The 72,089-nt window shown below is 31.2% G+C and overlaps 5 protein-coding genes and 1 non-coding gene across 7 annotated transcripts; 3 read left to right on the top strand and 3 right to left on the bottom strand.

Moving 5' to 3' along the window:
• Positions 1-13,462: 13,462 nt before the first annotated feature.
• LOC137826741 (cuscuta receptor 1) lies at positions 13,463-17,995 on the top strand. The gene is made up of 10 exons (XM_068632875.2): positions 13,463-13,598; positions 13,694-13,831; positions 13,947-14,105; positions 14,204-14,353; positions 14,439-14,516; positions 14,625-14,780; positions 14,981-15,055; positions 15,199-15,354; positions 15,439-15,588; positions 15,709-17,995. Exons 2-10 carry the CDS (start codon positions 13,735-13,737, stop codon positions 17,877-17,879), a joined length of 3,192 nt encoding a protein of 1,063 aa, XP_068488976.1. The 5' UTR covers positions 13,463-13,598; positions 13,694-13,734; the 3' UTR covers positions 17,880-17,995.
• An 8,122-nt stretch (positions 17,996-26,117) lies between these two features.
• Positions 26,118-26,190, bottom strand: TRNAK-UUU (transfer RNA lysine (anticodon UUU)). The gene has a single exon. It is a non-coding gene; the product is annotated as a tRNA-Lys (tRNA).
• Positions 26,191-26,232: 42 nt separating this feature from the next.
• Positions 26,233-32,105, top strand: LOC137825964 (protein PEP-RELATED DEVELOPMENT ARRESTED 1, chloroplastic). Its single transcript, XM_068631785.2, has 9 exons — positions 26,233-26,634; positions 27,423-27,578; positions 28,315-28,383; positions 28,490-28,660; positions 29,211-29,354; positions 29,552-29,701; positions 29,818-29,883; positions 30,106-30,165; positions 31,709-32,105. Exons 1-9 carry the CDS (start codon positions 26,344-26,346, stop codon positions 31,754-31,756), a joined length of 1,155 nt encoding a protein of 384 aa, XP_068487886.1. The 5' UTR covers positions 26,233-26,343; the 3' UTR covers positions 31,757-32,105.
• A 2,130-nt stretch (positions 32,106-34,235) lies between these two features.
• On the top strand, positions 34,236-38,439 carry LOC137826306 (uncharacterized). 2 transcript variants are annotated; one of them, XM_068632232.2, is made up of 6 exons: positions 34,266-34,461; positions 35,737-35,791; positions 36,196-36,342; positions 36,887-36,989; positions 37,627-37,807; positions 38,056-38,439. In XM_068632232.2, exons 3-6 carry the CDS (start codon positions 36,229-36,231, stop codon positions 38,102-38,104), a joined length of 447 nt encoding a protein of 148 aa, XP_068488333.1. In that variant the 5' UTR covers positions 34,266-34,461; positions 35,737-35,791; positions 36,196-36,228; the 3' UTR covers positions 38,105-38,439. The 2 variants fall into 2 exon arrangements, with proteins under 2 accessions (XP_068488334.1, XP_068488333.1); XM_068632233.2 differs by lacking the exon at positions 35,737-35,791 and having other exon boundaries at positions 34,236-34,461.
• A 3,755-nt stretch (positions 38,440-42,194) lies between these two features.
• LOC137826088 (transmembrane protein (DUF962)) lies at positions 42,195-44,107 on the bottom strand. Its single transcript, XM_068631937.1, has 2 exons — positions 43,424-44,107; positions 42,195-42,408 (listed from the first exon to the last, which is right to left on the bottom strand). Exon 1 carries the CDS (start codon positions 43,794-43,796, stop codon positions 43,458-43,460), a length of 339 nt encoding a protein of 112 aa, XP_068488038.1. The 5' UTR covers positions 43,797-44,107; the 3' UTR covers positions 42,195-42,408; positions 43,424-43,457.
• Positions 44,108-51,589: 7,482 nt separating this feature from the next.
• PHT4;2 (phosphate transporter 4;2) lies at positions 51,590-56,129 on the bottom strand. Its single transcript, XM_068632946.1, has 8 exons — positions 55,515-56,129; positions 54,522-54,748; positions 53,996-54,344; positions 53,862-53,906; positions 52,942-53,088; positions 52,505-52,642; positions 52,205-52,238; positions 51,590-52,094 (listed from the first exon to the last, which is right to left on the bottom strand). Exons 1-8 carry the CDS (start codon positions 55,917-55,919, stop codon positions 51,925-51,927), a joined length of 1,515 nt encoding a protein of 504 aa, XP_068489047.1. The 5' UTR covers positions 55,920-56,129; the 3' UTR covers positions 51,590-51,924.
• Between the last annotated feature and the right edge of the window lie 15,960 nt (positions 56,130-72,089).

Below are 72,089 nucleotides of genomic sequence, written 5' to 3'. Positions count from 1 at the left end.
TGATAACTCCAATTTTTTATATAACCACATTACAATATTCAATACTATTAATTTAATATTTTTTATATAATTTAATTACAAATTCACCCTTTATTATATATATTTATTTCTAAATCCATCACATCAAGAGTTGTATACAATTCTATGAATTGTCAAACTATCATTTTTCATATATATTATACATGGTAAATTTAATATTTTTTTAAAATATATAAAATTTAAATTGTTACTAATATATTTGAATACTTATATTTTAGATTTGTAAGGAATAATTTAAATTATGGTATAAATAAATTTTGACTATTGATAATTTATTTTAAAATTATTGAAATTGAATTTAGAAATTAATATAAAATATGAAAGATTAAATACGTAAATAAGAAAGTAGACAATATTTCAAAATAAATTATCATTATTTTTTAATCAATATATTTGGTCTTTATATATCTAAATTGATTTCTGAATACTATGGTTATTGAATGAGTTTTATATAATATGTTCACTGAATTAATTTCGATATAACATGATGATTAAATTAATTTCTATATAATATGATCACTAAATTGATCTTATATAATATGGTCACTAAAACTTTATATGTAACTTGTTCAGCAAAGTAATTTTTATATATCTAAGTGAAATTACTTTTATATTAATCACTATAAATTAGTTTCTATATAGTAATAACTAAATTAGTTTCTTTAAAATTTAAATTGTTATATAACATTACTTAACTACTTATTACTATTAGATTTTAAATTAATTTTTAATTAAACTAGTAACTAATTTTATCATTTTAAAGATTAATAAATTAGTTTTTATAAACAAATTTTCTTGTATTGCTTATTCAAATTATATACTTTTGAGTACTAATTTTTAAATAAATCATTAACAAAAAATTACTAGGATAAATGGCCATTTCGTCTTTAAGATTTTTGTAAAGGTTGTAACTTTATATTTAGGAAATAGCATAATTATTGAATAATATTTGAATATGAAAAAAAGATAAATAATTTGGTTTTACCACTATATGAGTTTCATCAAAGTTAAGGCTTTTGCACACGAAACGCTGTTAAAATTACACGGTGTGTTATTTGTACACATGGACCATCATATTTAGGGATGACAATGTGGGACGGACAATGCGGATCAGCCTCTGACCCGCTAGTAAAATATGCGGGGCGAGCTCAGTTTTTCAACCCGCTAACCCGCCCTGCATAAATCCCAGTCTGCGTGAGCTGGCTTTGTGACCCAAAAAAAAAGTTTGTGTATTGGCTTGACATTGACAACTTGGATTGCATCCAATGTTATTGAAATGGAAGAATATTAATGTTTTTGAATTAACTATGTTTATTGTAGTGGTGTTTATGTTTAATGTTTTTGAATTAGTTATTTTTAATGTTTTTGAAATGGAAGAATATTAATATTTGATTTTTATCTTAATTGAATTATTGATGTTTGATTATGTTTGAAATGGAAGAAAAAAAATATTGATGTTTGATAGTAGCAAATATAGGTTCAATTTGACAATTTTTTAGCAGCAAAAAATAAAAAACATTTTCATTAAATTTCTAAAAAAACGAATGCGGACTGGTTCGCAAATTTGCGGGCTGACCCTTATGCGGGGCGAGACAGAGAATCCAGCCCGCATTTATTATGTGGGGTGGGTCGACCCATTTTACCATCCCTAATCATTTTGTTGATGAGTCCAATGGACTAAATTGATGACAAAGTTAATATCTATTTTATTTTTTTTACTTTGTGAGATGAATTTAACCTCATGCATTTCTACTCACTAAAGTGATTATGTCACACACTTTAACAGAAGAATTTGATCATTTTCTATTTTAAGAGACAAAGTTTAATGAATACTCATTGAAAGAAGACACATGAAAACTCATTGAAGGAAAATTCAAAACACAATTATTTGTCTACTTCCATCATTGTCTATACATACAAAAACCCTGATAATTTAATTGTTTATGAGTAATTGGAGGAAGACTCAAAGTTTGACAAAGAGGTTAGTGGGAAATGGGTTTTTTACGCTAATTGGAAGCCTCTAAGACTATCGATGAGCATATTGGGGTTGCAGGTTTGACTTTGCAATGTGCAAATTTGATCTTGTTGAAGATGGATGATGCCCCTTCAAGACCAAGTGTTTGATGAAGCCAAATGTGTATTTTTCCTTGGTGTTTGTATTTGCTTTAAGGATGTCTTAGGTGTAGATTAGAAGTTGTTTAAAGTGGGCTTTTTGCTGGGTAACCCACCTCTTAACCCCTGACCATGTGATAAGAGCAAACACAAGTCTTATGAAAATGGTTTTTCACATGTTTTGCAAAAATATCCTTTACTGCATAGAAAATAAATTTGTTATTTTCTAAATGAATAGATTCTTTTCTTAAATTGATGCCTTGATTAAGTGTTTTTTGAAAATCAAGTTTTATGCATCAAGTATCTTGACTAAGTCTTCATTCCTTCAAAACGACTGTGTTTCACTTGTCAAAAAGTTCTTGTTATCGTTTTGAAAATAAATTTATTCTTCTGTAAATGAATAGATTCTTTTTAGTCTGGTGCCATGTTTTTTTAAAAGGTTTCTCACAGCTTTATCCTTGCACCAGGGTGTTTGACTAAGTCTCCTACATCTAACAAAATCTCTCACTGCCTTTGAAAATAAATTTGTTCATTTTATTTTCAATCTGTTCTTTTTGTAACAGCTTTAACTGTTTTTTGAAAGTTTGTTATAAAATGTTTCCTATAAAAAGAGAGTTTGTTCTGGCTTTAAAATGTTGTTGATATAGTTGAGAAAACTGGTTTTTACAATTGAGACAAAAGAGATTTCAGAGGATTGGCACGGGTTCTTGAAAGATTTTTCAAATTACAAAGTGTGCTTGTTCTTGGTTGGTTCTAAGGCTCGGCTAGAGGTGCTATCACTGTGTGAGCAATCTATTCTACTGGTCTAAGGCAGATTTCTGCATTCTCTATCAGGTGTATTCGTTTCATATCTCAATTACTTGTAAAGTGTGTTTGTAAAACTCTTCTTGATAGGGTTTCTTGAAGAGTTGTGTGTGTTGGAATAGTGTTTTTCAGCAAAGTGTGCCAAGTTTCTTGTAGGGTTCAAGAAAAGTGGTTGTGTAAGTATTTTGATTCGTTTGTTCAGTGGATTTCACCTTGAATTAGGTGAGACTGGATGTAGCTCATTTGAGTGAACCAGTATAATCGCTGTGTGTTCAATTTCTTTTCATCCCTGCACTCTTTTACTACTTTATTTGTTAATCTGTCAGAAATTGAATTTGTTCAATTAAAAATAAATCTGTTCTTTCTGGGCTTGTTCGTTCTGTTCTTGATTTCTGGAAAATCTGTTTTGGTTCTTTTAAAAAGTGTATGAACTGTTGAATACAACTGGAACCGTTTGATTGTGGAAGTTTACCCAATTAATTGTCAAGCTTGTAATTGAACGTTTATCACTTGCTTTAAAAGTTGAAGTTCACTGATTTTGTTTTTCATTGTTCCTCTCTAAAAATCAATGTGAATGTAGCTTGCGAATCAATCTGCTTAAAATCAAAAATCACTTAACTATTATAAACGTCTGAATACATAAGCAGTATAAAAATAAATATGTACATTGTTAAATAAATCGATTTATTTTCTTTGTACTGTGCTAAAAACTGAATCTATGAGAAAGTTTTAAAAGCTCAATTCCCCCCCCCCCCCTCCCCCTCTTGAACTTTGACACTATTGAACCCAATAGATCTTAGTGATGAAAATAATAAAGTCACCACACTTTTTTTTTAGTCACACAACACAATATTATGAAAGAGTGAGAAAAGTTTTGAGCTAACACAATTTGGGTTCAAGACTAATATATGACTATTGCATACTTTGTTCTTTGTAAACAAGGATAAGTTTGAAACCCTTATCATGAGGTTGAAATTTAATTTTGAGTAAGTGAATTATAGTTCAAAGAAAGATAAAGAATCAAGCCAATAGAGTAACAAAATGCGAGAGGTAGAGAGAATGAAGAACCCTAATCGGAATGAGAGAGAAAAGAGAGAATAAGAAGAACGAAAAATAAAATGAATTGTATTATGTAAAACGTGCAAATGATTCAGCGTGTCAAAGAGAAAATATAAGAGTGTATATATAGAAAACAGTTCCTAACCGTTAGCAAAGAAATAAAAAATAATATGGGCCCAATGGAGGCCCAAAATCTTAAGAACTAGCTTTAACACCCCCTCAAATTGGGAGTATATGTTGCACATTCCCAGCTTAGATTTAAGAGTGCTGAAAGGTGTAGGAGCAAGTGACTTTGTCAATATGTCTGCAATTTGCATGGCATAAGTGATTGGTAGGAGTTTGAGGAGATAATTTGGTGGAGGTTATTGACTATAAAGGCAATATCTGGGCAAATGTTGGTTAAATAGATAAGTCTTCAAATTAGTCTTCTGTGTGTAAAGTTTTCTTCAGGGTTGAGTTTTGTGCCTTCAGAAGATGAGAGTCTAGAGGAATGTGCCATAGGTGTGGGCATTGGTGTTGAGTCTAGCATTCTAGTCTCTTGTAGGAGATCAAAAGTATATTTGCGTTGACTTAGGTACAGGCTAGTGTTGTTGCAGGCCACTTCAAGGCCCAAGAAATAAGTAAGGTTGCCCAGGTTTATGATTTTGAAGTGATGATCTAGAGAAGCAGTCATGGCAGTGATTTCCTCATTGTCATCACTTGTGAGTACCAAGTCATCAACATAAACAAGGATTGCAGTTAGTTTGGTGCCATTGTATTTAAGGAATAAAGAATGATCAATGAGAAACAAGATGTATTTGTTAGACAAAAGAAAGTATGAGAGTTTGGCATACCATTGTCGACCGGCTTGACAAAAGCCATAAAGAGAACATTGAAGTTTACAGACATGGTGTGGAAAGGGTAGAGAAAGGCCAAGAGGAGGATTCATATAGACTTCCTCATGAAGATCACCATGAAGGAATGCATTGTTTGCATCAAGTTGTTTCAAGGTCCAATTTTGTGATGTTGCAATAGCAAGTAAGAGTCGCAAGGTGGTAAGTTTAGCTGCTAGAGCGAAAGTATCAAGAAAATCTAGACCTTCAGGTTGAGTGAAACCTTTGGCAACTAATTGTTCCTTATAATGATCAATGGTTCTATCAAAATTGTGTTTGACCTTGTAAACCCATTTGCAAGCAATAGTCTTCTTCCCTGAAGGAAGAAGAGTGATCTGCCAAGTTTTGTTAGAGGCAAAAGCAGTAAGCTCAACTTGCATTACCTTTTGTCCGTAAGAATGTTTGGAAGCCTTATTGTAAGAATGAGGTTCAATGCTAGAATTAATAGATAAGACAACATGTTTGAAAGAAAAAGATAAAGCATTATAAGATATGTATTTGTGTACGGGGTACCTTGTACTTACAGTGTTGGATGTTGTATGAAAGTCAGCAAGATAGGATGGTGGTTTTCGAGATCAAGTGGACTGTCTAGGTGGAGCAGAGGGGGTGTTCTCAATGGTGGCAGGTTCCTCGGGCTCATGGTGAGGTGCAAAGTCAAAAGAAATATCATAATTTGAATTATAGTCAGTAGGAACAGGTAGAGATAATGTGTTGGGGCTCCTATCAAGACCATGATCCAACTTATATGGAAAATGGAATTCATAAAAGATAAAATGTCTTGAGATTTCAATGTGCTGATATTCCAAATTTAAAATAATATAACCCTTTGTATTATGGGGAAAGCTAAGAAAAACACCTTTTACAGATCTATCATCCAATTTTTTTATATTTGTAGTAATAATACTAGAATAACAGAAACAACCAAAAAAATTTAGGAAAGAGAGATCATAAGGTTTTCCAAAAAGCTTTTCATAAGGTGTAACATTATCAAGTAGGGGGAGTGGGTGTAGAATTAATTAAAAAAATGGCATGATGAACAACAAATTCCCAAAGTAAAAGAAGAAAATTAGCTTGGAAAAGTAAAGCACAAGTGACATTTAATATGTAATGTTTGCGTTCAACAATACCATTTTATTGCAGTGTTTCTATACAAGAAGTTTGGTGTGTGATGCCTTTGGAAGCAAAGAAATCATGCATATTAAAAATTCATCTCCATTATCAGTGCGAATTATTTTGACTTTAGTATTAAATTGAGTTTCAAAAAATGCTAGAAAATTAATTATGTGATTGCGAACCAAAGATTTATTATGAAACATAATTGTCCATGTATAGCGAGAGTCATCATTCACAATAGTAAAAAATTATTTAAAGTCTTGCATAGAAGTAATTGAACAAGGTCCCCCATATATTAAAATGTAGAATATCAAAGGTAGTAGTAGTAGAGGTACTTAAAGTGAACGGTGATTTTTTTTGTTTAGCACGATTACAAGTATCACATGTGTGTAGTTTGTCAACAGTAATAAACGGATATTGAGTACTCAAGATAGTTAATCTTTCATGGGAAGGATGCCCCATCCAATAGTTCCATAGGTGATCGTCCTTAATATTACAGTTAACAAAAGGATCAAAAGTTTGTGGTAAAGTGTGTGAAAAAAAAAAGAATAGAAGAGATACAAGCCAACAGTGGCTTTAACCATACCAATCTTCTCTCGGGATAGATTGTCATGTATGATACATTGAGTGGAGGTTAAGTTAAAGTGCATCTAAGTTGTAGATACAATTTGGAAGTGGAAATTAGATTTAATTGGAATTGGGGCACATATAACACATCAAAAAGATAAAATTTGTCAGAAAATTTTACTAAACCAAAATAATTAGCAAAAACAGATTGACCAGTTGGCAGATTAATTAAAACAGGTTTAATTTTGGTGAAATGTGTGAAAGCAGAAAGATCAGTGCATACGTGATCAGTGGCACCAAAATCAAGTATCCAAGAATTTTTAGTATTAGGTATGAAAGAAAAGGACTTACCTGTTCGAAATTGTTCATTTGGTTTGATGGCGTCAACAAAGAAGGTGCCAACTTGATTTATCTGAGCTTGAGAAGGAGGGGCACCAGGATTGTTTTGTCACAGTATATCAGTCAAAAACTGACATTGTTGAGATGTGAAGTGGATATTTGTGGTGTCCTGCTCTTTTGAAAGGTGCTCAGTGGAAGCATTATCAGTAGTAACTAAATTGTGAACCCTGGGTGGTTGGGTTAGTATTTTGAAATTTGTACAACCATGTTTCTTGTAGCATGTGTCAATAGTGTGACCATTTGTATTACAATAGGTGCATAGTTTTCTAGCATAAGTGAATTTAGAATTTCTAGCATCAGTAGTAGGAAATCCAACTTTTCTAAAGCACATAGTTTCAGTATGGCCATATTTTCCACAAAAATTACAAAGTAAATTATTTGTAGCAGTAGTACGACTATAATTAATACTGTGGATATTGGTAACAGACACAACCGTAGACATTTGTTGTTCTTGTTGCATAACTAGGGAAAAAATTGGTATAGGTGGAATAGGTTCCATTAGTAAAACATGAGAGCGAATATTACTATACTGATTATTTAATCCCCTTCGAAAATGCATGGCACGGTCTTCACACTTTCTTTGATTTATAACAATTTCAACATAACAATAACATTTAACAAGGAAGTACATATAAGGTTAGGTCTAAAATTTTCCAATTCGTCCCAAATTATATGTAATTTAGTAAAATAATCAATCACAAAAAGATCTTTTTGGTTTAAAAAGGCAACCTTAAGTTGCAAATCAGAAATACGAGATAAATCACACTGAGAGTATCGGGTTTTCAAATCATTCCAGATATCAAGAGCAACATCCATCCAAATAGTACTTTACCTAATAGGGAGAGAGACAGAATGAACTAACTAGGAAGTGACCATGTTATTACAACGCGACCAAGCCAAAAAGGTAGGGTTATTCTTTGGTCGACAAGGATGAGTGCCTAATACAAATTTCCAATATGAATTGTACAAGCTAAGCACTTTTATTTATAGCCTAGAGGTGCTGAAATGCAAAGCTAATTAAATTCAAAATTCCCCCCAAATTACATGAAAGTGGCGCCAATCCTAGAGCATGAGGAAGGTGTGACTTCCTCTCTTAGTTTGGCACCTCCCTGTTACATCTACACCTCCCTACTAAACGCACACCCCCCTAAGTTTCCTAAACTAAAGACCTAAAGATGCTTTTACAAAAGAGGTTTCTTATGTTTCCCTCTAAGCACCTTCAAACAAAGAAATTACAGAAAGAGAAAACAAACGTCCATTAGCTCCTAAAGCCTTGAACATGCTCCTTGTAAGCCTTTGAGGTGGGCTATTAACTCCATGAGCGTCCTCCATATGAGCCTCAACCTCTTCTTGCTCTTGATGATTGGCCTCCATGTCCACTTGAGCTTGATCTCCATCAGAATATCTGCAATATGATCTTTTGATCTGCAGTATTCCAATTTGATCATGTTCTTCCCAACTTGGTCTCACTGGAAGTGATATCAAATATCAATGTGTTTACTTCTTTGATGAAAAACCGGATTCTTTGCAAGATTAATTGCAGAGACATTATCAACATAAATTTTGATTGGAACATCTAGATTAAAACCAATTTGAGTCATGATATTACTGAGCCAAATTGATTGACAAGAACTTGTTGTTGTTGCTACATACTCAGCTTCACATGTGGATAATGCAACAATTGACTGTTTCTTTTGTGACCACAAGCAAACAGTCAAGCAAACAGTCTTTCTGAGCATAAAACAATGACCACTTGTGCTCTTCCTCTCGTTTGAATCTCCACCTCAATCACTGTCTGAGTATCTGACAATCTCAATCTTCTTAGATGAAGAGTAAAATAGATCAAGAGTTGTATTACCTTTGATGTAGCGCATAATTCTCTTTACAACTTGTAAATGAACCTGTCGAGGTGACTCCATGTATCGATTGACCAATCCCACAGCATAACATATGTCGAGTCTAGTACAAGTGAGATATCTAAGGCTCCCAACAATCTGCTTAAAGTATGTTGCATTTACAGTTCGCCTATCACCTTCCTTCGTAAGCTTAATTCCAGTTTCAATTGGAGTCTTACTGGGTTTGAATCCTCCATCTTAAACTTCTTTAAAAACTCAGCAGCAAATTTCCTTTGTTGAATGAAGATTCCATCGTCTCCTTGGATGACTTCAATGCCCAAAAAGTAGGACATAAGACCGAGATCAGTCGTCTTAAATTCCTTCATCATGATAAGCTTGAAGGCACCAATCATCTTGAGATTACTTCTGTTAAAAATCACATCATCAACATAGAGACATAAAATTAGCAAATCTCCATAATCATTAGTCTTTACAAAAGACCATGATCGGATGCACATTTTTTGAATCTAATAGCACGAAGAAATGAATCAATCTTTTTGTCCCAAGCCCTTGGTACCTGTTTAAGACCATATAAAGCCTTAGTTAGTCTGTATACCTTCTCCTCTTTGCCAGATTGTATGAAACACGACGGCTGCTTTACATAAACCTCCTCATCAGTGAACTGTTTAGAAATGCATCCTTGACGTCCATTTGGTGAATTTTCCATTGCCTTTGTGCAGCCAAAGCAATGATTAATCTCACTATTTCCATTCGAGCTACAGGAGAAAATATTTCTTCGTAATCATAGCCTTCTCTTTGCTCGAATTCCTTTGCCACCAACCTTGCCTTATATTTGTCAATATCACCATTTGCTTTCACTTTAATCTTGTACACTCATTTCACATCAATTGTTTTGTGTTCTTTTGGAAGATCAGTGAGCTGCCATGTATTGTTTTTCTCAATCGCCATCAATTCTTCATTCATAGCCTTTTGCCATTTGGGGTGTTGAATGGCATCTACAAGTCTCACGGGTTCTAAATCTGCAAGAAAAGCAAAGTGAACAAATTATCCATTGTCATCAACTTCATCATCAAGATTTACTTCGTAATCTTGAAGGTGTACAGGTTGTCGTTGCTGCCTTCTTGGTCGCTCCATCGAAGTTGCAATTGGAGTTGCAACTTCAGGTTGAGTTACAACTTCAGGTTGAACTGCAGGTGCTTCAAGAGTGACTCCATCTTCTACATCATCGTTCAAAACGTAAATATATCATTTTTTCGAATCCATTTCAGCTATTGCATTCCATTGTCATTCCTCATCTTTGGCAAATGTAACATCACGACTGACACTCACCTTCTTTGTCATTGGATTGTACATTTTGTATCCCCCATCTTATATCCAATGAAAATGGTCTCCACTGCCTTATCATCCAACTTCAATCTTGTTGCCTTGGGGACATGAGAATAAGTAATTGACCCAAATACCTTCAAGTGTTGCACCTTGGGTTTGAATCTGCTCCATACCTCAATCAGAGTTATGTTAAGAACACTCCGAGTGGGTGATATGTTCATCAAATATACCGCACATGTTACAGCCTCAACCCAAAAATAATTTTGGCATAGCTTTCGCTTTAAGCATACTCCTCATCATGTCCTTGATTGTTCTATTCTTTCTCTCGACAACTCCGTTGTGTTGAGGAGTGTAGGGACATGTAATGTTATGATGCAACCCAATTTCTTCCTCTTGAACTCATTAGACTTGTACTCACCCCCTTCATCACTATGCACCATCTTAATTAGTCTACCACTCTCTCTTTCAACAAATGATTTAAATATTTTAAAGCAGTGGAATACCTCATCCCTGCTTTTCAATAGATAAATCTAGGTTTTTCTTGAAAAATCATCAATAAAGGTTAAAAAATACTTATTACCCCAATTGATGATATGTTCGTCGGGCCACAAACATCTGTATAAACAAGCTCCAAAGGAAATTTCGCACGCCAAGGCTCCTTAACAAATGGTATCATGTGATTCTTTCTAAAAATGCAAGTCTCACACAATTGATCAGGGTGGTGAATATGGGGTAAACCATTCACTAAATTTTGTTTGGAGAGATTTTCCAAACTCTGAAAATTTAAGTGCCCAAAATATAAATGTCATAACCACGATTCATTATTCACTATTGCATTCAAGCACTTGAAATGACTCATATTAAAATCTACAAGAAACATGTGATTTTTTTGATAAAAAGGTTTTAAGAATCAAACTACCTTCTTTAACAAAAATTGAGAATTGATTCTCAACTATGTGCATCACATAACCTTTTTTGGCCAACTGTCCCATACTCAACAAATTACTTTTTTTCATATAAGGTACATAGAAAACTTCATAGATATATTTGTGATCACCATTCTTCAATGTGATAAGAATTCGCTCTTTTCCAGTCACCGGAATGAACCTGCCATCACTGAATTTCACTTTTATGCGAAATGAGTCATCCAAATATGTAAACAACTCCTTCTGACCACACATATGATAAGTGCAACCTGTATCCAAATACCAAGTCTAATTGTTTGGAGTTTCATTTGATGTGGCTACCATTAGTACTGCATGATCCTCTTCATCTTGTTCGTGATTACAGTCTTCTTAAGCATAATTGGCAGCATGATTATCACTTTTTGATCTGCACTCATTTGCATAATGGTCGCGCTTATGGCAATTATAACATTCCACATTTGATTTATTATACATGCTTTTACGTCCTCTGCAACCACGTCCTCCGCGTCATGAGTTATTTGAACTCAAATTGTGATTGGAACCAGTATTGTTTTGCTCAGCACCTCTATGATTTTGGCCCGCACCTCCATGGTTCAGGCCACCACAACCTTTGTTGGAGTAGCTACCACCACGTCCCCGTCCTCTGCCTCGTGAACTACCGTGTTTATGATAGGAGCTACCAATTGAAGTTTGTGCTTGTAAAGCCTATTCAATTGGTTTTTCAATCTTATTGTCATTCATCCACTGCTCATGCGCTCGTAGGGAACCGGACAATAACCTTACTGTCATTGTTGAAAGGTCATTAGCCTCTTTAATTGTGGCTACAACATGTTCAAATCTGGGAGTTAAAGACCTCAAAATCTTCTCCACCTTTGTTTGCTCCGAATGTGTTTCACCATTGGTCTTCATCTGATTTGTCAAGGCAAGAATTATATTTATATAGACATAACAGTCTCTGTGGTTTCCATCTGCAACAGTTCATATTGGCGTCTTAAAGTTTGAAGACGCACTCTCTTAATCTTGTCATCGCCTTTATAATTGGTTGACAAAATGGTTCAAGCCTCACTTGCAGTTGTTACTCTTTCTATCTGCTCAAACGTCTTGTCATTCATCCTTGATGGATGAGATACAAAGCCTTTTTGTCCTTCTTCTTTTGGTCACAATGCTCTATTCATTGCGCCTCAGTTACATTAGCAGCTAATGTAGACACTCCACTCTTAACGACATCCCATAACTCATGATAATCAAACAAAACTCTGATCTACACACACCACCAATTGTAATTTTTTCCATCAAGGATAGAGACTGATAATTGGGTAGAGTTCATGATAACAAACTGACTCTGATACCAACTAGAGAAACTGATTGAAGGAATAATAGCTGTAGAAACTAATTGAACGAAATAATAGAACTAAAGCTATAGAAACTGATTGAAGGAAATAACTCGAATTGATGCTCTCATATGATTTACTTCCACAATATATATAAATAAATTTATAACTACCAAAAACTATAAAATAAGAGTAATAATTAACCACTGACACAATACTAACAGTAAACAATTCAACACTAATTCAAACTCTAATAAAATCTGAATTTACGACCAACAGTTTTAGCTTAATGAAGTTGTTTTTCTCTATTATTTTCCTTCATCAATTTCTTTTTTTTTCCCGTATTTTAGTTACCACTTACCATTTTGTTGCCCAACACATTGTTGGACTAATCCAAATGTTTGTCTTAAGAAATAGATTGGCAAATAAAAAGCTTCCAATTTTGGTACGATAGCAATCTCATACGTGTACATAAAATGCTCCCCAAAAGGTATTATTCCCACAATCATTCTTAGATCCAAAATGATCGAGGCCATTGTAATCATGGCCGAAGACAAGTTGTTCGAAGAAATTACGAGGAAAGTATTGCACTTGGTAGCAAATGCGGAAGTCGCGTTTTTGGGGTTGACCTCAAGTCATCCTTCACTATTACCTTTCATGGACTTTTTGCTGTTCATTTAGCTCTATGAAAATAAGCCTTTGCCAATAAAAAATCTGAATACTAGAATTTGTTTATGTACATTACAAAACCGTGGAAGTAAAACTTTGACTTAGCCATGAATTAGTTTACATTAATTGGTTCATTGTTATTTAAACGGCCAAATCCTTTGATACAGAATCTGAAGATGAAAATGAAGAACGTAAGTGTGACTTTATTTATTTTTGTTTTAATGGTAGTAATACGGTGTGAAGGGTGTTGGAAGGAAGAGAAAGAAGTTCTTCGGGGTCTAAATTGCCGTTTTGGCTTCCCTTTGTCTTGGCATTGGGAGGGCACAGATTGTTGTGAATGGGAAGGAGTGGAGTGCAACTCCTCCACAGGGAGAGTGGCCAAACTTGATCTTAATGGGCTGTGGAGTACAGGGTTGATTCCATCAGATTGGCACTTAAATTACGCTGATCTTGTTGTCTTCAAGGATTTGAAGAGTCTCAACTTGAGCCATAGTTCTGGGATATTTGATTGTGCAGGGAGTGAAGGTTATTCTCCTACCCATTCTATTTCTTCATCATTGTTTACTCCATAAAAAGTGAAGTATGAATGATTACTTCCATTTGACTTGAATACAATGCAGGGTAGGAAAATCTGGAAGTCCTTGACTTGAGTGACAGTGGTATGGATAAGGTAACCGACATTCTAGTTTGTTTGAATGGCCTTCCATCTCTCAAGTCACTATATTTATCATACAACCGGTTCCATGGAACATTCAACGGTGAGGATATATATTATGATGATGATGATGTTGTGATAAGCATCTTTTTAATTTTTACTTCAAAATTGGTTGGCTTCTTCTACAACCTTTGACTAACACATGTGTATACCTTTAGCTTTTGAAACTCTGTCATCGAAGTTGCTTAGATTAGAGGTCCTTGACATAAGTCTGAACTCTTTGACTAATGACATCTTGCCATCTCTCGGGGGACTCACATCTCTGAAGGAACTGTATTTGTCTGAAACTGGATTGGTCTCAGATAATCATATCCAAGGTGGAATAATTTTCCCATTTCATTTGGAAAGCTAATGATACTGATAATAGCTTCGGGATCAAATATACGTATGTAATGTAACACACTTTACCTTGCAGGTTTATGCTCTATGTTGAAGAATCTTGAGGTCTTTGACTTGTCTTACAACAACCTCAGTGACAGTGATATTGCATCTGCTCTTAGTGGACTTTCATCTCTCAAGTCTTTAAATTTAGGAAACAGTCAATTGACTCCAAGATCAATTCTTAGTATGTCACACTTCCTATATTTCAAATCTTCATCATTGCTTTTGGTTGAAAAATATGTGAGTGTGATCAGTATATATATTGCCAGATATATCAAAGATAAGGTCTCTGGAGATTCTTGACTTAGAGGGGAACGACTTGAATGAGAGTAACTTGTGGCGTTTAGGTTAGCTGTCCTTCTTCTTTACTTTATAAAAGTATATTTGACTCAGTGCAAATATGCATGCTCCTTATTTAGTGTATACACTCATAACAAAATGCTGTTAATTTTCAGGGAATGATGGATTTACATGGCCAACCAATTTACAAGTCCTAAAGCTGAGTTCAAACAGTTTCACCAATGAATTTCTCTCATATCTAAGTGGGCTTCAACGTCTCAAATCCCTTTATTTAAGAGACAATAAATTAAGTGGATCGCTCGATATAAGCGGTCAGTATAGTTAATTTGGTATATTCTATAGGTTGATCACATTGGCAGTGACTTCTCATAATTTTTCTATGGTGGTTGGACTTAGACTGTGAAACAGAGGATTTTTTTAATGTATTACTTCTATTGTATGAGGGAAGAAAGAGTATTACTATTATTCTATGAATGACTATTACAATCCATTCTCTATTTGTCTCTAGCAGGATTATTGGCTTTAACCAGTTTGGAGATTCTTGATCTAGGTTCAAACAGAATTAACAGTTTTGTTCTCCATCAAGGTATTTGAAGCAACTGATATAAAAATGTCTTCAGAATACAATTTTAATCCAATTGTAAAGCCTGATGTTTATTTCCTTACTGTGTATAGTTGTTGTATTTGCTTTGTCATGTTTGCTAATTAAATATCATTTCCATGTTTTAGTTTCAGGTTTAAAAAGTCTAAGCAAATTGGATCTCCTTACTTTAGATGACAATGAGATAAATGGAAGCAAACTGAGGGAATCACTACAAGCTTTCTCATCTATTAGGGTGCTTTTTATGGAAAATAATGACATTATAGGAACAATTACTGCAGGAGGTACAAATACTTTTTATTTTACTATAACTAAATTAGTTTTGTTGTTATATTAAGGTTCATATAACTTCATTTTCTGTTGTGCAGATTTTCGTGATTTAAGTAACCTTGAACACTTGGTACTGGACGATAATGATGACCTTGACATTGAGTTTTTCAGAAGTATTGGGGAATTGACTTCTTTGAAAGTCTTGTCTGCTTTTCGATGTTTCATAAATGGCACCCTTCCTTCTGCTGGTAATTCAATTTATCATTATAGTTTCTTGATTTCCTCTTATCGTTAAGCATCACAACATATTTATTCTACACCTTTTTTTATTTGAAAATTTATATCCTTTTCAAAATTTAATATTTCAGATTGGTTTAAGCTGAAGAATCTCGAAGAGTTAGATCTAGGCCAAAACCAATTTGTGGGATCGCTGCCCTCATCTTTCTTAAACATGACATCTCTTCGGAAGTTGGAACTTTCACGAAATCAATTCACTGGACAATTTGACTCTAACATTGCTAGCCTTACATCACTTGAACATTTTGGTTTTACAGAAAACCAATTTGAAGTTCCTATTTCTTTTACACCATTTGCCAATCATTCAAACCTTAAGTTCATATATGGTGGTGAAGGCAACAAAGTCATATTGGACTTACAGCCTAGTCTGCAAACTTGGATTCCTAAATTTCAATTACAAGTGCTTAGTTTGTCTTCAACGACTGAGACTGATTCTCTTCCGCTCCCCAGGTTTCTTCTACATCAAAACAATTTGACTAGCTTAGATTTCACTAGTTGTAGGTTGGAAGGAGAGTTTCCTAACTGGTTGTTTGAAAACAACACAAAATTGACTGAGCTTCTCGTCAGAAATTGCTCTTTCACAGGTGTTCTCCGGCTACCATTGCATCCCCTTACTAACATGAGGAGAATGGATGTGTCTGACAATAACATAACTGGCGAAATCCCCAGTAACAATATTAGTTCAATTTTACCAAATTTGCAATTTCTGAATTTGTCCACAAACCACATCCAAGGTTCAATTTCTCCTGATTTTGGGCAACTGATCTTATTGGATACATTGGATCTCTCAGATAATCGTTTATCAGGAGAGATTCCAAAGAACATATCCGGGGATGGGTCTCTACTCAAATGCTTGAAACTTTCACACAATGACCTAGATGGACCCATATTTCCAACTTTGAAATTCTTGGAGCAGCTGTTTTTAGATGACAATAGCTTTTATGGTAGCATACCAAGTAGCTTTTTTAACTCATCTCTCCAACACTTGGATCTAAGCCATAATAATTTAGTGGGGAAACTACCAAGTGTGGTAGGAAATTTGTCAAACTGGAAAACGCTTTCATTGTCCAGCAATCATCTTGAAGGGTCTATTCCGACAAGGCTAGTGGAACTTGAATATCTATCATATCTAGATATCTCAGACAACAATTTGACGGGTTCTGTGCCATCTTTTGTCAATTCTTCAGTGAATTACATCCATTTGAGCAACAACAGGTTAAGTGGTTTATCCAAAAGAATGTTCAGCAAAAGATCTTTCTTAATGATGCTAGAACTTAGCTACAATGAAATAACCAGTAGCATTCAAGATATGATGCAAGACCTAGCTGATACAAGGTTGAACATACTCATTTTGAAAGGTAACCGCTTTACAGGGCATTTACCAGAGCAGTTATGCCAATTGGTAGACTTAAGTATACTAGACCTTTCTTATAACAATTTTTTTGGTCCAATACCGAATTGCTTGGGTAAAATGCCTTTTGAGAATGAAGACCCTGACTTTTTAACGGATGTATTTATTGGCTTTCTTATTGGAAAAAATAGCAATGCAGGAGTTTTTATACCACATGTAAACGAGAAAGCAAACTTCACTACGAAGAAAACATCCTACACATATACAGGGAGCATCCTTGCTTATATGTCCGGAATCGATTTATCCAAAAATAAACTAAACGGAAGTATTCCATCTGAACTTGGAAACTTGACAAGAATTCGATCATTGAACTTGTCTCACAATGATTTGATTGGACAAATTCCAACTACATTCTCCAATTTAGTACAAACAGAGAGTTTAGATCTTTCTTTCAATATGTTGAGTGGTCAAATTCCTCATCAACTAAACCAGTTGAGCTTTCTTGCTGTATTTAGTGTTGCACATAACAACTTATCAGGTGATACACCCGAACGAAAAGGCCAATTTATTACCTTTGATGAGAGCAGCTACGAAGGAAATCCTCTTCTTTGTGGACCTCCATTGCTAAAAAGTTGTCATCCTTCTGCACAATCACCTACCATTTCTCCAAATGATGAAGAAGACAATGACAGTCCGGTTGACATGCATGCTTTTGGTGTAAGTTTTGCTGTGGCATACACAACGGTATTGCTGGTAATTGTTGCCACTCTCTACATTAATCCTTATTGGAGGCGAGCATGGTTTTCCTACATGGAATTTATCGTCTTAAGTAGTTATTACTTTATGCAAGATAGTTGGAGGAGGTTTTCAAATTCTAGAAATGTAATATAGTTTATCTTGTATGCCTTGGATTGTCTTGTTGTTTGCTAAGATTGATTCAACCATGAGTTTCTTATATATATGGAATCCAAGTTTCTTTATTCAGTAAATAATCATGTTGCTCTTCAAAGATTATTATTTTATTCTTGATTTTTTTATGTTGAAATTCCAGTTCTGACTCCATGTGGATTGATATAGTAAAAAAGAACCAATGCTGAGGTAGGTAAGGGCATAAGGGTTATTCCAAATGAAGATTATGCTCAGCTTTTTAAATCCTTGTCTGCATACCTCAATTTACTTTGTCCTTAGTTATATTTTCTTATCCACCAAACTGCAATGAGTTTTTAACTTATACTATCCTCGTTTTGCTTCTAAAGTCTGCTTTAGTTATTATTTTTTTAAGTTGCATACTGTTGAACATGAGTGCAGTAAACCATTGGGAATTGGAGAGAAGAAAAGTGGATCACATTTATACATTGACATCAAAATTTTATGAAAACAGTGTTGAACTAAGAAGAATTTTTTTGAATCAGAGGTAATAGAGTTAGTGAGTAAGAAGAAGCAAACTCTGAGCATTTCAAACAAAGGCAGGGTTTTGAAAGTATAGATGGTGATAGTTACTTGATTTATAATTTATTTGTTTATTTTCTTGAAAGAGTGTTTTCGGGAAAAAAAAATTTAAAGATCATCATTTAGATATTATTCATTCATATTCACATATACTTACAGAAATTATTGTAATTTTTTTTTTTATATAAAATACCCTACAGGGCTAGTCTATAGATAAACTAGCTAACAGTCACATGGGTTAACTGTAAATATAAATGACAATTTTAGAAGAGAAAAATAGATCTAAAATTGAAACAAAATTAAAAAAAATAAGATAACATCAAGTCAAAGATGTAATAGATTAAGTATGTCCTAATTATTTCAAATCCTGGAATATTTGAATATTTTCTTTTCCTTGTCTATTACTGTTAGTATCTTCAAACCAAGAGAGGAAGTGACATGTGAAACACCATGTAACTGTATATTTGAAAAAGGTAAAGAAAAATCAATTTCACATATTTACTTATTATCTAGATTGGAAAAATGAAATTTAAAAATAGAGAAAAAAATCATTATAATATAAAAAGAAAGAAAAACATGTAAAAGATTTATATTTATAAGAATGAGAAGAAAATTAAATGTCTATTTATATTTTCAATGTTCAGTTATTTGCTTTATTTATTCCCATGAAAATTATATTTCATCAAAAATAATTTTTTAAAAGGAAAGTTATTGAATTTGAAAAAGTAAGAAATGGTAAAAATCAAGACCTAAAACCAAATTAATACATATCTTAATTTAAAAACCAAAAAAAAAATAAAAAAAAGATTTAAAAAAATTATGTATATGAGGAAAAAGTATTTCCATTTTTAAATTGATGACTCAAATTAAATCAATTTGTTTTTTTAAATAATTTTTATATTATTTTTTTTTCATACTCAGTAATATTATTACATTTCGGATTATAAATGTTATAAGTAGCGACCACTTATACTAACTCTTTGTTTTCTTAATCTGGTATGCAATGCATAATCATATTTCGTTATGTAACTATATTTTATATCATTAATGGTAATGGAAAATTACAAAAATCAAATAAAAGAAATCAATGCACCGTTATTCCAAATTCTCTCCTGCAAAAAAAAATAATAATAATAAAAAATTAAAAAAAAAAATATATATATATATATATGCTCCGTAGAATAAAGTTCTAATATACAAAAAAAATACAAATAAAAGAATTAATTAAATTAATCGTTTATATATAATTTCATTTAATTTTTTCATCAATCATAATCATATCCAACTTCATTTCAATATCAATCACTACAATCCAACTTCATTTCAATACCATCATTCAACAATCATATGGACCACATATGTTTCATACACCAAAGATATCCAATCATTCCATAATATCTTGTATTAAGTAAGTGAGAGTTTCTTCCTGCACTTCCATAATTTTTAAATTTCAAAACTAGTCTTGACCTTTTATTTGAAAAAGGACACCATGGATAAGTTAGTTTGACACTGTTATTCTTCTTCATTCATCTAAGGCACTGGTGGAGTGCCATTTTAACTATGCGGAGCAAGGTGGAGGAGTAGGTTGTGGTGTCGAAGTATTGGTTGACTTTTAGAGGTAAGAATTAAGTTTTTTTAAAGAGCTTGGGTGGTTATGGAGTTTTTGTGGTTCCCATAAATCGGGATTTGGATTGTGTTACGAATTGATCAATCCGGAAGTGAAAATATGATTTATGGATTTGTCGATCCGTTAGTAAATCATTTTGTTTTTCAGATGAGGGGGTGTTCTAGAAACAAATTTTTAATAAATTGTTAACTTAAGGATTGCTAAATATGAAAATCTAATTTCTATTACGGATTTGTTGTTCCATAAGTTATTTTGACTTACAGATTTGTGAATTTGGAATGCATTTTTTGAATTACGAATTTGTGAATTTGGAATGCATTTTTTGCATTATGGATTCTGAAATCCAGAAACATACTACGGATTCTCAAATCCGAAATATTACCGGACTCACCAATCCAGAAGATTTACGAATGCACTAATTTGGGATTTTTGCAAATTTAATATTCCAGAAGACGAAAAACAAAGTGCAGATTCCCTATTCTGTAAACCTAGCGGACTGCACTATCTAGAATCACAACATATGTACTGTGGAAACAAAATCCGCAAAAAATGGAACTATAGATCTAAAAACCAAAATAAAATTACTTACCTTCTTCTCCGAACAGGGAACCACTAAAAGAAACCATTGAACCACAACCAAGTCACCGAAGACACCACCGACCACCACCAAGAGAAACGTCTTCCTGTGCCAAGAGATTGAGTAGTGTCGCCGTTGAGAGAGCAATACAGTATGCCTATGTGCAGTTTGTGTGCAAAGGAAGAAGGAAGAGTACAGTGTGAGTGTTGTGTGCATTTTAAGGGTTTTAGAAAATATTAAGGATAAGTTTGTCTTTGCATAACATTGTGGGGTGCATGAAGAAAAATGTAGGGTGCAAGAAGAAACTTCCTAAGTAAGTTCTACCAAAGACTAACATATAATCCAATCTAGTACTTAGATTTAAAAAAGAATCAAAAAAATCATGACATCATGGAAAGTTCAATACAAGAATAATCGCATAATGGTAATTAGTTACCAAGGTCTTAGCTACTAATTTTTGAATCTAAAGTAATTGGTGGCTAAAACCTTGATAACTAATTAGATATTAATTTAGAGACTAGTATATACATTTTCTTAATAATAGAAATTACTTTAAATACCAATAATTTTTTTTAGTCTCTTAAATATTATAATATAGTGACTAATTATTTTTTGTCTATAAAATTGATTTCTATTTAATTATTTTGCCAAAATACAATTCATGTTTTTGGCTACTTATATAAAACTGTGATCATCAAACTAAAAATATCACTACAACCTTCGGATAAATTCATCTTTTCCTCTTCAACTTCACATACAAACATCTACTCCTAAACATGCAAATAACCAATAAATAAATGATCTTGAAAAGGACAAATGAGTCCCTCAAACTTTAAAAGAAGGTAGAAAAAATATGGATTTAATGAAATGATAATTTTTATAAAATGTTTTAAATTAAAATTTTCTATTTATGAGTTTTTTAATTTAATTAATAAATATTAATACTCTATTTCATTTAAATCATGTATATACTCTTCCCAAAACCAAATTACTACTCCTTCGAAGTACTATTTATATTTAAAGGACAAAGTCATTGTTTATAATATATTCAAAATAAAATATTTATAAATAATCAAAATTAATAAATTGAAAATAAAGCAATATTTAAAATTAAATTGTAATGGTCTAAATAAATTATTTTCTAAAAAATAAAATATTAAAACAATTTAGGGAATTGAAAACTGATAATAATCTTGGAAGTAGTAAAAGCAACAGTTTATATGTTACCAAAATTCAACGTATTATTTATTGTAGTTATGGTTGTTTGCCTTTCAATTATTTAGGAGTGTCTATCTTTGTTGGTGCTCCAAAGTGTTGATTTCTTCTACCTTTGGCTGATAAAGTCAAATTGAAGCTAGCATCTTGGAAAGGTAAATCTCTTAGCATAATGAATCGGATTCAGTTGGTCAATACAGTGATTATTGTATTTCTAGCTTATAGCTTTAATATGTATAAATGACCTTTTTTACTTCTTAAGCAAGTTGAGTAGTGGTGTCGAAATTTAATTTGGACTGGTGATATTCTGAAAAAAAGAAAAAAGGTATAGTTATCGTGAATTGGGATACAATTTGTTCTGCTCTTAAGGATGGAGGTTTGAAGATTATTAATCTTCATCATGAAAATAATGCATATCTTCTTAAGCTTGCTTGGAACTTTGCTTATAGCAACAAACCTTGGTCTTTTCTCCTGAAAGCCAGGGTTCTTAATGTTGAACCAAGTGGTGTTCAATGTTTTGAAGAATCCAAAATCCTTTGAAGGATGTTGAAGCCTCTGCTTTGCTTGTTGTTGTTGTGCTGGTTTAAGCTTTGTTATGGGGTAGTTTAATGTTGTAATCCACCCTTAGATTAAATCTCAAGCAATTAGCATCTCAATCTTTATCAAAGTAAAATTTTTTTCAAACTAAGTTGAAACAACCGATTGTTTTGTCGAAACAACCGATTGTTTACACTTAGGTGTTTTGAGAAAGTTTGAAAACTGTTTTTGAATGGTTAAAACTGTTAAGTAACAAAACAACCGATTGATTCGAGGAAACAACCGATTGTTTGTTTTGTAACCATAACAGAAAAACTGTTTTCTTTGACTGAGCTTTAAATGCTTTAACAGAATACGCTCCAGTCATTAAATGCTTTGACCAATCTATTTTAAATGCAATTAAGAGTTTGTTAAGATTTGATAACAAACTATATCTTTGTATAATTTTAGAAAAACTGTTTTTAAGAAATAAGAATCTTGAGACAAAGTTTTTCACTAAGAGTTTTTCAAAGAGTTCTGAGATTGCTTAAGAGTTTAAGAGATTGATCAAGGTGCTGGAATAGGATTCTACTTATTGATTTCAGATATTCATCTGTAACAAGTGTAATCTTTGTAAACTGCTGAACAATTCGTTTGTGTACTTTGCTGAGATTGGTTGTGTGTTCTTGAGGTGTTCAAGATCAGCAATCTTAGTGTTGGCCAAGGAGAGTGTGTTTCTTGAGGTGTTCAAGGTCATTCTTTTGGTTGTGGTGTAAGTGATCAAGTGGTGATTGCTTAGTGGTTATCCTCAGGGTTTCTAAGAAGACTGGATGTAGCTCTTGTTTGGAGTGAACCAGTATAAACAACTCTGTACAATTTCTCTATCCCTATCTCTTTAATTCAGTTTTGATATTTTGAAACTGGTATAAACAACCGATTGTTTCGCTAAAACAACCGATTGTTTTTCCAGCTTTGTGCTTTTGCTATTTTGATTTGAAAAACTGAATCCTTAATCAAGGTTCTTTTGAAGAATTTTCATTCTAAGCTTAAAAGTTTACTAAAATCTTTCTTAAACAATTCACCCCCCCTCTCGTTTAAGGCCATATATTCTAACACTTAAATCAAAATACGAGTTTAGAATGATTTATGGATCTTCATCTCTTTGACCTGGAATTAAGCAATTTTATTCTACTATACTTGATTATACTTGTCGGTACAAGTATTTTTATTAATTTATGGAATGATAAATGGTGTTCTACTATTTCTTTAGCAAATATTTCAGGGTTATCTGATGGTGCTAGCATTCCGGATACAGTCTCTCGGTTTTGGACAGGTTGTGATTGGAATATTTCATTGTCTTTACAACATATGCCTCACTTTTTTAATCATATCATGGTTAGGGAGGAACAAGATATTCCTAATTGGATTCTAGATGAGTTTGGTTGTTTCACTCTTAAATCGGCTAGGACTTTTTTCTTGGAACTAGGAGTTCTTGTGGTTGGGGTAAATTCATTTGGTTTTCATCTATTTCGCCTTCCAAAACTCTAGTACTCAAGAAAGTTTTTCATGGACGGCTTCCTACATATCAACGTATTCAGAATAAAGGTTTGCATATATGTTCTATGTGTACGCTTTGTGAAAAGCATGAGTAATCTATTCAACATTTATTTTTTTTGAATGTTCTGATGCTTTGCATATTTGGAGTTGGGTTCGGTATATTTTTTTTACTTCTCATTTCTCTAATAAGAATGATATTCTTTCTTTTATTAAGAGTGATGGTAGTCCTTTGGTTAAATTGATTAAGCTTGATGTCACAACTTTTTCTATTTGAATGATATGGCGTAAATTTCAGGATAAGATTGATGTTTTTAGGGCTATTTCGGTAAATTTCAATGAAGAATGATATGTTGGATTTCAGCGTGATTAAGTTTTTTGGTATTAATACTCATACTAGTAAAGTTCTTCGTCATCTTCTTGTTAGATGGGAGTTTCCTTCATCAGGCTAGGTTAAAATTAACACTAATGGGACTGCTAGAGGATATCCTAGTATTGCTACTTGTTGAGATATTTTTCGTGGGAGTATGTGGGAGTTTATTGGTGTTTTCTCTGCGTTTCTTGAAGTTCAGACTATTATGGTTGCTGGGTTTTATGTATTGAACAAAGTGCTTTGATGTCTCCAAATCCAATTGGAATGCATGAAGATCATTGTTGTTAATTGTGTGTGTCTAGAATAGTTGAATTTGTTAATCCACTTTAATTGTTAATCCATTCTAATTAACTTGGTAAATATTAATTTAGTGTTATTTTGCATTTTTCCTTCTCAATCTAAAACAGTTTATTCTTCTCCAGTAGTCCTTTAAATCTATCAGATATTCTGGAAGGGTTAGAGAGAGGGGAGAGACACTTGTGGTTTAAAAAGTTCAACGGGAAAAGTGGAAAAGGAACAAATACTCAATTCAAATATTTTAATAATAATTATGACTACTGAAAATAATTTCAGATTATCCTTGGGTAACATTAGCCTAAAAAGTGGATCAAGAAATACCTTCCAATTGTGCATTATTTCTTTAAAATAAGTTGATTTAAACATGCACCAATTTTGTACTAAAACATGAAGGCCTTTTCTTCCTTCACCCCTACGTTTTTCTTCCTACACCCCCACAATATTATGTAAAGACAAAAATAACCCTATTATTTTTAAAAAATCCCAAAATGTACTTAAGAACCAACTATTCTTTCTCCTTCCTTTGCCCACACACTACACAGACGGATTCCATTTCTTCCTGAACAGCGGCGGCGTTGCTCCATCTCTTAGCACAAGAAGGTGTTTCTTTTGGTGGTGGTCGGTAGTGTCTCAGATGATCGTTTTCACAATTTATATCTAATATTGCAGACTGTAGTTCAAAATATAGTTCAATAATTTTGATCGTTTTGATCGTTTTCAAAATGTAGTTCAATAATTTTATAGAATCAAGAATCCGCATTTGTTTTTTCACATTCTGGATTTGGAAATCCATAAATCTTCCGAATTGGAGAATTTGTAAATCTTCTGCATTGGGGAATCTATAAATCTTCTGCATTGGGAAACTGTAAATCTTCTGGATTGGGGAATCTGTAAATCTTCTAGATCCATCAATCCGTAATAAAAATTAGGTTTTTAGATTCAAAAATCAACAATTTATTAACAATTTGCTTTCGAAACATCTCATCATCCAGAAAACAACATGATTCACTTCCGGATTGATGAATCCGTAGCACACACTCCACCACGGTGCCCTTTTTCCAAATAAAAGGTCAAGGCTAGTTTCAGAATTTTCAAAATTGTGGGGATGCAGAAAGAAAAACATAGGGGTGGAGGAAGAAGAAACCAAACATGAAATGGTATAATTTTCGTCTAAAATTGTGTTAAGTAGAGAGTCATCGATGGGCTTTGATAACTTATTCTTTACGTACCCAAAAAAAAAATCTGGCTTACATAGAACATACTTCACAGGTAATTTAGGATGGGAAATTTGCAGAGTTTAATTATCTATTAATTGAAAAACAAGTTTTCAAATCACTTTTAAAAGTGACAAGCTTTTATCACTTTATTTAGATTTTATAATTACTAAAATATTAATGTAAAGATAGCACACTAGTACAATAAACTTTATGGCTTCATCTTGTTAAGCCCATTTAAGAGATTAAACTAAAAAAAAAAATATTTAGTAGAAATGTTAAATCATAAAAATGTAAAAAATAACGTCGCCGTCTGTGGGAATCGAACCCACGACCACATGGTTAAAAGCCATGCGCTCTACCAGCTGAGCTAAGACGGCTTTGTTTAAAATCATTAGTTAGTAAGTTTTGTCCTTAATAGATAATTTTTGTGATCCTATCCGCATTCTACCATTCTCAGCTCTGTGCTAAAACCCTGAATGTGAAAAAACCCCGAGCTTTGAATAAGATAATTATGAAGTGAAATCCACGAAATGATTGTTGCTGCGCCCTCTCTTTCCTACACTTATCCTAATCTTTTCCAAGCTTTCTGTCCAAAATTCAGTTCCTTGCACCACCCGTGCAGGTTCAGGCTGAAAAAGCTCACCAGAAATAATCGCATTTGGGCATCCATCGGTAGTTACGAGGTGGGTGGAGGATATCCAGAACTGGAGAAGGATGAAAAGAGGACAAACAGAAAATCGCGTTCAGAACCTACTCACACAGAATCCTTCCTTAGAGGAGGGGACCAAGTTATATCTGTTTTGGAAGAAATGATTACTCTTGTGAGTTACTACTACTGTTACTCTTATTACTACGGAAAGATGTTGCATTTGTTTTCTTTAGAGTTAAACTTTGTTGCATATAAGGTTGGTGTTGTTGTTTTCTTTTCATGAAACCAGATATTGTAGCTTTCTTTGTAACAACTGTTAAAGAGCATACATAAAGACTGGAGAACAAGCGTATTTGGACAAACTTCTCCGGAAGTATTTTTAGGATAGAAAAATATGAAATGAACTTATCTATAAACTAAAATTAGTTTACATATAAGTTCAAAATAAGAATCTAGAGAAGTTATATATGACAACTTCCACAAATTAGCTTATACATGAACTAATTTTTATTATGGGCAAGTTTATTGCATTTTTTCTTTTTATTTTTCTCACACCTAGAAGTGTGCTTATGGAGAAGTTTGGCCACTCCCGCTCGAAACTGATATATTTATTGTTATTGTATAAATTGTTATTTAATTTGAAGTTTAATTGGTGTCTCCCAATAAAATTCAATGTTGTAAATGCTTCTATAGTTTGTTTCTGATTGACATGGTGTTGATATACTTTTTTAAGATACTCTTAAAAGATTTTATTTATTTTTTTTGCATATTTTTCTCTCCGTGTGGCTATTCATGCTTGTCACACACATTTTCTTGGTGAAGATAGTGCAATTATGAGCAGTGTTTAGTTTATCTTCCTTTTGCAAATATTTTTTGTTTGTGGTCCTTTGCTTGATACATAGTGAATCGTAATGTGTGATGATTCATGAGCTTGTATTATGTTTACAAATTTATGTTCAGTTGGATGACATGGATATGGATGAGGATTCTGAGAAAGTGGCAGTGGAGTTGGCTGCACAAGGAGTTATAGGAAAGAGAGTTGATGAGATGGAGTCTGATTTCATGACAGCCCTTGACTACATGATTCAACTTTCTGAGAAGGACCAGGATGATAAGGTATGTTTTTTTTTTTCATTTCAAGAGATTATAACTTGTCTAGATGAAGTTTGAAATCCATGTAAATAGAAACAGATTAATGTTTTTATTTTTTTAAGAAATTAATTTTGATACACTATTAGTATAAATATGTATACACTGTCAATCAATTAGATTTCACCTTAAGTATGACTACTAAAGTAATTGTCAGGATTGCTTAACATGTGTAAAAGAGTTAACTTGTTAGAATAGGTTAATTTGTTAGATTTGTTTAACTTTTTGTTTCACTACTGATGTAAGATACATATAAAATGAATGAATTAGCTAAGAGATCAATTGAACTCTCTTAAAGATTTTTCACATTTTCCAGTCTCAAGTGTAATTATTCAGAAATCATCAATCTTAAAATGCATGGTAATCATGATTGGATAATAGTGTAAAAGACCTTTACACTGAGAGTGCATTTTTAATTAAATTATTTTTTTTCATGAGTCTTATTGACTGCACTGCAGTTGCTTTGCTGCTGCATATTTGAACTCAAATAAGCAAACAGATATTCGTCCTTCCTATTAGAACATATAAACATGATATTTTGTCTCTTTCAACGACTCTGCCCTTAAAATTCACTTGATTGTTGTTAGTATCCTTTAATTGATGATTGTTATTGCATAGTTTTCTATGCTGGTGAGCAGTGAAACTTTGACGAAGTGGGGATTAGGAATAAAGTGCTTATGTATTTCATATTATTGCATTTTAGCGCAAGGAACTGCTGGAAGTGATCAAAGAGACAATATTATCACATCTAACAAAAAAATGTCCGCCCCATGTAAGGAACTTCTTTGAGCTACTTCTTGATAATTTTTCTAACCAAAGGGTGGCTCTTGATTACACATGTTTTAGATTAATGTGGAATTTTCCCCTTCATATTTTAGGTTCAAGTAGTTGGTCTTCTATGTAGAACTCCAAAAAAAGATAGCCGGCATGAATTGTTGCGCCGAGTTGCAGCTGGTGGTGGTGCATTTAAAGGCGAGAATGACTTGAAGATTCATATTCCAGGGGCAAATCTAAATGATATAGCTAATCAAGCTGATGATTTGTTGGAGGTATTTATAAAAGCTTCAATTATATAAATCCACTTAGATTGTCTGTTGAACTTAAAAATGTCTAGCACTCATACTTGGGTGACGATTTGATTGTCTTTATATTGGATGATGAGTGCAAAATGTACTTGAAGATCTTGAGATTGGTCTAAATTGCATTATCCTCTTTTACATGTCACGATTCACAAAATCCCCAATACCATCTTAGTATCGTGTATTTTCATTTTTGCATCTGCAAATCGTACTAATCAAATTACTGATACGTTTTTTTTTGTTTTTTATCTTTTTGTATCATATCATTGTGTCATGTGTTTTACAACTTGTTTTTTTTACTAAGTATGCATTATCAATTTAGGTGTAGTTGACTTTATATAATAGTTGACTTAGGAGATTCTAAATTTTGGGGGCCATAATGATATAAATTTTCTTGGTTGTTTTTGTTTTGCTATCAATTTCTGTTTATTAAATTATTTTCTTATCTCTCAGGAGCAGCTTCTTTAATTCTTATTGAAACTGTTTGGTTAATTTTTGGTGTTGTGTCATATTTTTTCAGGCCATGGAAAATCGTCGTGTTATCCCAGACCGAAAACTACTTGCAAGACTAGTTTTGATTAGAGAAGAAGCTCGCAATATGATGGGAGGGGGAATTATGGATGAAAGAAACCACCGTGGATTCTATACACTTCCTCAACCTGAGGTATTTGAAATATAGTTTTCATATTTTGGTCTTAGCATGTTTGTCACTTCTACTGAAATCTTACCTAGCACAACATTTCAGTTTCACAAGATATTATTGTTTGTTGCTAAAGGGGATGGAAAATCTAAACTACATAGATATGATCTTTCTGTGTCAGAAATACTATCTTGGCATCCTTAAAACTGTTGACAGTGCAGGTGGACTTCTTGACCAAATTGGTGGCTCTAAAACCAGGGAAAAAGGTGCTTGATATGATAAGAAATGTAATGCAAGGAAAAGATGAAGGTGCAGACAAGTATGACGAGGAGGACACTTTGGATTCCGAACCAATTGAATTTCTAGGAAAGGTGGGTTGAATTGCATCCTGCTCGTGAGTTATTTAAATAAGGGGTGTGTTTTGTTATGTGTGTAAGTTATAGGCACTTAAAAAAAGCATATTTAACTTGTCTGCGATGATATGCAGCCAGTTTTAGCAGGAGAGAAGACACTCCCAGTACGCCCTGGCATGTTTCTTGAGACTGTATCCAAGGTAATGCTACATCTTTTGTGTTGAATGTATTGTTTTGAAGCCAAGTGGACATAAAATATTTGGTCCAGTTGAAAATTTCACATGTTGGACACCTGTTCTTTTTCACCATCATACCGTCTCCCATAGTTCTTGATAAACACTCTGATTGTCACATTAGATTTGAATGATCTTCATTTGTGTAATTCATTTCAAACTAATGTTTCTTAATTCTTATTTTAACAGGTTTTGTCTGGTTTATATGCTGGAACTGATTCTGGCATCACTGCACAACATCTGGAATGGGTACATTCTGTTTCTCATGTTCATAAATATTCCTATTTTCAAGGTCAATGTCCCTGTAAAGTATGTACTAAAAAAAACTAGCGTATTCCTGTGCTAGAAGGCTCCTGCGAAGGTATGAGAGAGGTCATGGTACACAACCTTACGCTAACATATGCAAAGAGACTGTTTCCTTATTCAAACCCATGACTATAAGGAGAAATTATTGCAGGGTTTGAGACCACCATGTGTCCCTTGACCTATTTCCATGTGACATGTAGCTGAGTTTAGTTCTTTCTTGTAAATTGAAAAACTCTACTACGATGTCACATATATATTGGCTGCTGGGACCTTGGACATGTGGTGGTTCTGTACTATATAATAATTTCTTGTACTACCTCGGAGAGTGTCATCCCTTTTTCTTCAGAAATATCTATTTGTGAAATTATGCATGTGTTTCAGATTTTTGTTTTATCTGGGTCGTAATATTTTTTGGAATTTCATTAGCTGATATTTAGTTAAACTTGTTTAACCTGAGGAAGATAATTTGCTTCTGGATTGAGATCAGCTTCTTAGAGCTCATAGAGCTATTTTGTTTCTGTAAAATGTTCATTATTGACTTAAATATTTTAAAAGCAACTTGTTTTGAATATATCTGTTAGTTGGTACGACAGTTTCTGTTGTATGTTTAAACACCTTGTAGAAATGTTATTTATGAAGATGGGGGGCTATTTTTAACTACAGAATGCAGCATAATAACCCTATAATAGAAAGAAACTAATTAGGCACATCAGCCTCTTGTTTTCTGTTGGTTTTTCAAGTCATAGATAGTGGAGGGTATATTTGTTTCAATATTGTTTCTTTCTATTTTTAGAACTGTTGCATGATGCTGCATATAACCTAAATGAAACTGTAACTTTGACTACAACAATTGCAAACCTAAGCAGTCATCCAATTTGGGAAAATGTTTTCTGTTTTTATTTTTTATTCCCACTTTTAATTACAAAATTTCACTTTGTTTTTTTTTTTTTTAAATTTGTATTGGAAACATTGAAAACAAGCAGAAAATATTTTTCTCAAACCAAATATCCCTATAGACTTATTTAGTTCGTGTAAATGTTCTCTGTTTTCATATTATATTTTTAAACTAATTGCAATAAATGCTACCTTAATTTTGTTTTCAAAGATATGTATAGAAAATTATAAAAACAAAAAATAGTATTGTTCATCCTATCTTATAACAGTTAAACAAAATATACTTTTATCTTGTGAAAATAGGAAATGAAAAAAGAAAATATTTTTTCAAATCAAATAGATCCTAAGTTTGAGGTTTGACTGCAAACATGCTACACAAAAGTTTCCCCATCCCAGCTTTTAAAGCTGAATTGATTGTGCCTGAAGAACTGTTCAAGTCTTAAATACTCAATTATTACTAGAAGCAATGATGGTGGGTGGCATGATGCTAATGTATGTTGGGTTTTGCTGATTAAATTATCTTCTAAAGTGAACTGCGATGTATATGATCACCTTAATCACTGTTTCTCTTGTTCTTTACCTTGCTTTTCAGGTTCATAAGAAGACGCTTGAAGTTCTTCAGGAGATAGCATTTGGCTAATTCTCTCTCTGTCTCCTGATTTTTTTTATGGTGAGGTGAAGCATGATGGCCCATTTTTTATCCACTATTTTTGCCTTTTGTGCTGCCATGCCAAAAAGACTTGATAGGCTGTTCATAGGGACAACATAACTGATAATATAAAACTTTAGAACATTTGCAAAAAGTGACAATGTAAATTTATTATATGTAAGATCTAGAATGCCAGAAATCAAATGTCTGTGAACTTTAATTTGGACTCTTTGTGGTATAGGTTTATCACTGCATCCAAGAATCCAAGATATTATATGCTTTAAATATTAGTGATTTTGTTATAGTGTTGCTTATGAAAATTGATTCACGTTTACATTGATATCATGTGAGAAATTTTCAGTAGTTGGTACTTTGAACCCAGAATCAATTGTTATCGATGTTGTAGGAAGGAAAAATTGATTTTTTTCATTTGTTGGTTATAAGAATTGATTTTGAGTTCTTGAATATATGAGAGAATTGATTTTCATACTTTTGGTGTTGATAATCGATTTTGTGTGACGTGAAGACAATGGATAATCATTTCTCTTCTTCTCTTGTTTGTGTTTAAATGGAATATTATTTTTATTTTTTTATGAAATTTTTATAATTGATTTTGAATATTTTAGGAATTTTATATATTTTATATTTTTATTTAAATGGAACATTAAATATTTAGGATTTGTATTTACTTAAGATTTTAAATATTTTAGAAATTTTATATTTTTATTTAAATAGGACATTAGATATTTATAATTTGTATTTATTTAAGATTTTGAATTATTTTAATAATTTAATATATTTTAGAATTTTATTTAAGTAGGACTTTAAATATTTAAGATTCGTATTTGTTTAAGATTTTGAATATTTTAAGAATTTTATATATTTCATAATTTTATTTAAATAGGACATTAAATGTTTAGATTTTTATTTATTTAAAATTATAAATATTTAAGAAATTCTATATATTTTATATTTCATATTTTTATTTAAATAGGACATTAAATATTCAAGATTTGTATTTATTTAAGATTTTGAATATTTTAGGAATTTTATACATTTAAATTTTTTATTTAAATAGGATTTTAAATATTTAAAAATTTAATTTATTTAAAATTTTGAATATTGTAGGAATTATATATATTTCAATTTTTTACTTAAATAGGACATAAAATATTTAAGATTTATATTTATTTAGAATTTTGAATCTTTCAATTATTTATTTTTATATAATAATTTCGAATTTTTATATATATAACCCTAATTATGTTATGCATATTTTTTTAAAAATAATTATTCAACGAAAATAATTTACAACAATTTAATTAACTAAAATATAAAAAATATTATATTTTATTATTTAAATATTTTTTATAATAAAAATAAATTTGTAAACTTATACTTTATTTCTTTAAATGAATTTAAATTTACAAATTTTAATATCTTCACAAATTCACTCAAACATCCCTTAATCCAAACAACTTCATACATTCTTTCAAATTCTCACAAATTCACTTCCTCCCCTTCCCACAAATTCTTTCAGCAATCCAAACACAACTCATGCATCCTCTTAAATCTTCACAAATCCACTTCCTTCCTTTCCACAAATTCTCTCCCCATTCAAACACAACTTAAATGATAAAATATTTGAATGCAACTTAACAAACTCTAGTTCAAAGGTAGTAATGTTTTTTTTAGACTTTCCCTTTTCTTATTTTTTTTTTCTACAAACTTTATGGTTTAGAAACAAAACTACGATGAGCTTTTAAGTTTAGATGCCACAATTAATCCTAATGATGATATATTAGCATACTTTAAGTCTAAATCACATAAAATTATTCCTAATGATGATATTTTCGCATACCTAAAGTTAAAACAAATTTGAATCACATAACCTCGTTCAAGTCCCTTGTCATTGTTCTTATGATATATTCAAAATTATTTTTGCATAATTAGTTCAGGTGATCACTCTTGAAGGAATGAGTCTTAGTTATTGGCTAAAGAAAGAGTTTGGCTAGAGTGAAGTCCAAATAAAATGGTGCGCCTGTGGACAATTATTTATGACCTGTAATAGGAGGTAATTTTGTCAAATTCGTAACTCGGAGACAGATCGAAAAGGGTTTAAAAACTCATAACTCAAAGATCGTAACTTGAATTGAAAGAGTTACTATTCGAGTTATTACTATATATAAAATAATTAAAAATAGATTTATAATTTATGAAATAGTTATGATGAAAGGGATTGTGACAAAGATAAAAAAAATTTACTTTGAATTACAATAACTATAGCCAAAATAAGCCCAACAAAACCTAATTTTAAATAGGTTTTAAATTCTTAATTCTTAATTAGTTTTAACTGCTGAAGCAGCTACAGTATATTTAAATTTTATTTGAATAATTGGCGATTTAGGTTAGCAGTTACAGCATATTTAAATTTTATTTGAATAATTAGAGGTTTAATTTTTTTTTGAATAATTAGAGGTTTAGGGTTTTATTGGGCCAAAGCCCAAACTTAGGTTTAGGGTCTTCATCTCCTTCATGCGTCGTCCCTTCTTGTCGTGCGCAGTGGCAGAGGTAGCGCGAAGGCGGAGACAGCGAATTACGCAAGCGACGGCGGCGAAACGCAGCGCTAGCGGAGGCAATACGTAGCGCGGGCAGTGGCGGCAAAACGGCGAAAAAACGGCGCGACAGAGACACAGGTTAGGATTTCTGGGTTTCAAATTAGTGTTTTATTGGGTTTAGGGTTTTTTTTGTTTTTTGGCCGCGTCATGGATAACATTGATAGGAGGTAAGACCAGGATTTATGTGAAAATGGAATATGGTAGTGATACAAAGCTTGTTCTCCCAACAACACAAACACTGACAATTTGGTATTCTTCCTGCACCCAATCCGACATTTTTAACCAGCATCCTATACACTTTTATCGGAAAATAAAAATTCAAAATTAAAAAAAAATACATTCAAAAAAAGAAAGTCTAGAATAGATTATTGTATTTTGCAAATAAAATTTCAGAGTATAATTAAAAAAACAAAATTCTATTCTAGAAAAAAAAAACTATTACAGAATGCAGACAAAATAGATTTTGGAAATCTAGATCAAAACAAAATTCTGGAATGCATTTTTATTCACATCCCTTTTTATTTAAGGATATTTATTTTAATAATGATTGTACAGTAATATATATATATATATATATATAAATAACATATTATTAAGATATAAATATTTTTAATATTTCATAATGATTTAAAGAAAATATGTTTAAGGTTTTTTTACTCGTATTAACAATTTTTTATATTTTATTTAAATAATTTAATTATTACAAATAAAGGATTAGATTAAGATTATAATTGTTGATGTGATTATTATTGGTAAAAAAAAAATAGTTCAAGTTATATATACATGCAGGTCACGGTCAGATATTAATACTTAATAAATATTTATTTATTATTTGTTTTCAGTTATAATATAATTTATACGTTTAAAATATTTATTTATTTATTTTAAATTTTAATTATGTGCAAGTAATTGCTTATTTTGTACAATATACAACCTATAATATTCGTTTATGGTTTATATACGTAAAAAGATTGAGAAAAAAAAAAAAAGGCAAGTGTATACTAAAATAAAAGATAAAACATTTCTTTGGTTATTTTCAAAAAGTTCTAAAAATTGAATCTTTCTGTTGACATTTGATAGATAGAGAAAAGAAAAATACCCTATATATTTATTGAGAAATTAAAAAAAAAATGATCTTTACAAAATAGAAAAGTATATGAAAATACACCGTCACACTGACCTTTACCTTTGTTATTTATCTCTTCTGTTAAAAAAAATCAAACTTTAAAGAAAAGGACCAAAAGTTGTATTTTTTTCCGAAAGTAAATAAATAGAAGTTTATTGTTAATAACTAAATACTCGAACCCTTCTGAACTCTCAAACCTAAAAGCCCAGTTGTTCTGTTTAACTCAGCCGCAAAGGTGAACGACTCTCTCTCATCATTGTTCTTCGCTCGCACTAAGTGAAGGTATGATCTCCGAGTATTTCAAATAATCTTCTTTTCTGTTTTATCTGTGTCGAAAAGAAAGAGTGGAATCAATTTGTTTGAAACTTTAGTTGTAGCAGAATAAGGATTCAGTACAACATTTTTATTCAATGCATAAACTACTATAGTTGTTCAATTTAATTCAATTCTGGAGTCGGAATCAATTTTTCAATGCTAGACTAAAATTGCATTTGTGTCTATTGGTACTTTTATCTTTCAGTTGGGGTTTCATTAATTTTCCTTCCCTTGGTTGGTTTGTTTTGGGCATATGATAGATATATATTTTTTACTTGATAATATTCGTTTTTTGTTATTTGTGCAAAACAACACTGTTTTTTTTTATATATAGTTTTTTACTAACACTATTTTAATTAAAATTTTAATAGGAATTCAGATCTTATAGTCATCAGTTTGACCCTATGAAAGGCATACGCATGAAGAAAAGGTTGAAACACATTGTTGAGGCAGATAAAAATTGCGAGACTGGGATTGAAGATGTTGCTTGGCTTTGCTCCCTTTCAGAGTCTGAGATTGTAAATCTCTTTGCTTTTCATTCACTTGATCTATCACATTTCATGATCATTTTCTTTGTTTTAGATTATCTAGGTTGGTTGCATTAGATAATGTTAGTTTTGTGTTTTTAAGTGTTTTGGTCAAACTTTGATACCAGAAGTCGTGCTCAGAGATTTCAGAGGATGCAAGAATCACACTTTTAGAATTATAATATTATTAGGGAAAGTAATTGGGTGAATCTGTAAAGGGGTTGGAGACAAGATATCTTCACGTTAGTTTTTTGCATGTTTGATGTATATTGGGTGTGTCCTTTCATTTCACTTTGTTTATTAAAGAATGGCTGTGTGACAGAGTCTGTGTCTTAGACCTAGTTATGTGTGCAAATCTATTTAAGTAGACCAGGCTATATCTAGTTCATTAAAGAATGACTTGTTATATAGCCTTGCCTTAGATCAAGTTAAATCTAGTTCATTAATGCTTGTTTCTTGAATTTGGATGTCTTCATTCAATTTTGAGTGCTATTTCTCTTGCAAAAATTTATGGTCAAAATTTGAAAATTGTCAGGACATGCTGATTGGCTTGAAATTGTTGATCATTCAACGAGCAAAAATGATAGGTTGTAAGAAGATGGCTGATAAATTCAACCTCAAAATGATTCGAGCTATTGGTATGCTCTATAGCTCTTATTTTCCTTACTTGTATGCATTTCTTTTTAATTTTTCGCATGCATAATGTTCATTGATAGTGAATGCAATAAAAAGAAAATTCTATGGCTTTTTTCTGGTTGATTTATATCTCTTTTCTTTTTTGTTGTTTTGTTGCATAATGATAAGATTAATGGTGGGGCAATGTTCTGGAAGTTACTCTATTATATAAAAAGCATATATCCCTTATATCAGGAATTAGTAATAATCTTAACCTTTATAAAGTGACTAGATTGCACTGACGTTTCTGTTCATGTAACAAGAATTCAAGAATTAATTTAATCAAGATTTAGGATGTTCTTCGCTTGGTTTCATCCATTTAAATCATTGAAGGACACTGACCTGTCCTTGGCTGTTGTGTCTGTAATGTTGCATACATGCAATGAAATGCTACATAATTGCTGTCATACTTCATGATTTGTGCCATCAATTTGAATTTCTGTGATTTAGAACTGAATTTAATTTGATTTAACTGTACTCGTTGCAAATTAATTGAAATTTGTACTACCAGGTGCGTCAAAATCAATCCACATTGTGTCCTTTGTAAGACATGATTTCTAATTACCTACATTTTCTAACTCCCAATGAGCCTCTTTGCAGCACTTGTTTTGATGGAACATCTAAAGTCACAGATAAAGGAATCATCACTTATATCCAATACGGCAAGATCAGCTTCAAGTTTAGATGCTTGCAACCTATTGAAATGTAACAATGAGGTTGATGTAAATATTGATGAGCTAAATACAAGTCTTGGTGTTGATATACAAGCATTTCTTCTAAGGTATGTTTACCAAGCTTACTAGAACGAATTTATAACCACGGACAATGTGTCTTGTGGAAATCAGTTGATTTGAGACTATGCTAGTACTAAAACCATATAATAATTTCTTGTAAATAGACTGTATTTTCAATTGATTTTTGATGGAAAAAGATGTGGATTAAATTGAATGTTCTTCAGCCCTTATGACTGTTGTGTTTTTATGAAATTTTTATTTATATTAATGTTGATATATTATTTTTTCTGTGCAGTCCACCAACATCCAAACGAAAGAAACAAAAAGTTGGAAGTGCTGAATGAAAGATTTGCAGTTATTGGAGGGGCTAAAATTCTAGTTTATCTTGATCGCAACACCTATAGTTTTTGCTTTGGAAACTCTCATTTAGAGTTTCTCTCCAATTTCTTAATTTGCATACAAGAGTAATTATTAGGCTTAGTTTTTACTTTGGAAACTCTCATTTAGAGTTTCTCCCCAATTTTGCTTAATTTGCAAGATTAATTAATTAGGCTGCTCATAATGTTTGTTGGGCATTTTGTTTTTCATTTCTAAAATGTAATTTTAAATGCTCTTTCTTAAAAATTAACATTGCTTATGCATTATATATATTATATCAATTTACATATTATAAAACCAAGGATTAGATGTGTGTTTTGTAAATCCAATTGGCTCGAAAGATAGGTTGAATAGAGGTTTAGACTCTTTTTGCAATAGATAAAATAATTAGATGATCTAATTTGTTGTTTAATAGATCGTCTTTCAGAAAATATTTTGTAAAGTTTGGATACTAAAATATTCATATCTTTATCTTTTTGTTTAGACACTAAAAATAAAAAATTTGAATTTATATCTTTCAATTTGTTCTTATTTTCAAATATGTTTAAGAAAATAATTTAAAAGTATTTACAATACGAGTTAGTAAAAACGAATTCATGTTAAAAAAAATTGGAAAATACTTGCAATATATTAAAAAGATATTCGTAAGATTCAATTTGAACAAATCTATATTAAAAATAAAAAATTTAAAGATATACAAAAAGATTGGGAGATATCAACAATATATTAAATAGATTTTCGTAAGATTTAATTTCAACAAATCTATATTAAAAATGAGAAGAGATATACAAAAAAGATTGGGAGATATTTGTAATATACTAAAAAGATATTTATAAGATTTAATTTGAACAAGTCTATATTGGAAATGAAGAATTTAAAAATATAAAAAAAAACATGTTCAAATATAGTTATTACATATATTGGAATTTTTTATTTTTGGATATAATATATGCATTCAAAACATTTTGTTTGACTGTCCTAATTAAAACTTGTTACTTGTTCAACACATTTATCATGAACAATATTGTAGATGCTCGAAGGGTCTATTGTATACTATAACTTCACCAACTAAAGTTAATCATAGATACATCATATCATTTAAATCTCAACTAAAATATTCAGGCTAAATTATGTTATGCAATTAATAAGTCTTATAAAAGCATCTGTCATGAACAATTCTATTAGACTCTTTGTCATGAACAAAAGTTATAGATGCTTAAAGGATTTACTTCTTATTGCAATTGTAGAAAATGTTGTTATATTAGTCATCATACAAGTAAATCATCATATTAGTTTTTTGATATCATCAAAACATATGAACTTAAATTCCACATATGATATCTGACTATTAAACCGTCTAATTGTTTATCGTTCATATAAAAAATATATGTTTTTATTGATGATGAATTTTCTTTAAATTTTATATATATTCAATATGGGAATTCAAGTCAATCCCAACAAGTTTTAAGTCATCATTGAGATGAAGAATCCAAAAACTATCAAAGAAAAACAAAGAATTGATAGTAAGCTAATGACACTAGCATGATTCTTGACCAAGCTAACTTAAAATGCCTGACCTTTGATCAAATTCATACATCAAAGCAAGTCATTTACATGAGATAAGGAAAGTGAATTGTACAAATGAAATAATTTTTCTCTCCTAAATAAACTAAAATCACAATAAAACATCTTGTCGTATCTAGCAGTTTTCAGTGAAGTCACTAGTGTTACTATGGTTTAAGAATTACATAATGAACAAGTCTCAGTCTATTTGTCAGATAAATGTTTCATAATATTGAAAACTTTGGCTCTATTTCCAAAGTTATTCAATCATGTTAAAACAAATTTTCTAATAAAACCTAACTTGATCAATGAAAAATAAATAATATATTTTAATTCTATGTTACAATAATTATAAATATATATATATATATATAAAAGATTCTATGTTAAATAATTTATATATATATATATATATATAATTCTATGTTAAATAATTTATATATATATTATCATATAAATTGGTATGAACAAAGAGACAAAATTTTATTATATTTAGAGTTATTTTTTTTCAAAACTATAAATAAGTTATATAATTTAAAAAAAAAGTAGTATTAAGATAAAAAAATATTTTTCTTTAAAAGAGTATTTGAATAATAATTTTTATATTATAATTTATATATAAGTATTATATACATAAAAGGAAAAACAATGGAAAAAAAAACTAAGCGAATTGACTTAAATTTTAGATATTTCCCTTCAAACTATACAAAGGATATTACTCAAGTAACTTCTCCTTATTTAAGCGATGATATATGGACAGAAAAAATATTGAATTTTAAATTATGGATTGTTGCAGGGATCTCACTTAAAAGTATTTTATCTTTTTTTTTAAGTTAGTTCGAAAAGTTTTAAAAAGTGGTTTATGATAATTTTAATTACTTGTTTATCTTAACATGAGTATGGCTACAAGAATGTGTTTTCATAATGATGAATGATTGTTGTCATATTAATGAAATGAAATCTTTGAATGATTAGGAGAAATATGTTACTCAAGAGGTCATCTGATCTAATCTTGTATGAGTATGGTGTAATTATTGAGCTAAAAAATGTTCGTTGATAAAAAAATTAGTAACCAGTTAGACAAGTTAGCAAGCTTCTAGTGTTATTATTGCCCTTTTACTCATTCAGTTGATTATGGAACAAATAACAATTTCAGAATTCAATTTACTTTTCATATTTTCACGACACTCAAAACTTTAAACATGATACAAAGGCTTTAAGATCCTCAACAATGGCTTCTGATCCCACACCACAACCACCCAATTCACCCTCACTGCCACAATCAGCATCTACACCACCTTTGCAACCTGAGTCACTCATGGCACAAGAATTTTCTTGTATGATAGCAACAGGTTGAGCAGTTCTGCACAGTCATTATCTTCATAAAATTAGCTGAACCTGTAGATTCCTTTGCAGTATCTGACACAGGCAAACTGTGATGCAGGAATTGAAAATCCAGCATACTATGTACGTAAACAAGACAAAATGATGTTAACACGGATCCAATTGCTACTATCAGCGTCCATTTGCCCGTGGTCACTGGAAGCATGCACTCTTGGCAACTCTAGGAAAAGATTTACAACCATTTCCATGCTCATACCAAAGCTAGGGAGTTACGCATTGAACCAAGGAATCCATTACTGAATTTCTTCTGAGAATCCAAACTCTTGTTCTCTCACATCCGTGGTGAACACATCCCTATTCAAAAACACACTGATGTCATCTTGGATGGATTACCATTTGAGTACAAGTCTCTGGTTACTCTCATACATAGCAAATCCAAAACGTTTGACTCCAAAGAAATTAAAGCTCTTTTCTTCGCATATGAACATCAAATTGAGAAGCTCGGATCCGTAATTGAAACTGTCTCCCAAAATGTCACTCAAGCATGAAAAGTTTCAGGTTAACAAGTTATCTCAATACTCAAACATGGAACTGACTGTATGGAGGATCTAGCTCTCTGTCACAACAATGTAGGTGCACTGACGTATATCAGTGACCATACCTGAACTCAGCTTTAGTGTCATCTAACTGTGCTAATTTATGTACCAACCCTTAGCTGAACATTGGAAGGTCGTGAAACAAATTCTTCAATACTTAAAAGGCACTATGATTGTGGACTTTTTATGAGACCCGCTTCTTCTCAGTAACTCAGTTGCAGGCACAGAGTTTGAGGCGTTATAGTTGTAAATGTGTAACTGAAGTAGTTGCCTCTATAACATTCTAGAACTCTATATTCAGTTTTAAACAAGTTAGTAAGCTCCTTGTATGTTTTATATTTGCCATGCACTCATTCAGCTAATAATAAAACATATTACCATTTCACAACTTATTTTTTTTTTTTTTCAACTCTCTTGATGCTCAAACTCTAATACACGCAAATACATTAATAAACAAAAAGTCATCAGAGCAAAATATCTCTTCAATCTCTCTGGATGCTAGTAAGGGAAATTCAAAGAAAATAATGGGAAGAACACCAAAGAGAGGCCTTAATACAGTCCTAACCAAAAATCTATTTAAAGGCAAAAATTTATTTTACAGAAAATCAAATGGAAGTTCTCAATATGATAAAAATCTAAGGGTTGTTTTATTCAATTAGATACAGAAGTTCTCAATATGAAGTTTAATAAGACAAATTGTTGGTCTTCTCATCTTCTGTGACGCCATTCAAAAGGGTTCTTTCAAATCTTGCAAGGTCGTTGCGAACCTATACCAAAAAGAAAATAATTCGGGTTACTTTGCTAAAAGCATACTGACCAGAAGAAAATGGACCAAGGTACTTTCAGAATTATCCAAATCTTCCTAGAAAGAGATTTAAAGCTAAAAATGATACCCTTTCCGAACCCCTTGTACAAAGAAACTTCATTATATAATCTCATTTGTAAAGTAGAAGCTAAGCTTAGTAAAATCCTAGCACATCGTTCTAGTGCAATCTTTTCAATGGTATGATGGTCACCTGGAATTAGCTTCTAGTATCTTATGGAATTAGCTCAGAGTGAACTTTTCTATTAAATCACGTTAGATTGTTGGAATGCACTGCGTCTACCTAGAAAACGTTATTGCCTTTGATTTTCAGGAAATGCAGGCATTATCAAAACAATTTCAACATTCATGTATCTTCAATTTATATCTTTGCCCACCAACTATGACATTTCTGCAAAGTCATGCCGCCAACAAATTGCAGCAGCACACTCAGGCACAGCTTGTTCTCACCCAGTTAATGAAACCATCCATATATTTCAGCAAAGTCATCCATAGCCGATAAAGTTGATGAAAACAAAATCTACTCACCATATACACGCACACAAAAAAGAAAAAAAAAGATTAATATGTGACAGTCTTTCTGTAAGGGTAAATAATTTCAAGAAACCTAAAGAAAATCGTAATTTTATATTTTTAAAATTTTACATCATTATATTTCAAATAAATTTAGTTTAGGAATTTGTTTAACTCTTAGTTGAGAATTCGGGTTTTTAAGTTGAAGAAACTTGATCGGCTACTTAGAATCTCTCTAATATATTTCTTCAAGAAGCTCGTTGAGAACCAGAAGTGGAAATTCTCCTACTTCCAAGTCTTTCGAAAAATGGTTTCTGATCGATTTCTGAATTGTTGACCTTAAGAATTACTTTACACTGAAAGTTCATAGAAATTAAACTCAACAAATAAAAGATTGAAACACATAATTATTAAACACACACATAGAGGTTCACATGCAAACTCACCTCAAACAAAAGGGGCCAATCTGATCACTAGAAATCAGAACACTTGCAGCACAGGTCTTTTCCCAAGCCTCTTGATCTCTCTATCCATTTTCCCAGTAAGCATCAACCCAAACATCTTAAAATCACATAAAAGCGACCAAAAGGGGTGCCCAAAAGATGCTGGAACATTCCCTTCCACAAAGAAGTGACTGTACCAGGCACAACCATAGCCAGAAAAAGGCACAAAGAACAAGAACCACCAGCTGAAGAAAAATGAACAGAGCAAGAAGAAGATACTGAAGAGCGTGCCCACAAAGTGCCACCTCCTCGTGGATGGCTTCGAATGCTGGTTGACATAAAAGGCCCAGAAATCCTCCAAGCTCCTGAAATTCATGGCTTTCAGAAAAGCATAGGCAAAAAAATGAGATTTTGATTAGAACCCAGTTGGGGAAATAGGTGAAATTATGTGGGGGTGTGAATTTGAAGGGATTGAGGTGAAAGTGATGAAGAGGGTATTTCCTGAGAGCGATGATTTGGATGCAAAGGTTTGATGGGGTGTTGGGGATAGAGAGTCCCACAGAAGGAAAGGGATCAGAGAAATTATGTTGTATTGGAAATTGGGATATTGTTAAGAAGAGGAAGGCTAAGCATTGGTTCTGCTGCTGGACTTGTATTGCTAGGTTGAGTGTTTGTTGAAACTGAATTCAGTGCAGTGCCAAATTCACACATTCATGCAGTTAATGTTCTATGATTATCTGATGAAAGATTCAACGGTTCAGATCTTATATACACACTATCATATCCTCTAATATTTTTAAAGTTTTATTTATGATATGCATTCGTTTCATAAAATACAAATTATTATTAAAATACAAATTTAAGATTGATTGGAAAACTACGTATATAAGTTTTGTCCTTTATGATAATTATAATTTTGATTTTTAATATTTTACTAAATTTGTAATATTTGTTTATAATTCTTTTAATTCTAAAAATATATATTACGCAGGAATAATTTATTATGTGTATTAAATTAGTTTTTTACTTTTTGATAAGTATGGATTATTTTTTAGGAGTTTAAGATGTTTCATTTTATTTTTAAAAATAACTGCCCAGATGAAATGGAAAGGAAAAAAAACATTAAAATAGATGAAGAGAAATAATAATGATTGTATCTACAAAATATAATTATTAAATATTATCTTTATATTTATGTAAATTAAATAAAACTTATTAATTTAATTTTTAAGTTATTATATCAAACACATTTATGTTAAATGTAACCCAGAAAGTTTAAAATTGAAAATTATCAAAGTTATAAACAATTTAAAAATTAAGAATTATAATTATAATTATATAAAAAAAATAAACACTAAATTTACATAAAATTAATTTATAAACCAAACTTATGGATTTTTTTGGAGTGAAGAAATTATGATTATAATTAATGAATAATGAAATTTTGATATTTATTCAATGGTTAAGATTTGATTATTGTGTACACCGACTGCAGAGAATCCATTATATACTTCAACGTCAAGTTAGTGATCTTTTTGAGTATGCTGTTTAACCTTTTTTGCCGTACTTTTTTATTTTTCTTTTGTGTCCTTTGATTTTGTTTGATAGGTAAAAATTGCAGGGAAAACTACAAAAAAGGAGAATTGGGGACATTACATGGTTCTTATCTTCTTTTTTCTTTATTTATTAAAACTATGACAAATTTATTAATATATGAATATGAGTTCACTAGATTCCAATATTTTATGAGTTCTTGAGATTGAGTTTTATAGGAAAAAAATTGTAACTAAGAAAAAATCTATTAAAAATAATTACACATACTCTTCATCGAAGTTTATAATAATTAACCAAACTAATAGATAGTTAACGTTGATTTCAAATTATATGAATTCAGTTATTAGATTCAATTACGAATAAATTATTATCGTTTAAGTTTGTATTTTGCATGTTGTTTTTACGTTAATTCTTAATATTATATTACTGAAATCAACAAAACAATATTTTATAATAATTTTAGGTTATAGTTAATTTCTTCTGACTATCAAGATTATTATCTTTCATTCATGCACTTTTTCTATAATTACTATTATACTTGTATTATTAATTTTACATAAAATTTGATAAATAACTTCAATAATAAACATGATAAAATTGTATAAAAAAAAGTCAAAATAAATGGAAAGAAAACTAATAAAATAGAAAAGATCCTAATGCTAAATTTTAAAATGTTTAAAACTAGTTAAATGGATAATCGAGTTAGTTCAAAAAATAAATTTGAAGTTGGAATTAATCTAATTTCGATATGTGGAGTGAAGTAATTCAATTAATTAAATATTTTTTTACATATAATATTCATTTTGTTCCTGTCGAAAAACCACACTACAAGAGGTTAAATAGTTTGTTAGTGAAAATATGGAAATAAACTAGTGTTTGAAACCTTTTTAAAAAAATTTAAGTTCCCAAAGTACCTATATTAAAGTGTTTTATAAAGACCTATGTATAAATACGAAATATTTTATTTTATATTAATTCACTAAATACTTCTCCTTCAATTTTTGAATAGTTGCACTCGTTAAAAATTTCAGTACAAATAAATATTTTTAAACACATTCCTAGTTTATCATAAGAACTTTAAAGGTCATTAATTATATCACCCACGAACTCAACTTGAAAATTGAAAATATACTTTTTAATGTAAAATTCATAAAAAAAATTATTGAAATGATGCAATTCTCTTTGAAAATTATAGAAATTGACAAATAAAGTAAAAGTTCTGTAACCAGCAACAATTAAATTCATTAATCTGACAAATTTTTTAATTAAAATTGTCAATCGGATTAACAACTTAAATTTAAATAAATTGAGAAGAAATTAGACTTTAGGTTGACAACTTGAGTGTATTTTATCTAAATTGAAGTTGTCAATTAATTCAATTGAAATTTTTTCAAAATAAATAATAATTAATGTTTTTCAAAATAAAAATATATATAGTTAAAAAAATATTTTATAAATAATATCAAAATATAATTTTATTTTATTTAAGAAAATCATATATAAAGTTAAAGAATTAAAATGAATTTTTTTACAATAATTTTAAATAAATTGGGTTAAAAATGATTTTTGTGATAAAGTAAAAATATTGACTATTTTTTAAATATTGTTAAAGTTAAAAATATACTTGTAAAAAATTGAATATGGTTTATGTATAAGTTTTTAGATTTTATAATATATGAAAGTATAGATTATATAATATGTAAAAATTAATAATATACATGAACTTATGCTAAAATAAATGTATTAAAAATAAATTAAATTATTGAATATAAGTCATTAAAAGAATATGATATTAAAATATTTGATGAGAATAACATTACAAAGGATGATTCTACCGTCTAAATGGACAATTTCATCTATTGTGATCGTCATTACAATAGTAAGAACATTTGTTTGACTTGTTTTGAATTGGTTGATCCATTTCATTATGCAAAAAGTTGTAATTTCTTTACGTCACATATGGGAGTCATGTATGAAATTTGGCCCAATATAAGTAGACCAATAATCCTCGTTTTGAACAAGATGGAATTCAACTTGATATGTCTTTCTAATCGTGTGGAGGTATTAAACTAGATGAATAAATGTCGTCATTTGTAAATGACAAGAGAAACAAACGGCAATAACGTGACGACAGGAAAATTGAAAAGCTTGAAAGTGGTCACAATCACACCACCAATCATCTAATATAACTGTATATGACCGAGGTCTATGTTGGGGGTGGCTAATTCTTGGACATCAAATTCATAATTCTTTGCATTAAACCTTTCCACAAAACACATAGGCGAATCTTGTTGAATTTTTTTAGGTAAGGGTGTGATATCTTATGGATAATAATGACTTGTGTGTAACATGATGTCTATTTTGAAGGCTCATTCAACAAACCATGTTAGGTCTTCTTCTCAAGTTAAATCGTTTCAACAACAATCTTTTCGTTCGTCAGATGTTCACCAAACTCAGTTATTCGGATATAGGGATCAATCTCACATGTCATTCAAATCGTCATTCCATCAATCACCGTTTAACTACTCAACATTTTCACCTCAACAATAATTTTGTGTTGGTCCATCAAATCCCTTTTCAACCTCTACCATGACCTCCCCCCTCATATGCCAACAATCTAATGTCATTCATGCAGTATTATTAACTTACAATGTCTTCACAGGTGTTTGGAAATAAGAGTAAGGACAATGAAGTCGAAGGCACTAACGATGACATTCCACCTCCGTCTCCTCCTATTGTTCCATCCAAACAATAGTCGCAAGGACGAACACGAAAACAACGAAAAAGACCAACATGTGGCACAACTTCTTATAAATGACAACTTTTCCTACATTTCTATTTTCTAATCATGTGAAAATTGTACTTATTTATCATTTTCTATATTGTTTAAACTCTACCCCATTTATTTATAATTATATCAACTATAACTGCTATTTCACGAACATAATTTAATTTTTTTTTAATTTTAACAATATTTAAAAGGTACTAAATATTTTATATTTATTATTACACAACCTATTTTTAAAATTCAACTTGATTTAAGGTAACTTTATTTTTTGTCAAAACAAAATTTAGTTTTAATTTTTTAATATTATTTATCTATAAAATACAAATTTTCACAACATTCTTATTCACTTCATGTAATTTTAAACAATTTTTAAATTATTATTATATACATTTTTTAATTTTAAAAAATATTAATTATTTAAAAACAATTCAACTGAACTTGCTAACAAAATTGACAACTTCAATTTAGATAAAATACACCGAAGTTATCAACCAGTTATCTAATTTATTTAAACTGAAGTTGTCAATCTGGTTGACAACTTTAATTAAAAAAAGAAAAATTAATAGATTTAAATGATGTCCATTTCTGTAATTTTGTGTGTATTTGCCTATTTGTGTAATTTTTAAAGTGAATTGTACCATTTTAATAAATTTTCCTAAAATTCAAGTATTATTGTATAAGTGATTATATTTTTTTATTAATAGTTTGGTAAAAAATTAAAACTAGGTTTATATGACTTCACTTGAGTTATTAGATATTCAAGATGTATCTAAGGATATATTAGAGAGTTTTTTCAAATTATATTTTTTTTCTCTTTGAATATATATCTAAATTATATTGGTTGTGATAGATAATTTGTTCGTTTAGAATAAGAAAAAAATTGCTTTAGTAGAGATGTTTTTTCACACAGCACGACAACTTTTCACATGTTTTTTTTTCTCTTTTGTATTGTTTCATTTTGAAAGAGACATGTTCCAAATTGCATTAAGCATGATTACCTAAAAGTCTAATTTTGTTGGTTGAAACGTTAATTTGATTCAATAGGTATAAGATAAACACTAATTACAAATAGAGCAAATGTAAGGTTGATATCTATTCGATTTTTTTTTTAATTTATAGCTCGCTACTAACAATTCTTGATAATTAAAAAACAGATATCAGATATTTTAGGTAACACACTCTTTATATTTTTGCAAGAGCATTTGATACTCTCTTTATGAACATGTTTTCAGTATGGAGCTTGATGTTTTTGTTTTAGAAATCTGTATATTTATATAGAGTTCCTTCTTCTTCTCAGGATTTTGAAATTAGATTATGATTTAAATATTGTTTGTATATTCTCAATTTTCAACTTTTTAGATTTTTAAGATTTTATTTTCATTATGTTGTAGACTCTTATATTTTCAAATTATTTACTTCTAATTCTATTTATGAGATATTATAAATATTTTTTTCTAATTTTTTACTCAATTTTAATTTAAAAAAATAACTTAGAGTTTGATTTATCATGCTCATTCGCAATAGTATATACTTCTTTAAAACTTCAACATCAATATCGTATAACATATGTTTCTATCAAATTGTCTACGATAAAATTAGACTAATAAAAAATTTAAATAAATTTAATTAGATGAATCTGATTTTAAAGAATAAATGTATTCATAATTATAGTTTAAGAAAACTATAATTAAAGGTTACAAATATGAGTACAAATTATGTTGACCCATAAACCTACTCTTCCTTTGAGACTCTATATTTCATCTTATCCAACTAAAAAATTCTTAACTTTATCAATATTTAACAACTCTATCATTCGTCTTAATTTTTGACACATGAATCATTGATGGAAATAAGTTAATACGCTGAATATTGCAAATTGATAATATCATAATATTATATTGCTTTAATAAGTATATTATTTATTTTGGTTTTGATCATAAATAACATATTGGTTTTTTTTAAATGAATTATTCATTAATCTTTTTATATCATTAATTTATTATAAAAGGAATTTACGAGATACTTGCTCATTTTCAAAATAAATACAAGAAAATCATTAAATAGAAACCACTTTTAGATGAAAAAAAATATTAGTTGCTACAATGATTAAATTAGATACTATTTTAGAGACTAAAAAAATTATTGGTTTCTAAATTAATTTTTATTAATGATAAATCATTTCTAATTAATATTTAATTAGCTATCAAAGATTTTGCTACCAAATTTAGAATCTAAATAATTGGTAGTTAAAATCTTGGTAATTAATTAAATATCAATTTAGAAACTATATATCAATAATAAAAAGTAATTTAGAAACTAATAATTTTTTTAGTGTCTAAAATAGTATTTAATTTGATCATTATAATAACCTAATTATTTTGTTTCTCTATAAAATTGACTTTTATTCGTATATAGTAGTATGGAGTAATTTAGTTTTAATTAAATTTTCTCGGGAAATCTTGGTTTGTAGTAATTTTGGACCTTTTAAGGCTTAAAATACTTATATTAAAAACAAGATTTTGCCTACTCATTCGATGATGAAAAATAATATTTTTTTTAATTTGAGTAGTGTTATTAAATATAATCAACCATTAACATTTAGATTTATAGGTACTCTAAAATAAAATAAATTAATGTCATTATTAATTAAAAATAGTTAAACTATTTTCTATGGATTCTGAAAATTTATTTGTTTATTTTCAAGGCTGAGGTACATAGTACACTTTTTGTAATGGCAAGTTTTGATAAATAACTTAATTCAAATTTTTTGTTTTATTAGAATTCAACTCCTAAGCTTATTTTATAAGTTTACAATAAAATTTATTTAAATAAATTAAAAACGATATAAGAGTTTTATATTTATTTTCTTAACTTGATCTAACACTTATTAAATCCTGATTTGATTTATTAAATTAAAATTAACTACGATTTTTATTCAAATGTTTCCTTGAACTATGTCATAGTAAAAATGAAAATGAATTTAAATATTTTTCACATCGTTTTTAATATGATAAAACTATATTTCAAAATAAATAATTAACACAATAAAGAGAGAACGTGCATATTTGCCAAAAAAAATCAACACACAAGGAGAATAAATCAAAATTAAACATAATTTAACTTTTGTGTTAATATCAATGGTACTTTGGGATGAAATCTACGAGAACATCAATCATTAAAATTGATGAATATATAAAACTTTTCATAGGATGAATTGAGAATTAAAAATGTAGATAATTAAATTATATCTATTAATAAATAAATTTTAAGTCTAATTCAATCATATATAACAAACTTGTAAGGAGATGTTTGTCCTTATTTATGTACAATGAAATTTTATTATCTTTAGTAGTGAGATCTCCAATGCAGTGTCTCACCCCAATGCGTGAGACTATATATTTATTGATAATCCGATAACGGATGGTTTGATAAACTCAATAGATTATTGTTTTGCATTTATTTATTCTATATTTTGGATTTATTTATATACTATGAAATGTCATTATCTCCTAAAGTTGAATTTCAATATCTACGCTGTTAATATTAAAAGAAACATGCACTTGTTTTTAAAAGTGATTATTGTTATAATGTAATGACTTTTAATTTTAACTATACACGTATGATTGTATAAGTCAGATTTGAAGTTCCTTTGTTGCCCATTGACCTTCATTTTATCTACAGCGTCATCCAAACACATTTTAAAGAAATAAGAGTATTTAATAATAAGCTCGAAGCAACTTTTTAGTTAATAAAAAATTAAAATAGCGTGCTAAACATAACTTACATAAACTTATTCACCACACACATTCCTCCATGTTTTCATGTGATTTGATAGTTCAATAACAATATAACTTTGTTAAAAAAAAGAGCATAATTCTACAATAAACATTTCTGAATAATCAATATTGAGGAAATACTTCACATATTAGTGAAAATATTTTTCCCCACATACAATTTTCTGACTCCCCTCACCAATCGACTAATCTAAGGGTTGATAGCTGCTGAAAATGTTATAATTTTCGTTTATGTAAGAAAGAAGAGTTGAAAATTGTTTTTCATTCATTCATTTATTGTATATGATAACTTTTGAATTCATAATTTGTCTTGCTTCCGATGACCTATACTGAAAGCAAGGTGTGAAGATTTTTTTGAAGGGAAAAGGTCACAAGACTTGGTCGCTTATGGCAAAAAGATTCCAAAAAATAGTTGTCACAATGTAGAGACCAGCTGTTACAGTTAAGAATGCTTGAAATGATCCAAGCCACTGTACAAAATAACCAGTTCCAATTGTGCTTATGATAGCTGCTACAGTTCCAGCACAATTTGAGATTCCTGCAAAAGTTTTGTTCTTGTTAAATAAATCAATAACCATTATGAGAAAAACAGAAGGCAAAAGAAAAAAAAGGTAAAACTCCATACAACAGATTTGCTCAGCTTCTTACCATGTAGAATTCCTGCATACTGAGGAGCAATATCCTGATGATCATGCAAAATGTTGAAAGATGTGAGGGTAAGATTCCATTGATATTCCTAAGTTCATGTAAAATGTCGCAAAATATAGTTCTTGTTTGTATAAACTTTTCTAGAAGTCCTTTTCTAAGAGAGGAAAATCCCAACATAAAATGAATTGAATTGCTTTTACAGGTTAAAATTAACTTATTATTTTGTTAAAATCAATTTTAAACTTGTTCAAATACATCATAATGTTTTAAGGGTATGTCCAAATTTTGAGTTGAACTTACTTGTATGTTAAGCATATAGCCAGCTTGGCTGAAAGAACTCAGGCTCAAAGCAATAGTCAAGAGTGTTGCAGCAATGGTGGGTGTATTGGCATAATTCAAGCAGAGCAAGGTCAGTGCCGGCCCAATGAATCCAATGGTCTGTAATTTACCAAGTATGAATCAGATTATTGTTGCAGAATGCAGATCAATGTCCTTGTACTTAACATCCATTACTAAAATCAACATGATTGAGGTATTTGTTTCCATCCCTTAAGATGAATTCCTTTTGATATTTGTCTGAAATTGCTTCAATCTTTTCAACTTTTCTTCTTTATGGCTAGGTAATAGCAGTTCAGTAGTCATTTTATCAAGCATTTTGGTTGATCCTTATATCTGAAACTGGCTAATAGCATATAGATATAATCACATCCTTCTCCATGAAAGGCTGAAAGAGTTACCTGCATAAATTTCCGGACAAATATTGTGGGGTATCCTTCGTTGATTAAGAAGTCTGATGCAAGACCGGCTATATAACCTGACATAGCCATTGTTGCCCATGGAACTGCACTAAACCAAGCTGCCTGCTTCAAGTTCACATTATATACCTATAAAAGAAGAAGAAAAATAATCATGATTGAAAGTTCCAGCTTCCAGTATTATGAGAAAATGAATATCCATGATTTCTGTGCAAGTTCAACCCTCAGAAATAAGAATAGGACTACTTGGTAAATTAGGGTGAGTAGAAACAAAGGGTAGGTTACATTGTATAAAGCTAATAGAGATTAAAGGAGAGGAATATTGTGGTTTGAGAGAGGATTGGCCTTTGGGCAAGGAAGGTGAAAACCCTCATCATTCTACTAGTTTGTAGTTGTAGGCAGCAGAAATTCCCCCCCCCCCGCCCCCTATATATAGTTTCCATTAAACTGAAGAAACATGAATTTCAGTTCAGTTGTAACTTTAAAAAATTTATGTCATCTTTTGCTAGGAATGCATTCCAACCACCTGAATTGATCATCATACTTAATGATGAATAGTATAATCTTTTTTAAACAATAAAGTTAGCCTACATGACCATGGTATAACTGTGATGAATAAACATGTAGAAATGTAGAGTTATTAACTTTGTAGGTAGGAAAAACTATTCTAAAATGAACTTCTGTAATGTGCACAAGTAAAAGGTGTATCTACCATTGAATTTTGGTGGGTCAAAATCACAATGTACTTTTTATAAAATCAAGGACAAAGAAACTGTTACTCATGCACTTCATATACCAGTTGGCTTTAATAGAGTCTTATCTGTATTTTCCAGGCAACAATAAGAAACTAGATTATAATGTTATTAATGGAAAAACAAAGAATAGCTTAAGAAAGTAATTACGCTTTTGAAATAAACTGGCATCCATGAGAGGAGAACAAAGTAACCCTGCAAATTAAGTGAGGTGAACATTAGTATATGCTTAAATTTGGATTCATGGTAGCAAGTCCTAATCTTTCATTCAAAATAGAACTAACCCAGTTATTAGTTGCATTGGCAAATATTATAGCCCATGATGGTAATTTTGATAACAGAAGGTGTACTGGTGGGAACTTGTTACTTTTCTTTTGTGAACCAGTTTTCCCAGCTTGGATTAACCTTTGTTCTGCTCTGCTGATGAAATTACTTTCCGCAGGATCATCTGTGACTCTATATGCCCATGTCATCACCCAGAGCAATCCAAGAGATGAGAATATGAAGAAAGGACCTGAAATTCCTGTAGTGGACAGCATAATTGGTGTCAGCAATAAGCCTACAACATTGCCTAGATGAAATCCAGCCATTGACATTCCAAGTGCACTTGCCCTCTCATTAGTTGGAAACCACCTATTCAGTCAGATATGAAGATTAGATCAGTTTTGAAATTGTAGAGAACAGATGTTAAAAGAGTGTTTTGCTAACATTTCCAAAACAAATTTATATTAAATCTTCAATAACTGGTTTCTCAGGTCTTGACCTGAGATAGCTAAATATTTATGTCCAAGAGGATTCTAGAGGTGTCACCTTGATAAAAGAGTGCTCATGGATGGAAAAGCCACTCCTTCAGCCAATCCAAAGAAAGCACGAATGGCCAACAAGCTCACTGTGGAGTGGTTTGCTGCCAAAGGTGTGAGAAGAGTTGCCAAAGACCACAAAAACACACCCCAGGCCAACACCCTCTTTCCTCCATACTTATCTACCAAAGCTCCTCCAATCACAGAAGAGAATATGTAACCCCAAAGGAAAGATGACTGATTTTGCATGAGGGATGAACTTCATGTTAGCCAGTGGCTCCACCACAAACAAATGGAAGCATAACAAACTGTTTTGATTTTAAAACAGACATGTGTATTATCTAAGAAACTACTTGCCAGTTTGAGCTAAGTTATTGTACAAAGATAAATATTGACTTCATCTGAATTTTTCAAAGAATGATTTTTCCAGTAACTAGGAACCAAATTAAAACTCTCTCTCGTCCTTTTACATAAGAAAGGAATTCATGCAATTTTCTTTTCTAATTATAAGAAAGTTGAACCTATTTTCCATGTAATATAATTACTAATTTGCTTATGCCTTTAATTTACTACTAACAAGACACAGTCATTTTTCTAAAGCAATTTAATTGTATAGGTATTTTCAAGATAAAATTTAAATTTGTTTCATTACTAACTAAAATTAACTTCAACATTTTCATTAGCCTTAACTTTTCTTATACAGGAAAGTTTTCAGTGAACATCAAAATAGGACCAACAAAATTGTTCTGTTTAACTAATTCTGGGAAGTAATACAAAATAATAGTAAACAAGAGACAGAATAATATCAAATTTTTAAGTTCAAACAATATGACTGAAACTGATATAAAAATAGGATTCTTTTCAAAAAATATATTTCTTCCAAAAGTCATTGATGAGTTATGTCTTTTGTGTCTGCATGTGGGGGAGAGAGAGAGAGAGGTAAATTTAGTGAATTTACTATTCATGATCGCAGGTTTTGATAGTTCTGTAGCCTGTGAAGTACCTGAACGATGCCAAGAAAAGAATTGGACCAGCCATATTTGGCAGCCAGAGGAACAATAGCCACAGACATAACCACACGATCTGCATTACACAGACACATGACACATGCAACCAAAGACACCACCTTCAACCTCTCCGGGATGCTAAGACCTGTACCTTCTTCTCTACCTCTAACAAACATGCCTCCATCTATGCCATCTGCAGTGCACTTCACACCCCATTTTGACTTTTTCTTCCTCTGCCACTCCCCTTCTCTGCCCTTCCATTGCAACTTTGTTGGTGAGATTCTGGACACAAATCCCAACTGGGATTTCCCAGAATTGGCAAAACTCAAATGGGGTGTCAAAGATGAAGACCTCCGAGAGGAAAAACGTAAGAGGGGTGGTGCTGAATATAAGGTAGCCATTAAAGGGAGAAAAAGTGTCACAAATTGAACATTAATGGATTGTGGCACAGAACATTATGAAACTTGAAACATTGTACGTATCTCCAAACCAAAGGGTGTGTTTGGTGGGAACGAATGCGTTGAATAAGCAATCCACAAGAATTGAAGGTGAAGAAAATTTAAAGAAAGAAGGAGCAGTTTGCTTAGGGGGTTGGTGAGGAAATTGAAAGAGGCACTATGTATTAAAAATTGAGATTTTCATAACTCGATACCAAAATTTAAAATTAGCGAGTATGTCACAAAAAAAATATATTTAATTAAATATAAGAAACAAAAATAAATAATGAAAAGTCAACTGTTGACGTAAAAGTATGAATTCTCTAAAATGAGAAGATCAAATGTCTCTTTTTTTAAACAGAACAGCTAGGATTAAATAAAACTAGAATAACTGAAGCTAAATTTAAGCCTAAATATAAATGCCAGATAGTTGTCATCAACTACATTAAAAAAAAATCTTTAATATCAGGGAATTATATAATTAGATATTATAAATATAATAAGAGGAGTGATAAATTTAAGATTGAGATATAATTTCTCTAGTATTTGCATTTTTTCTTGACAAAACTTACTTTAGTTTTTAAGGGTATCCCTACTAAATTAAATGAATTTTTTTATTAATTTATGACACTAATTTGGTGAGGCATACCATCTAAATCAGATGACATACCAATAAATTGGTATAAAATAGCAAAAACAGTTAATTTAATTTAACAAACACATATAACGCCTTGTTTGCTCCAAGGTGCTGATAATCAACAGCTAAGAAATGAAAGAAAAGTCAAAATACAGAAGAGTTAAAAAACATGAAAAGCCAAAAACAATTCACTTTTACAGAATTTAAAAAAAAGTTATACCAAAACAAATTTTCTTTTACAGATTGTTTATAATTGATTATGTTCAAATTTTTTATTAGTATTTATTTTATATAAATGATTTATTAAAGGTATCATTATTATATATTGACACAATTAATTATTTATTAACATAACTATTCTATTATAACTATTTTAGTAAATTTTTTTATTATAATAAATAAATAATTAATATCAAATATCAAAATAAAAAATAAAAAATAAAACAAAAATAATTAAATTAATTTAAATTTTTTGTAATTTGTAGAAAAATTTATTTTAATTTATTAATCTGAAATATTTTCCTATTAAAATTTTATAGCAAATTTTTTATTTCAATTTAAAATTTATTTTAACTTTGAATTTTGTTTGCATTAAGTTATAACAAAATTACAGGTACGGGAGATGATTTTATAAGTGAATTCGACAAATTATTTCGTATAAAGTAGTAAATAATTAAAAAAATTGACATTGAATTATATTTTATTTTCATTATAAGGACACTTTTTGAATTTTAAATATACTAATTTAAAAAATATTATATCAATCAAATTATTTATAATTTTTTTTTTCTTTTCGCTCTTCTTTTAACCTTGAATAAAAAATAGGCTAATAGAGACAGTGAAAAAATATTTAAAAATTAAAATGAAAGAAAAAAAAATTAATGGGAGACGAAAATATTCTTAGATAAACACAATTTTGTATGGAAAAGAGGGTGCATTGAAGTTATGTGGGAAACGGCAATTGAGTAGGAGATACATTGCGTGGCACCACGTGTGGGAATGAGCACGTGCCACCAAACACCAACAACCACAATCTCCCCACGTCACCAATTATAAATTCATAGGCTTCTTCAAATCGCAGGAAACAGAGCTGTAAAACCTCGGATCATTCATATGATTATTCATTGACTTTTTCTTTCTGACAGACTCAATTATTAAATTAATAAATGTGAATCTACATTTGTTTTTTTCATTCAAACTTTCACATGAGGTATGATTATCATTCTAATTTTTCTTTTGTATGCATTAAGAAAGATAACGAATATATTATTTTCTAGAATTATTTCATTTAAGATAATAAGTAGTTAAGATAAGATAAAATTTTAATATTTTTATTATTTAAATTACAAATTTATAAATAAAAAATTAATTATTCAAAATTTATTTTATAAAAATTATTATTTTTTAAATATTTTTTTAATATTTTTTCTGTATTTCTAAGTTAATTTCTTTTAATTCGAGTCTATCATATATAGTAAGTTTTTCTTCGCGATTTTTTCTTATTTATTTGTATGTGAATGATTTGCATGTACAGAATATGAATTTGCATATGTGTTTTGATTGACAAATATGAGATTTTAGTAGTTTAGGATCATAAGAGGATATAATTTAATAAGGTAAAAGAAACTACTTTTGCAAGTATTTTATCATTATGGACTTGCTTAAGAAGTGGTTAATGCATGTATAAGCTAAGATGGAAAATCTTAAGAGTCCCCAATTGTGACAGTCTAAATTGAAGAATTTTTAAATTTCGTTTATAATGGTGTTCATTTTAGATTGCATTTGAATTGGTATGGTAAATCTTGATTGGTGGAGTATATATAATTAATATTCTAAGTAGTATTAAATAATCATTTTGGACCTACTAAAATTGTTAGATGGTTGACACTATTCTTGTGAAGATTCTTTTTATTTATTAATCGACATGTGAGTTTTACATGGTTATATACATGTAAAGAATTTGCTTACTTAATTGGTGTATGAAATATTTAAAGTTTGATAGTTTGAATTTGGTTGAGAAAGATAGAAATTTATAGAATGAGATAACAAATATTTGGAATTCACTCTACACATAAATTTGTTTTGAATTGAATATTTGGTTTTGTATAGTCATGTGGAATTGGTTTTCGAAAATTATATAGAATAGAAAAAATTTATATAAATTCGCTTAGTCATAATGGAAATTTTGCTCAAAATATTTTATCTAAAGAACCAACATTGTTTGAATTGTGCATTAATTAAAGAAACCTATGTTGTAACGTATATATTCTTGTTTCAATAATAATTCAAGTCACAAATTAAGATATTATTTGGTGTGAATATGAGAGAAAAGTTATTGCACATCGTGACATATATAGATGTGCGGTTTGAGTTGTAATAGATTTACTTTTATCTATTACTCTTAGGTTCATTTGTTAATCTAAATCTTGTATTACTAGATTTTAGTGTATGGTAGGACATACTTAATATAAGTCTTCTAGAAAGTGTCAATTGATATTTTATTTGTTGAAAATCCTTTTGTGTACAAATTCATGTAGTTTATATAGTTTCTTGTGTGATTGTGTTTGTTGGAATTAAATTATTTTTGAATTGCTAATTAAAAAAAATTCTTTTATACATTTTTTTCTCATGTTAAAAATTTATTTCAATAGTTTATTTGTGTTGTTTTTGTGGTGATTTATTATGGTTATATTGTATACACAAAGATATATAGATATAGATATAAGTGGAGTAACAACATATAGACAAAAATAGAGATATATTTCATACTCTCTTTTTATTTAATATCAAATAGCTTAGGACAACTCCTCTGTTGAGTTTATAGCAAAGATGATAATTTTGTAAAGATGTTAAAAAAAAGGAATAGATAATTTTTTTTATTTCATTAAACGTCTTACAACAATAATTTAGTATTTTTGTTACAATGAAAATTGTTATACTAACCTAGAAAAATTAGGTTTTCACCTTCTACCGTGGAAGTAATTTTGCAAACAATAGTTAAAAGAAAATTTTAAAAAATATGGTTTTCAAAAGTTTTTTTAAACTAAACCAAATATGCAAACCATACTTTTTTTATTTTTAAATTTTTAAAAACTAAAATTTTCTTACATAAAATATTTTCTAATTATACTTGTCATAATTTTTAAGTATTAAAGGAGAAGATTTAAGTATTTAATGAAGAATAATAAAAATGTTTAAAGAAATTTATATTATAAGGGTCAGATTTTAAGTTATATATTTAAAACTTAGTTTTTATAAGATCCTCTATTAAAATATGTTAACATAACATAAAATTTAAGATTCTATATCTTTAAAAATAAGAAAATATTTTTTCATCTTTAAACAAATTTTCTCCTAACAAGTTTAGAGAAAAACATTGTTAAAGGAGGTTGAATAAAACTCTTGCATTGGAGCAAAAATTTTCGTAAGGTCTTAAAAATAATGTGACTAATGAGACCACAAAAAACAAATTAAAGATCAGATGTTATCACTCTTGCAATATAGATACTTGTTGAGTTTTTTAAACTATAAATAGAAAATTACACACTTTCATTTTTATGTCTCTTCTTTCATCATCCTACTAAAAAAAATTCTCTAACTTTTGTCTAAGTTTTGCGAGTTTCTCTTTCTCTCATTCTTTCCTAATGTACGAGTAAGAGCTAGCTTAAAACATACTTACATCAACCACTTTCATTTTTATGTCTCTTCTTCCATCATCCCACTAAAAAACTTTTGTCTAAGTTTTGCGAGTTTCTCTTTCTCTCATTCTTTTGTAATGTACGAGTAAAAGCTAGCTTAAAGCATACTTAAATCAACCACTAAAACTTTTGTTTGAAGTGAGTTTTTTTCTTTTTCTCCTTGGATTTCAAGTTCTTTTCTTCTTTCTTCGCTTGCATGTAGGATTTTGGAGGAATAGATGAGTTTTTTTGAGTTTAAGTTTGTTGTATTGCGTTTGTTTCTTAGGTTTGACTTTCCAGAAACAATTTAGAGGATGCTTAATCCATTATCCTTTTAGAGTTATATATATATATATATATATATATATATATATATATATTTATTTATTTATTTATTTATTTATTATTTTATTTTATTTTATTTTTTTTGAGAAAAAAAATAACATTAAGTTAGGGAAGCTAACTTTGTGTAAAATTTAAATTATGCTTTTGAATTTTAAAATTTAATGGTTCCTTTGCAAGTGAATAAAATTACAGAAGGATAAAAAAATCACTTTTAAATATTTTGAGCTAAAACAATTCAAGGACAATTTTTAAATGATGATATTTTCAACTGGATTTGATTGGGATGGAGAATTTGGAAAACGAAATTAAAGTTGGTATACTTAAGCTATATTGTTCAGCTTTGAAGTTATGAATGAATATGACTTATGTTTCTAGTTATTAAGCGAAGTATAGTAAATTGAAATATTTAGGAATGCATTATATTAAGAAAATTTTGAATTTTCTTAGAATTTTGTTTTCTTCATAATCCACCCAATTCACTTATTTGAATAACTTCATAATGCAAGCAAAGGAGAAAATATTTTTCTCAGTAAAATCCCTTCAAAGAGAAAACATTTTCTTTTTTAAATTTGCTCAATAGAAAACAAATTTCACTCAGCAAAATAGATTTTGACGGAAAAAATGTGTATTGGACCATTCATGACTTTTAATTTCGTTGAGTGAATTTCCTAAAAAAAATTGTTTACCTTGGAGAATTTATACTTTTAAAATTTTAATATGATAAAAAATATTTTAGTTGTTAAATTCTTGTATGTTTATGTATGAGAGAAAGTTGAGGTTATATGATGGTGTGAAATCGTTGAAGTGATTGATCTAGTATGACTATTACCAATGAGGTGATATTATGATGATTTGAATACAATCTACATACTAAACTAATAATATGTTTATGGAAGATTAAACATTTTATTGATAATTCTAATCCTATTGACAAAGGTATTAGACAGTGAAAAATTAATTAAGGCAAGGCTCTTACCACAACTAAGGTGTGGGAGATGGCTTGGTTTTTTTTTATCAGCAATAATAAATAATATATACATATGAATCATTTTAGGAGTGATTCAACTCATATACAAAAGAAGTAAATACAACCTAACAAAACAACACCTTCCAGACAACTACTCAAAACAAACCCTACCAAAAGCAACTGTCGTAAACAAGCTAAAGCGAAAAAAGACAGACCAAAGGATCAAAACACCAATAAGAAAAAGAAAAACAAGCATAGGGGAATTTATAAGTGATCGAAGACCAAACCTTCAATTGAGCCAAAGAAAAGATCTCAGAATAATCCAAAACTCCAGCTTTAAAAATAATCTTATTCCTATGACTCCAAATCTCACTAACCACCGCAATCCAAATATTCTCCACCCCTAAGTTGACTGACTCGGGACCATTACATAATCTGAACTGCAAAAAATGAGAGTAAGCATGAAGGGGGGCAATCGACAAAATGCCTAACCACGCAAAACAAAGATTCCACACCAGTCAGGTTATTCTACAGTACAAAAACAAATTATTTAACTCCTCCTCTTTTACCCCACAAAAGCAACATATAAAACGCTTTCGACTGCAATCCCGTGTCTATGTAAATTAGCCTTAGTGACAATCTTATTTTCCAACACCTTGATGGGAAAAACGCACGCGGAAGCAACACACACAATCACGAATCAACCGCAGAAAAATAAACGACACAAGATTTAACATGGTTCGGTCGCCAACTGCAACCAACATCCACACGAACAACTATTAGGTTTTCATTGTGTCTTGTTGCACATAAATTACAAGTACAATGATCTCTTTAAATAGAGATAAATAGAGATAATAAAGGGACACAATGATTAAGCCCACTCACTAAAATATGGTGTCTACTCAACCCAACTCAATTGGTCATGGCTTCATACCCAACAATCTCTCACTTGAAGTCACAGAACAATGTTCACATGCGCTTCAACTATGTACATGGTGTCTTGTCAGCCCAACCCAATTGGTCTTGACTTCATACCTAACAATCTCCCACTTGAAGTCACAGAACAATGTTCACCTGCGCTTCAACTGTGTACATGTACTTCTGTAATCTGTCGACGGAACTCAATGTTCCACCTCTAGTTGTAGTTGCCACCAGCCTTCTTAATCATTTTGAAGACTTCGTTAAAACTCCCCTGAGTTTCAACACGTTAGTCATGTTAGAATATATGGCCTTAAACGAGAGGGGGGGTGAATTGTTTAAGAAAGATTTTCGTAAACTTTTAAGCTTAGAATGAAAAATACTTCAAGAAAGCCTTTATTAAGAATTCAGTTTTTTAAAACATAAAGCAAAAGCACAATACTGGAAAAACAATTGGTTGTTTTACCGAAACAATCAGTTGTTTATACCAGTTATCAATTGACAAAACTGAATTTAAAGAGATAGGGATAGAGAAATTGTACACAGTTGTTTATACTGGTTCACTCCAAACCCAGAGCTACATCCAGTCTTCTCAGAACCCTGAGGAAATCCACTAAGCAATCACACCTTGATCACTTACACAAAAACCAAGAGAATGACCTTGAACACCTCAAGAAACACACTTTCCTTGGTCAACACACCAACACTAAGATTGCTGATCTTGATCCCCCCAAGAAAACACAGCCAATCTCAGCAAAACACAGAAACGAGTACTTGTTCAACAGAGTACAAGGATTACACTTGTTACAAAAGATAATCTGAAATCAATACAAGTAGAATCTATTCCATACACTTTGATCAATCACAAACTCTTAGCAATCTCAGTTCTTTGAAAAACTCAAAAACTCTTAGGAAAAACTTTGTCAAAAGATTCTTAAATCTCAAATCTGTTTTTCTGAATATATTCAAAGATGTAGTTTGTTATCAAATCTTAACAAACTCTTAAATGGCATTAAAAGATTGGTCAAAGCATTTAATGACTGAAGCGTAAGCAGTTAAATCATTTAAAGCTCAGTCAAACAGAAAACAGTTTTTCTGTTATGGTCCTAAAACAAACAATTGGTTGTTTCCTCGAATCAATCGGTTGTTTTGGTACTTAACAGTTCAACCATTTTAAAAAACAGTTTTCAATCTTTTTCTCAAAACACCTAAGTATAAACAATCGGTTGTTTCGACAAAACAATCGGTTGTTTTAACTTAGTTTGAAAACATTTTACTTTCACAAAGATTGAGAATGCGAATGCTTTAGATTTAATCAAAGGGTGGATTACAACATATAAACTACCCCAGAACTAAGCTAAACCAGCGCAGCAACATCAAACGCAACCAAGGCTTCAACATCCTTCAAAGGGTTTGGATTCTTCAAAGCTTGAACACCACTTGGTTCAACAATCTCCCCCTATTTGATGAAGACAAATCCCTGGTGCTTGTGTTTGATCTGATTAAATCTGAAGCAGTTCCTACAAAAATAGCATCTATACTATCCAAAGCATCTTACAACAACAAGTCAGTTTATTACTCATTCAAAGTATAAAACATGATAAACAATCGGTTGTTTACACGAAACAATTGGTTATTTCTATCAGCAGCAGCAGAAAACACTTTCATATCAGAGATTTTAACATTTTATACAGAATCAGACAAAGATATACAAGAACCAATTAATTCTCCCTCTATTTGTCTTCACAAATAGACTTTAGCATGTACCAAAAACAGATTTAGAAGAGATTATTAGGATCAAGGATACCTAACTCATTTCTTAAGAAGAAAAACCTCTCTTTTGGTAAAGGCTTTGTGAAGATGTCAGCTAACTGCAATTTGGTCTCCACAAACTTCACTTCACAGTTCCCATTTTGTACATGATCCCTGATGAAATGATGCCTTATCTCAAAATGTTTGGTCCTTGAGTGTTGAATCTGATTTTTGGTAAGATTGATGGCACTTGTGTTATCACACATCAAAGGAACCTTGTTGATTTGTAAACCAAAATCTGCAAGTTGTTGTTTGAGCCATAGAATCTGTACACAGCAGCTACCAGCAGCTATATATTCAGCCACAACAGTAGAGAGAGCAACACAAGCTTGCTTCTTGCTATGCCATGAGATTAGGCTTGAGCCAAGAAGGTGACACGTGCCACTTGTGCTCTTTCTATCTAGCTTACAACCTGCAAAGTCAGAATCTGAATAACCAATTAAATGTATTGGAGAGTGAGAAGGATACCATAATTCTACAAATGATGTTCCTTTGAGATATTTCAGAATTCTTTTTGCAGCTTTGAAGTGTGACTCTTTAGGATTTGCTTGATATCTTGCACATAGACACACCGCAAACATGATGTCCGACCTACTAGCTGTTAGATATAGCAAAGATCCAATCAATCCTCTGTATTTTGTTTGATCTACACTCTTTCCAGCAGCATCAGCATCCATGTAACAGCTTGATGGCATTAGAGTGCTTGCTTCTTTGCAATTCTCCATTTCGAATTTCTTGAGAATTTCTTTGCAATACTTTGATTGACTCAAGAAGATCCCGTCCTTCGTTTGCTTAACCTGCAATCCAAGAAAGAAAGATAGTTCTCCCATCATAGACATTTCAAACTCACCTTTCATTGCAACCACAAATTCTTCACACAATCTATCTTGTGTAGCACCAAAGATGATATCATCAACATAGATTTGCACAAGAATTATTTCTGCATTTGACTTCTTGATGAAGAGAGTCTTGTCTACCATTCCTCTTTCATATCTATGAGATAGTAGAAAGTTGTTAAGCCTCTCATACCACTGCCTTGGAGCTTGTTTCAGTCCATACAAAGTTTTCTTCAACTTGAAGACATGGTTGGGATACTTGTGATCTTCAAATCCCGGTGGTTGATCTATATAGACTTCCTCATTGATGTAGCCATTCAAGAAGGCACTCTTGACATCCATTTGGAAGAGTTTAAAACCACTCATACAAGCAAAAGCCAGCAGCAGCCTCACAGCCTCCAATCTAGCAACAGGAGCAAAGGTTTCACCATAATCTATGCCCTCTTCTTGATTGTAGCCTTTTACAACTAGCCTTGCCTTGTTCCTTGTGATCACACCATCCTCATCTAGCTTGTTCCTGAAAACCCATTTCGAACCAATAATATTCATTTCATTAGTTTTAGGGACAAGAAACCATACCTCATTCCTTTCAAACTGATTTAGCTCTTCATGCATAGCTTCAACCCACTTCTCATCCTTGAGAGCTTCCTCAATTGACTTAGGTTCAATTTGAGAGACAAAAGCTGTGTGCCTGCAGAAGTTTGAGATGGAGCTACGCGTGGAGACACCTTCCTTTATCTGCCCTATGATGTTATCCACTGACAGATCTCTAGGAATCCTCCACTCCTTGTGCAGCTCACTCTGTTGTAAAATTTCAATTGGTTGTTTCTGCGAATCAACCAGTTGTTTTTCTGCATAGATTTCCAGCTTCTCCAAACTGATGCTCTGTTCATCTTCCTCAGCATTTGTTTTTGGGATTTGACTGATTTTGCGATCTACCTCATCAAAGACAACGTGAACTGATTCTTCTACAGTCATCAACCTCTTGTTGTAGACTCTATATGCATGACTTGTGAGTGAATAACCAATGAAGATACCAAGGTCCGCTTTCTCATCAAACTTTCCCAAGCTTTCCTTTCCATTGTTGAGAACGAAACAGTTGCAGCCAAAGACTTTGAGGTGACTGATGTTGGGCTTCCTTCCATTGAAAAGTTCATATGGAGTTTTCTTCAAAATGGGCCATATAAGCACCCTATTCATCACATGACAAGAGGTGCTCACTGAATCTGCCCAGAAATACTTAGGAAGTGATGATTCACTAAGCATTGTCCTTGCAAGCTCTTCAAGAGACCTGTTCTTCCTTTCTACAACTCCATTTTGCTGTGGTGTTCTTGGAGTAGAGAAATTGTGCAGAATTCCCAACTTTTCACAGAATTTGCTAAACTTCTCATTCTGAAATTCTCTTCCATGATCACTCCTTATAGAACCTATGTTGTTGTTCTTTGTGTTTTGTAGTCTTCTTTCTAGCTTTTTAAATGCAGTAAAGGCATCACTCTTTGATTCCAAGAAAAGAGTCCAAGTGTACCTAGAGAAATCATCAACAATAACAAGAGCATAATAATTTCCCCCAAGACTCATAGTCCTTGAGGGTCCAAAGAGATCCATGTGAAGAAGTTCAAGAGGTCTCAAAGAAGAAACAACATTTTTAATTTTGAAAGAACTTTTCACTTGTTTTCCTTTTTGGCATGCTTCACAAATGTGATCCCCCTCAAACTTGAGTTTTGGCAGTCCAATCACAAGATCCTTTGAGATTAGCTTGTTCAAATGATTCATGTGAATATGAGCAATTCTTCTATGCTAAAGCCAAGATTCATCTTGCTTGGATAGAAGACATCCAATTGAACATGGTGAAGAGATATCTAGAAGATACACATTATTAACTCTCTTACCTACCAACATTACCTCTTTGGTGTTGGGTAGACAGATTTCACATGTGTTTGACTTAAACATCACTTGATATCCCTTATCACAAAGTTGGCTAATGCTCAACAGATTATGCTTTAGGCCTTCAACAAAAAGCACATCATGGATTACCAAGATGTTCTCATCTCTTATGGATCCTCTCCCAAGGATTCTTCCTTTGTTGTTGTCTCCATAGGTGACATGACCCTTTTGCTTAAAGGAGATACTCAGGAACTTTGATTTGTCCCCTGTCATATGCTTGGAGAATCCACTATCCAAGTACCATAGTTGCTTGCTCTCCTCCAAGATTTCCTACAAAAGAGATTTTCAAGTACAAAGATTTGGTCCCCTTATGAATGTGGGTCTATCTGGTTTATACTTATCAATTAAAACTTTATTTCCCTTAGGAATCCACTTCATAAGCCCTTTAGAATATCATGTTTTCTGATTTTACAGAACCTCACAGAATGGCCTCTTTTCATGCAATAGAAGCATGTAACAATCGGTTGTTTCGATGGTCCAATCGATTGTTTTTCTGGCATTTTCGAAAATGATTTTGAAAATCTATCTTGTTTGTTTTGTGGATTAAAACCTAATCCAGATTTTCCAAAAACACAGTTTTGAGATGCTAGAACACTCTAAAAGTTGGATTGGCCTTTAGAAAGCTTATCCACTGTTTTAACAAGATAGTGGACCTTCTTTTCAAGATTTTCGCAATTTTCACAAACTAGAGTATCACACTTGCAATAGGAGTTTTTGTAAATGATTTCCAGATTTTCAAAATATGTTTTTGAATGTTCTAAATCCTCTTCCAGTGTCTTTACTCTGTTTTCAAGCCAGCTATTCTTTTCTTTTAACCGATTGTTCAAGAGAGCCAATCGGTTGGCTTCTTCATGCGTTTCTTGAAAGGCTTGAAGCAATTGACCATAATTTTCAGAGTTTGAAGAGTTTGATGAACTTACACTACTTGAGTCATCCTCCCTTCTGGCCATGAAGCAAAGATTTAGGCTTTTCTTATTTTGCCTTCTTTTCCTTCTTGCTTGACTCTTTGTCATTGCTTCCTTTGGTTCATGAGCAGCCTTGAGTGTCTCCCACATTTCCTTAGCAGTTTTGCACTTTGATATTCTGAAAAATTCATTAGTATCTAGTGCAGAAGCTATAATGTTTTGAGCAGACCGATCAAGCTGGGCCATCTTACATTCATCATTTGTCCATTTGGACAAAGGTTTTGCAATGAAAGAATTATCCTTTTTGAACTTTGGAATGTAAGGACCATTCTCAATTGAATCCCAAATTCTTTGATCAATAGATTCAATAAAGATTTTCATTCTTGCTTCCCAAAACTTATAATTCAATCCACAAAATAAAGGTGGTTTGTAGATTGAAGCACCTTCCTCAAAAGATAGTTTTCCAGCCATAGAAAAAAAAGGTTTTTTTTAGATCAACTTGAATAACTTTCAAGAACCAAGCTCTTGATGCCAATTGTTAGAATATATGGCCTTAAACGAGAGGGGGGGTGAATTGTTTAAGAAAGATTTTCGTAAAATTTTAAGCTTAGAATGAAAAATACTTCAACAAAGCCTTTATTAAGAATTCAGTTTTTCAAAACATAAAGCAAAAGCACAATACTGGAAAAACAATCGGTTGTTTTACCGAAACAATCGATTGTTTATACCAGTTATCAATTGACAAAACTGAATTTAAAGAGATAGGGATAGAGAAATTGTACACAGTTGTTTATACTTGTTCACTCCAAACCCAGAGCTACATCCAGTCTTCTCAGAACCCTGAGGAAATCCACTAAGCAATCACACCTTGATCACTTACACAACAACCAAGAGAATGACCTTGAACACCTCAAGAAACACACTTTCCTTGGTCAACACACCAACACTAAGATTGCTGATCTTGATCCCCCCAAGAACACACAGCCAATCTCAGCAAAACACAGAAACGAGTACTTGTTCAACAGAGTACAAGGATTACACTTGTTACAGAAGATAATCTGAAATCAATACAAGCAGAATCCTATTCCATACACTTTGATCAATCACAAACTCTTAGCAATCTCAGTTCTTTGAAAAACTCAAAAACTCTTAGGAAAAACTTTGTCAAAAGATTCTTAAATCTCAAATCTGTTTTTCTGAATATATTCAAAGATGTAGTTTGTTATCAAATCTTAACAAACTCTTAAATTGCATTAAAAGATTGGTCAAAGCATTTAATGACTGAAGCGTAAGCAGTTAAATCATTTAAAGCTCAGTCAAACAGAAAACAGTTTTTCTGTTATGGTCCCAAAACAATCAATCGGTTGTTTCCTCTAATCAATCGGTTGTTTTGGTACTTAACAGTTCAACCATTTTAAAAAACAGTTTTCAATCTTTTTCTCAAAACACCTAAGTATAAACAATCAGTTGTTTCGACAAAACAATCGGTTGTTTTAACTTAGTTTGAAAACATTTTACTTTCACAAAGATTGAGAATGCGAATGCTTTAGATTTAATCAAAGGGTGGATTACAACATATAAACTACCCCAGAACTAAGCTAAACCAGCACAGGAACATCAAGCACAGCCAAGGCTTCAACATCCTTCAAAGGGTTTGGATTCTTCAAAGCTTGAACACCACTTGGTTCAATAAGTCACTGACCCGTTCTCTGTTCCTACTGACTCCCACTTACAGGAACTACCGGATCCTGGAACAACCTGAGAACAAATACTCTCCATATTCAACAAGAAATTTTATGGAGAAGTTTCAACTGCTGGAATACTGGTTCTCCTAACCCACTGTCCTCTAGGAACCTTAGTTGAAGCACAACCCATGCTCCCACTGCCACAAGTACCTCTGACTGGTCTACCTGAACCTTTCCATGCTCGTTCATCCTGAATTTGACCTATGGCTCTGGGTTTCTTTCTTGTAAAGACAACCCTTTTCTGCCCACGAGATTTTGTGAACCAGACTTTGTTTATCTTCTGAACTGGGATGGTCACTGATGGATATCCACTAGGAGAGGATTTTATTAATGAAGGAAGAGGATTTTCACCTACACATTTGAAGTTCTTCCTTCTAGTCTTCTCACAAATTAAAAGAAATCAAAGAGAAGATCAAGCCTAAAGATAAAGAAGTCTACAAACTCTCAAATAATAGGCTTCATATTAAATATCTCTCTTTATAGTTTCTTTTAAATTGTAAATAATATAGAATAATGTTTAGAAAGGTGCTTAGAGGGAAACATGAGACACCTCTTTTGTAAAAGCATCTTTAGGCTTTAGTTTAGCAAATTCTAGAAGCTTGGGGAGTGAGCTTAGTAAGGGGGTTGTGATCTTAGGAGTTTTTTGGGTAGCTTAGGGAATAAGCTATGTAAATGACCAGCCCTTACTCCTATAAAAGGAGGGCTTAGGTCCTTCACAATTCAGATTGGAATTTTATAGTAGAGAGACTATACTCAATTTTGGAGAGAATTTGTGAGTTTTGAGTTTTCCTCTTCTTTGCCTTATCTTGTGAGCTATGGTGAGCTTCAAGTGGTGGCACTCCATCACTTATCTTGGTTCAAGGTTCCAAGTGGCGTGAATGGCTTCTTCCAATCCTCAAAATCCAGCAAGCATCTTCATATAAGTGTCTTCTTTCCTTTCTTCAATTTTTCCATTCGGTAGTTTCATTTCCTAATGTGCTTCCTTCATTTTCTACCATTTACATTCTGTTTTCCAGCTTTGTTCTTTGTTTCTTTTTCGGTTCAGTAGCTAGTTTCTTAATTCTGTCCAGTTTTAATTCTTGTTCTTCCTTCCTTTTGTTTTGATTCAATTTGACAATACATGGACTTCAATATGAGTCTTGGTTGGTGCTTAGTTTTGGTGAGTTCTTGAATTTAGAACATTGATCCAATTCTAAAGTAAAGTGCCTTTTCAAATCCAGCTCAAGTTGTTCCTAAGAATGTCAAGAATCATGTGTTCTTGTAGTTACATTCACATCAGTCACTCCCTCAGACACGGTAATCCGACCATATACAACGAACATCTCTTTCTTCCGCAGGCCATGACAAGATTTCCCTTGACGATCTTCCACTGCTAATTTCCGAACTTCACTTCATGTCCCTGTCCGTCCAACTACCTAACAGAAATCAAACTTTTCGTCAAGCTTGGAACAACTCAGACATCCTTCAAAGTCCAGAAATCAACTGGTGTCTTCAACACTATGTCACCCATGCCCGTAACATCAAGAGTTTTTGTCCGCTAGTCTTACCTTTCCAAAGTCTTCAATAACTAGATTCTGCAATTCTTCAGAATCCATGACCTTGGAATCCACACTGTTATCCACGCAACAAACTAAAAAGTCCTCGTCCGCGAAGTCTTTTGCAATGTTGACTTATTTATCATTAGGGCATTGATTCCTGAAATGCCCCACCTCCTTGCAGTTCCAACATGTTACACTTGAGCAATCCCGAGTCTTTGACTGACTCCTTTTGTTCTTGCTCCCACTATCTCTGATATTTCTCTTACCTCTGATGACATATAACAATTCACTAGATAATTCCCCATAACTCCTTATTCGGACATCCTCGCCAAGAATGAGATCACGAATCTTCTCAAAAGTGAATCAATCAGATCCCGCTGAACTGGTAACTGCTGTAACCGTTCCGGACCAACTGTCAGGCAAAGACAATAGCAGTAGTAAAACTTGAACTTCATCATCGAACTTAATGCCACTGACGTAAGTCTGGCTAAGATCATATTGATGTGCTTAGTAACTGAACTCGCAAATCCTCAATTTGCATTTTCCACCAACTGAAATTTGTACCATCGAATTTTCAATTCGGAACTTCTCGTCTTCTGCCATCCATCTCAAACGACTAGTCGAGATACTCGGTACAACTAATTTCAGATCTTAGCAATCTTTTTTTTTAAATCAAGACCACAAAAATTGCACCACCCAAAATCAGTCACCAACAGACCTGGTTGCAGTTCCCAATGCACTAGTGCTCCGCCGCACTGGACCGGAGCTGCCAGGACGCGCACCGCCGCTATTCGCGCTCCGCACCACCAC

Source organism: Phaseolus vulgaris, chromosome 8 (genome assembly GCF_051622355.1).
Source record: "Phaseolus vulgaris cultivar YP4 chromosome 8, ASM5162235v1, whole genome shotgun sequence".
NCBI classification, from domain to species: Eukaryota; Viridiplantae; Streptophyta; class Magnoliopsida; order Fabales; family Fabaceae; genus Phaseolus; species Phaseolus vulgaris.
Note: the sequence above shows the minus strand (reverse complement) of the source record. Positions and strands in the feature narration are given on the sequence as shown.

What these genes read in the sequence shown, in the direction of transcription:
- LOC137826741 (XM_068632875.2), top strand. Translation starts at nt 13,735, where the DNA reads ATGGATAAGGTAACCGACATTCTAGTTTGTTTGAATGGCCTTCCATCT. An exon ending in CAGTTTTGTTCTCCATCAAG is followed by an intron (nt 15,056 to 15,198) that starts GTATTTGAAGCA and finishes TCCATGTTTTAG; the next exon opens with TTTCAGGTTTAAAAAGTCTA. An exon ending in AGGAACAATTACTGCAGGAG is followed by an intron (nt 15,355 to 15,438) that starts GTACAAATACTT and finishes TCTGTTGTGCAG; the next exon opens with ATTTTCGTGATTTAAGTAAC.
- LOC137825964 (XM_068631785.2), top strand. Translation starts at nt 26,344, where the DNA reads ATGATTGTTGCTGCGCCCTCTCTTTCCTACACTTATCCTAATCTTTTC. An exon ending in TGGAAGAAATGATTACTCTT is followed by an intron (nt 26,635 to 27,422) that starts GTGAGTTACTAC and finishes ATTTATGTTCAG; the next exon opens with TTGGATGACATGGATATGGA. An exon ending in AAGCTGATGATTTGTTGGAG is followed by an intron (nt 28,661 to 29,210) that starts GTATTTATAAAA and finishes ATATTTTTTCAG; the next exon opens with GCCATGGAAAATCGTCGTGT.
- LOC137826306 (XM_068632233.2), top strand. Translation starts at nt 36,229, where the DNA reads ATGAAAGGCATACGCATGAAGAAAAGGTTGAAACACATTGTTGAGGCA. An exon ending in CAAAATGATTCGAGCTATTG is followed by an intron (nt 36,990 to 37,626) that starts GTATGCTCTATA and finishes GCCTCTTTGCAG; the next exon opens with CACTTGTTTTGATGGAACAT. An exon ending in ATACAAGCATTTCTTCTAAG is followed by an intron (nt 37,808 to 38,055) that starts GTATGTTTACCA and finishes TTTTCTGTGCAG; the next exon opens with TCCACCAACATCCAAACGAA.
- LOC137826088 (XM_068631937.1), bottom strand. Translation starts at nt 43,796, where the DNA reads ATGAATTTCAGGAGCTTGGAGGATTTCTGGGCCTTTTATGTCAACCAG.